Below are 72,089 nucleotides of genomic sequence, written 5' to 3'. Positions count from 1 at the left end.
GAATAATTGTGTTTGAGATAGGAAGAAAAGGCCAGGCCCCTCTGAAACCATAATTTTGAGCTAAGTCTTCGAGCCCCAACACTGTTTCACTTGGTAGGCACACTTAGTCAGTTACATTCTATTTCATATTTCTGGCTTGTCTGTAAGTAGTTTAGTAACAGACCATGTGGTAAAAATATAGATTCTATCTGGGTCAGGCAGCTCAAGCTCTGACAAGGCTGAAGGTTAATCTATGCTCAAGTGATGGGGAGTGACTTTGTGGCTTTCCTACCATATCTCATCAAATCTAAGACGCGTCAGGGACTCATATCAATTTAGCCTTTTCTCACAAAGACCTGGAATTTAAATGTATGGCATTGATTTTTGAGGTAATAAAATATACAAAATAATTTATCTGTGGAGCCAGCAAGGTGATTTTCTCATCATGCTATCAGAGTACCATAAAACATATTTTTCCTATTAAATTTGCCTTGTGCATTTGTTAGAATGAATTCTACATTTTAACATCTCTAAAAATGGGATGTGCTTTACAATGAGTGGTCTCTAAGACTCAATGGAAATATAGGTGGTGTGGCCACATCAGTATATACTAGATGAATATCAGTCCTGCCAGTGGCTATAACCAGGGCAGAAGTTTGTAGTGTATGATTAAGAGTGAAAATTCTAGAGCCAGACCACCAAGGTTTGAATCCTGATTCTGCCACTTATTAGCTGTGTGACCTGGGGCAAGGTATTTAACCTCCCTGTGTGTGTCAAGTTCTTCATCTTTACAATGGGGCTAACAATGTTGCCCTCATAAAGGTGCGAGAGGACTGAACTAGTTAATATAAGTAAAGCACTTAGCACAGTGCCCATACATAGTAAATGCCCAATGAATGTCAGCCTTTGCCTTTTTAATAAGCACAAGTAGACTCACTACTTTAATAACACCCTGATTTTAATATGGTAGAAGGACATCTGAATTCATAAACCACCTATTACCCCTCCTAGTAAGTCAAATTACTACATCCTCACCCGTTACCTTGAATCATTTATAGAATTGTCCTTATTTTGCAAATTAGAAAATCGGAGTAAAAGACCTGCTTATATTAAGATAACAGAATTGTAACTAAAACCCAGGTTTTCTTATTGCCATTACAGTGAACTTCCTATCTAGACCATACCTAACTACTACCGCCAATATATTTCTTATCTTTTAACCCCTTCATCTTCTTCTAACCCACCCTTTCACCATCTAACATCATTTAAACCATGGTCACTTTAGTCTCCAAAATGGGCAGTGCTGGTGGGAAGGCAGAAGTCCTTAATATCAATGTAAGATATTCATCAGATATCCACCAAAAATATATTTTTTAATGAAAGAAACAGAAAATCACCATTAGAGTATCATAATAATAATTGCTTCAAGCAAGATCCCTTGGTGGGTGCTAAAATTACTGGTTGAAAGGTTAAGCTGAAAACAGAATATATGCATATTGTTTCTGTTAGAAAACCTGAGCCAGCTGGATTCTTCCTTTATGCCATGCTGGCATAGAAGAAAAGGCAGTGCTTCTTTGTTTCAATAAGAACATTTCCCCAGCCGCCCCCATCTCCAAGTTATCTGCCTTCTATGATTCAGGTGGAAAAAGCTGATAAGATAAAGTTGGCAATTATTTGATTACTTCCTTTGAAATGTCTACCAGTAACAAGATTGATCAACACTCTTATTATGCAAATGTTTCTTATCTATTGCCAACTTTCAGATGACCAGACACTGGAGACAGTTACCAGTATCATAGAAGATATAGACCCTTGTTGCCTCAAAGACAACAATGTAATGATTCACACCAGAAACAAATACACAAGGAAAATTAAACAAGAAAAAAAACTATGTTTTATAGTACCCTGGTAACAAGATGAGGAAATCCCCTTACTGGTCCCACAGATAAAACTTAATTTATTTTAAATATTTTGTCACCTCAAAATCAATGCCATACATTTAATTTTCAGACATTTGTGGGAAGAGACTCAATACATGTTCCCACAGATCCCATAGTTCACCATTACCCACTGCAGAATGTTCTCAGGAAGAACTCTAACACTCACAGGTGTTATGTGGGTATGGGCTCCTAAAATAAGTGTCAGAGAAGGGAAAGAGCTGGGAAGGAGCTCTGAACTTGTGAAGAAAATGAAAATATTCTATTCACGCAGCTCTACATGACAATCTGATCTTGGACAAGTTCCTTAACCTTGCTAAGTCAGTTTTCCTCATGTGTATAAAATTAAGGCTAGATTAAATAACCCTTAGGACTGTCTAGCTCTACCCACTTGAATTAGAGATATAATTATTTGGGGAAATAACACTGCTGGATTCCCAACACTCCCATTGTTTTCAAGATCTCATTGACATAATAATTCAAGATATTCAACATTCCAGCTTTTGTTTGTTTGTTCCCCAATATAAGTGCTTCATATGTAATTTTTAGTGCCAATCCAACAGCATTTTAGAACAGAAGGCTATTGAGTGGTGATATGAACAACAAAATCAGCTGAGTCCAACTCCAGAAAACTTCTGTTACAGCTCATGTGCATTCATTCAACAAATATTGACTGTAATGGTTTATATCAGTGATATATCTGTTTAGAAGGGCATAGTTAACTTCTCCAAGAAGCAGACAACAGATAAATCACGAGAGATAACAATGATCTTAAGTTAGTTAAGTATGAGCAACACTCTATTGCTCCAAAGCAAAAGAAACATAGAAACATTATACCTAGTGACTAATAACAATAGTAATAATGTAATAGTTAACATTTATCGAGGCTTCCTTTATGATCTATTTTACTGTCCCATTAAATGCTCATGACAATCCTCTGATGTAGGTACTATCACTAGCCCCACTTTGCAAATGAGAAAGGCAAAGTGTAGAGAAGTTAACTAAACCAGGGTCATATAGCTAGCATGTGGTAGAGCCTCGAACACAGACAGGTCTGACTCCAGAGTCCCCACTTAGCCGTTGGAAACAAACAAAGAAACACCCAACATTTCTTGTCACACACAACCTTTGTTTTCTGAAATATATGTAACTATGAAGATATCTTGGTCAGCACTTAAGGATGAAAAGATACAATGTAACAGAGGCTGTCAACTTCTTTTTGTCTCCAGACACTGACACTTGCAACACGTTATACCTCATCACAACCCAGTGATGGAGTTGAGGAAGAAATACAACCCAGCTAATCCTGATATACCCACCTTGAGAATTCCACAGTATACATACACATATCTTTATTCATAAGCAACACTACATATGGCTCCACTCAAATCTTGCTTGTGGCTCCAAAAGATTTTTAAATAAAATGTATATTCAAAGATTTTTGCCACATTTCTCTCATGCAAGACTCGTGTTAAAAAAATTTCATCACATACTTCAATAGCAGCTTATAATAAAGAAAACTGAATTAATAAAAAAATTTTAAATGATATATGTTTATAAATTACAGATATATTATTTCTATATAGATACTGCAGTAAACTAGGGAAGAGAACAATGAGTAAGATGGGTAATCCAGGGAAAGCAGATACTGAAACCAAATCAGGAAGGACTGAGACATAGTCACATATAACTGGAAGGAAGAAGGTTCAACAATTAATCAAGCTAGCAAAAGAAGTATAACAGGGCTTCCCTGGTGGCGCAATGGTTAAGAATCCGCCTGCCAATGCAGGGGACATGGGTTCGAGCCCTGGTCCAGGAAGATCCCACATGCCACGGAGCAACTAAGCCCGTGTGCCACAATTGCTGAGCCTGCGCTCCAGAGCCCGCAAGCCACAACTCCTGAAGCCTGGGCACCTAGAGCCCGTGCTCTGCAACAAGAGAAGCCACCGCAATGAGAAACCCACACACTGCAACAAAGAGTAGCCCCTGCTTGCCGCATCTAGAGAAAGCCCATGTGCAGCAACGAAGACCCAACGCAGTCAAAAATAATTAATTAATTAATTTTAAAAAATAAAAATAAAAAATAAAATACATTAATCACCTCCAATTGAAGACAAGGCAAAAGCCCTTCAATTGTACAATTAAATAGATTTTTAAATTGGAAATCTTTGTACTTGCATGGAAGTCCAAAAAATGCTGCTGAAACTTGTGTAGCTTTAAAATCAGTCTACTGCAAATTTGTGGAGGAGTAGAGATCTTGCTTCTTGTTTTAACACTTGAAAGCATGACAAGTGTTTGACACTACTTAAGATTCAAGCAACATTAGTTGCCATCAAAACGACTTTATCACATATAAAATTTGCATATAGTTGATGTTTTGCCTTGCAACTTTAGGTTGAATTCATTAAGAAATTTATCTGCCTCAAAAGCTAATTTCCAATGCCATTCAGTGTTCCATAATAGAGGAACACTTTTTCTTCTCATTAACAAAAATTTCAATTTTGGCCCTAAGATTTTAAAAAATCACAATAAAATTTTACCACTGCTGAGTCATCAAACTGATGTGTGGTAGGGCAAGAGAGAAGATTCAGCTTCTATTTCTGATAAAAATTCACAGAATTGATAAAGGTTAAGTCCACAAGAGCAAATGAAGCTCACTATTGACACTACTGGCTCAGTAACACAGGGTAGACTCAAATATTTTCTGCAAAGCACCTGCTAATGAATAATACCACAAATAAGCTATAAACATCTTACATTTTCATAAGATTTGTAAATTTGTACAACTAAGCTTTTTTCTCTGCTTCACACATTTTTATCACTGTAAGTTGTAATACATCTTAGTAGATTCCACTTCATGTTTACTGATTAATTTTTCTCAAATTCTTTGAGCTATTCCCTTTTTTTAGTTGTAACATGCAGACTATTCATATAGGGTAATTCTTTTGTCAATTCAAACTCAGCTTTGACCTCTGGAATAAAAAAACAACTTAGTAGTATCGGTAACACCTTTTGGACTCAAGAGCCAAGAAAAACCAAAGAAATCATTTGCCCTGATTTTTAACTATTAATGTTGCTCCCAATATCATCAACTCTTTGGTCAATCATTCTCCCCAAGAGGTTAATAGTCTTAAACAAGTTTATTTTCTCTGGACACATTCCTTCAGTTGTTGCAATTAAGCAGAATTTAATAAACTCACTATCAGTAAACAGTTTTCCTTGTTTGGCTAAGCCATTCTAAACTTACCGTGACTCTCATTTTCATTTTTTAGATTTTTGAAGAAATTCTGCTGTTATGATTTAAAAAAATTTTTTTCCTGATTGGCTTTTCTCCAAGTTGGAAATATTGTGATGAGTGCTTGGTCTAGTAATGTCGATAGAGATTGTATTCTTTATGTGTCATAAAACATTCATCTTTTAAATTTTCTTCAACCATTTAAAAACATAAAAAACATTCTTAGCTTATGGACTGTACAGAAAACCAGTGGCAGGCTAAATTCCAACTATGAGCCATAGTTTGCCCATCCCTGCTCTAGAACACAGATGTAATTTCTTCCCACTCTCAGATTCAGAACCTAGGATTATCTAGAAAGGTGTGTGATAAGAATCAGTTAGTCATCAGGCTTCCCTGGTGGCTCAGTGGTTAAGAATCCGCCTGCCATTTGAGCCCTGGTCCGGGAAGATCCCAAATGCCGCGGAGCAACTAAACCCGTGCGCCACAACTACTGAGCCTGAGCTCTAGAGCCCACGTGCCACAACTACTAAAGCCGCGTGCCTAGAGCCTGTGCTCCGCAACAAGAGAAGCCACTGCAATGAGAAGCCCCGCACCGCAACGAAGAGTAGCCCCCGCTCACCTCAACTACAGAAAGCCCGCGTGCAGCAACGAAGACGCAAAGCAGCCAAAAATAAATAAATAAATAAATAAATAAAAAAGAATCCGCCTGCCAATGCAGGGGACATGGGTTTGAGCCCTTGTCCAGGAAGATCCCATATGCCGTGGAGCAATGAAGCCCATGCTCCACAACCACTGAGCCTGCGCTCTAGAGCTTGCGAGCCACAACAACTGAGCCCGTGCACCACAACTACTGAAGCCCACGTGCCTAGAGCCTGTGCTCCGCAACAAGAGAAGCCACTGCAATGAGAAGCCCACACACCGCAACAAAGAATAGCCCCCTCTCGCTGCAACTAGAGAAAGCCCACATACAGCAACGAAGACCCAACGCAGTCAAAAATAAATAAAAATTTTTTTAACTTATATAAAAAAAGAATCAGTTAATCATCATTTATTAGCTTCTCTTCCGGGTAGGGTGGATCCTACTTTATTAAAAGGATGACTACTTCTACTAGACTGTTTATAAACTAGTTCCTGTACAACCAATGGTTGCTCACTTTTTTTTTTAACATCTTTATTGAAGTATAATTGCTTTACATTGTTATGTTAGTTTCTGCTGTATAACAAAGTGAATCAGCTATATGTATACTTATATCCCCATATCCCCTCCCTCTTGCATCTCCCCCCCACCCTCCCTATCCCACCCCTCTGGTGGTCACAAAGCACCTAGCTGATCTCCCTGAGCTATGCAGCTGCTTCCCACTAGCTATCTATTTTACATTTGGTAGTGTATATATGTCAATGCCACCCTCTCACTTCGTCCTAGCTTACCCTTCCCCCTCCCCGTGTCCTCAAGTCCATTCTCTATGTCTGCGTCTTTATTCCTGTCCTGACCTGGTTGCTCACTTTTAAAGTCAGTAGTGAAATTAGTCATCTCTAATTTCACCCCTTATCACAACTCTGCCAACATTAAAAGCATTCCTACCTTGCCCTCTTTTTATTCGAGGTCAGAATATGTGGTTCTTTTCTTTTTTTAATTTTATTTATTTATTTATTTATTTTTGGCTGCGTTGGGTCTTCGTTGCTGCATGCAGGCTTTCTCTAGTTGCGGCGAGAGGGGGCTATTCTTTGTTGCAGTGCACGGGTTTCTCATTGCAGTGGCTTCTCTTGTTGCGGAGCACGGGCTCTAGGGGCACGGGCTTCAGTAGTTGTGGCGCACGGGCTCAGTAGTTGTGGCTTGCGGGCTCTAGAGCACAGGCTCAGTAGTTGTGGCGCACGGGCTTCGTTGCTCCGCGGCATGCGGGATCTTCCCAGACAAGGGCTCAAACCTGTGTCCCCTGCATTGGCAGGCGGATTCTTAACCACTGCGCCACCAGAAAAGCCCAGAATATGTGGTTCTTGGACAAGGTACTGTTCAAAGTACTGAACCAAAGCCCTCATTTGTGTCATTCTTGCCAAGTGAGGCCTTCCAACAGCCAGAAAGGCCCCTGCTACACAGGTAATGCTAAGAGTTTGGACTTTTCCACTTGAACCTGAGACTATGGGGTCATAGAGAATGCTATAAAAACTCCATGCTATAAAATCTAGACATTTCTAGATCCTAGAACTGGGATACAGAGACACCAGCTCCTAGCTTTACAATTCAGAACTCTACAAAGATGACTCAGAGGGGAGTCCCCCTTCTATCCCTACCAGACAATAGAGAATGCCTAGCCTCCCAGTCATCCTGGCAGATCCTCCCCTCTACTCCTCAGCCCCCACCTCTATACCTCACTCATCCTTTCACATTTGGGGGCTCCTCTTTGTGACCATGGCTAAGTAGAGACCTGACATGGAAACTGAGCCCCTCAAATTTCACATTCTACTGTATACAGAAAACAAGTCACATGCAAACCAGGATACGGATGTTATAACATCTCCTGTAAAGTTACTTTGTAGGCATGGTCACCAGCTAGGAATCTGAAACTTCTACTAATCCATGAAAAAACTAACCGAAGCAGGGTCTGTTAGTTCAATACAGTGATGCTATCAAAGTTCGTGTTTCACCTCGTTGTCCCTTTCTGTTTTTACTCGTTCCCCACCTCACACCTTCTCTTTTCTCCAACTTGAAGTGAGAGTGTTGGGGAGGCTATGGCCACTGGCTTAGTCTACCAGCTAAACTTGCTTTAATCATATGTACGGTGAAGAGGTCTAAAGGGTAAGTAACAAGTGTGCTTCCCTTGAACCTCCACTCCCAACTCATGATGTCAAGCCTATACCTTGCTGAAGACCCAAAGCGAAATATTCTTTCAAGGGCCACCACTTTACAATGGCAAAAGCATGTGCCTAGGCTCAAACACCCTTCCATTATGTGAGTGTGGGGACGGTAACTAGAAGAGACGGAGCGCAAAGGACATCAGTGGTCTAACAGGAACCCTGGGCTGAAGCATCCTGAAGAGGAAGAAGAGAATTGGGATCCTAATCATAATGCTTACAGTCTAAAGAATGTATCTGGTCTACAGAATGGAGAGAGATGTTTCTTTCTCCTCAAAATAGTTATACCTTGGTGTGGGAAGGGAGAGGGAGATAAGAGCATTTCTTAACATATTCCAGCACAGTTTTCAAGAGTTGTAACTGGTGAATGAATGCCAGGGGCTGAGCGCAAAGCCAGATAAATGGGTAGCAGGCCAATCACACAATTTATCTTGTTGCTGCCAAAATAGTGCCCTCTAGCGGGAAAAATTTTAAACAGTCCTTACTAACACTGACCAGCATCTATTTCTACAAAATATCCACACACAGGCAGCTAAATGGCAACAATTATAACTAGCTGAAACTCTGAAAACAAGTACTGACATAATTGCATTTATCAATAACAGCTAACACTGGGCACTTTCTATGGTGAGGCACTGTGCTAAGCAAACACTTTACAGGCATTATCTCACTTAATCCTTACAAGTGTGTGAGGCAGCCCAATCGGCTCTGGTTTATAAAGTGAATCTTACAGCTGTAACTTGCCCAAGGCACCCCAACTAACAAGGGGGGAAAATCTGACACTTAAATTTTAAACCCTTGTACGAAATCTGACTCAGAAAAAAACGAAGAATGAGAACTACAGCAGAAAGTTGGGAAACGTTTGCAAAACTTTGTTCATTTTTAATAGAATATTGATTCTGCTTTAACTGGGAATAATAAGTAAATCTCTTTCTGAACAAAATTTTTCATATTTCCCCCAGGTCCAAAAAAATAATAATAAAAATGAAGACCGAAATGATTTGAGGTCCTTCCAGGGCTCCTGTCATCAGGGCTTCTGAATCCCACTCCAAGAGACTTCTTTGTGCTTGTTTCTGTTGTCTTCTTATACTCAAGTCCAAAGGCCAACATAAATCATTCAGTAAATCAAATAACATCTAGTACTGCAAACTAAGACAAATAAGTAGCTGTCTAAATATTATTATAAAAAAAATAAAACCTATATTCTAGGGACTTATTTTACAATATCATAGGAACCTCAGTAAAACTGTATTTCTGAACAAAAACTAAATAAGGCCTACTTTCTAGCTTTATTTCCTGAAGAAATTACTAACGTAATGCATTTATGTCACAGTATCAGGCTTTAAAGACTAACTACTGGAAAGAAGGAAAATAGTATTTGGGAAGAAGTTCAAGTTGACTGCGGCCACAAATCAATGGAGGGACTAACGGCAACAGTAGCAAAGATTAACATTCACTTGAAGCTGCAGCAAAACCACTGGTCCCATTCCTTCCGCCTACAGAATAAAATCCAAAATTCTTGGGGGCCATCTCAGCATGGCCCCTCAAACCACTTTCTCAGCCTCATTCATTCAGAGAAGAACTATTTATGTAGCACTTTTAATTACCCCTAGGCACTATTCTAGTTGTTGAGGGGTAAACAGTGAATAATGCAAAGCTCCTGCCCTCAACATTCAGTGAAGAAAAATAAGGTAGGAGGTAAAGGGGAAAAGCAGACCAGCATGGGGCCTGGGCAGGGAGGGGTCAGGGTAGGCCTGTCTGGTAAAGTGGCATTTGAGCAGACACCTGAAGTGAGGGAGGGAATCATGGGGTGTTTGTGCAAAGTCTGACCAGATGGGAGGAAACACTGCAAAGGCCTGGAGGCAGAGGCATGTTTGTAGTTACCTGATAACAGCAAGACCAACGTGGCTGAATCAGAGAGCAAATGGGGTGACAGGAAAGGTCTCCGCCTTGCAGGGGTGAAGGGAGAGGTGTTGGCACACCTTATTGGGCTTTCTAGGCTAGGGTAGGAACTTCACAATTACTGAGATGGGAAGCCACTGGAAAGTTTGAAGAGGTACAACATCATCAGACACGTTTCTCAAGGATAATTCTTGCTACAATGTACAGAGTAGAATGGGGAACCACAAGGGTAAATTCAGCCTTCTGTCTTATTCCTAGCGCCTCCCCCCACCTAGGTGTATTACCATTATTAGCAGCTAGTGTTTACTGAAATCACATGTGTGAGGCATTACCATTTAATTCTTGAAACAAAACTGCCAAGTACCTACTACAAATGGAAGGGAAAATTTAAATAAAGCCTCAGGCAAGATCAAGGAGCTTGTTTACAACAAAGAGCTAATAAATGGTGGAATCATAAAACAAATCTGCCCGATGTTAAAGCACTGGTTTCTTCCACTACAACACACAACATACCCTTCCAAGTCAGTAATTTTGTATCAGACCTTTTTAATGACTCAAGTCTTTGAACGTCTTACTCTCTGCCTAGAGCAAACACCCTTTCATCCAATTTCTTTGACAGCAAATTTGTTCATTTTGGAGATCAGCTCAAGCATTCCCTCCTGAGGGAACTCATTCCTGATTCTTCCAGCCATTTAGCTGCTCCATCGCCTGTGCCTTAATAGCAGTTGCTCCATCTTCGTTTCTCTGAAACAATACTTACCTGGGGTAGTGTAACTGTATCCATTTATGTATTTCCATCGAGTTCCTCAAGATAGCCATACTTTGTCATCATCTCTCCCACCCTTACACTCCTCTCTCCTCCTTCCACCACCACGCAGAGCAAAATAAATGAATGCTGAATGGAATAATAAATTATCAAAGAACAATATGTAGATCCTTTATGCGTCTACTCTATGCATCTTGGACATCTGATGCCACATTTCTTAAAAAATGAAAACAACTCACCAAAAATAAGAGAGATAAATATGAGGTGATGAATGTATTAACAAGATGGAGGAATCTTCTCACAATGTGTGTATATCAAATCATCATGACATACACTTTAAATATCCTACAATTTTGTCATTTATACCTCAACAAAGCTGGAAAAAAATTAGCTATGGGTGGCAGTAAGAAAAAATACAGGGCTTCCCTGGTGGTGCAGTGGCTGAGAATCTGCCTGCCAATGCAGGGGACACGGGTTTGAGCCCTGGTCTGGGAAGATCCCACATGCCGCGGAGCAACTAGGCCCGTGAGCCACAATTACTGAGCCTGCGTGTCTGGAGCCTGTGCTCCGCAACAAGAGAGGCCGCGATAATGAGAGGCCCGCGCATCGCGATGAAGAGTGGCCCCCACTTGCCGCAACTAGAGAAAGCCCTTGCACAGAAACGAAGACCCAACAGAGCCATAAATAAATAAATAAATAAATAAATAAAAGATGTTTAAAAAAAGAAAAAATACAGTGGATGGATGTTAACTAGACTTATATACAAATATCAAATATCGAATCATTATGTTGTACACCTGAAACTAATACATGCCAATCATGTATCACTACGAAAAATAAAGTGCATACTCTAGAGTTTTGCTGTTAAGTAGGGCTCTAGATCATTTGTACAATATAGACATTTAAACAACACAGGGAAAGCTAGACAGCACTCAAAAAAAGGTGAGACAATAATGAACATAAAACTTTGTCCAAAAAAATAATTTAGAAACTAGAAACAGCCTGAAAGATGGAAGTAGCATTATTTTTGTTGGTTTCAATATTAGGAAGACCAAACTGTGCATGTGCGATTGTCTTGAAAGGCAAAATTAAGAGTAATATGTGGAAGACACAGAAAAAATCATGGCTTAATTGAAGCAATATACTACAAAACAAAGCATTCCAATTGCAGGAAACGCTCAAAAACACTCAAAAGTTACGTGGCACCTTGATGAAAAACAATTGAAGGAATGCAATCTACTCCTCTGATATTCTGATCTTCATTCATATAATTCCAGAATACTTATAATAGTCCCAGATTTCTAGTTCAGATCCGTTTCCTTTTACAAAATTATCAGATTCATTAGATTTTGAAAATACTGGCCCAAGGTTTCTTACTGGGCCTGTTTTCCAAATGACCTGACATTTTTGCTATTTTACCTTTATTCCAGGTTCTTGGTTTGGACAGGCTACATAGTATATTGCAAAACAGGGAGGTCAGAGTTGGACAGGTGAAGCATTTTTTAAATTTCCCTTATGATGTTTTCTCCCACCAAAACCCTTCTAGAACCTGACGAGTTTCCATGCCAGTCATCAATTTATAGTCTCTCAGCTCCAAATTCACCCTGACGGGGCTCACCTGCTGCTTTCTGGCAGCTCCACCATCAGTAAACAAGGTGGGTATAAAGACACCAGGTAGTTCTCTGCCCCAGTCACAGTCCCAGAATGTATGGCTCTCCTTGGCGACCTCACAGACCTGGCCCAGGCTGGTGATCACCTTCCTTCAACTTTCCCAATACAAACCTCTTACGCTCCAAGTGTCCAGCCAGCACTGTCCAGCACGCAGAAAGAATCCTCACTCCCTCTCCAGGCCCACACCCAGACACCACCTGCAGCTTCCCTGAACCTTGGAGAATGGCTTCCTGCTTGCCTAGTAACTGAAAACCGACTCTGGTCTGGGCAAACCAGTAAACTGTGCCATCAAGTGGACTGCAGGTACCCCTTCAACAAGCTCTGAACCCAAATCTTAGCTCCTTCTTAGAAGGTTGTCCTTCCTTGAGTACTCTCCCTTATCTCTGGGGTACCATATAGACCTCTCTTGTATCTTATCTCTTTTGTCACAATTTAAAACTTTTTTTCCCCCTGTGGAACCCGGGAGAGAGGGAGGCAGCCATGTCCAGGGAAACACCACTTCTTCAGCTGCTGCAAATGCTGAACTCCCGGGAGTCTGACCAGTTTAAAACTTTTTTTCATATTCAGCTTCTCTTGTTTACAATCACTGTGTGGTTTCTGTTTCTAGATTGGACCCAGACTGATAGTTTCCCATCAAGCCAGGCTCAAAGAAGCAACACAATGAAAACCAGCCACTGAAAGTTTCCCTAGACTTAGTCCTAGATCTGTAAAATAGCTCATGTACCTGATGAAATGCAGAATATATAAAAACTCAAAAATCTTAAAGTTCTGAGGGCTCAAGAGGTTAGAAAGCTTATAGCCAAGTCATCCAAAATACAAAAATGTTAATCTTATTTGATAAACTGCAATATCAAAAAAGAAATCTCTTCCATAATAGGTTTAATTTACCTCATTTTAAAAAGGATTTGCAGGACATCACATAAATAAAAGACGTGGTTTCTCCTATCTTGAGCTTACAACCTTATATAGGAAATCAGGCTTAGAATTATCAATTAACACTTTAAATTTACATGTTTCTGGTTATACATCATTATGTAAGAGACAATATCAAGGAGACAAAACAAAATCAATCATCTAATATTTTTTGAGACATTTTCTCCCCTAGGGATACAAATTTGCTACAAGAGGAATATCAAAAACATAAACAAGAAATATAACAGCTAAATGAGCAATGGGGAAGGAAAATGGAGAGCCAACCTACCCGAGTTTGGAAGGTGAGAATGTTTGGAAAAGTAAGTATAAACTCTGTCAGAGCTTTAAAGAAATGGCAGAGTAAGCTTTAAATAACCAGAATGAAAGAAAACTGAGTATCTCAAGTATGGGAAATAATATGCATAAAGGTGAGAATATACATAGAAAGTCTGGGAGAATCTGAGTAAAGCAATTTAGCTGCAGCAAACTTGCTGAAATAAATCAGTAAGATTACATTGGTGGTGTGTACAACAGTATCTTGTAAACACTAGTCAGGATGTCTTTGGATGTATGAACTGAAAATGAGGGGAAGAATGGTTAAGGGTTAAATAAATATTAGGAGGCAAATGGACTAGTCTCGGTTAATGTAACGAAGTTGCTACATTGTAAAAAAAAGTTGTTACGCAGACATGTCTGGTCTACTGTAAGGACAATGTAGAATAAACTGGGAGGGTAAAAAACTAATTTTTTTTGTTCAAAAAAGGAAAATGATCTTAGCCACAGATGAATTTTGTTCCCTTTCATGCTACTTGCCTATTGTCAAGTTTACTTCTTGAGAGCACTTCTAACAGAGGTTTTGAGACACAGTGAAAGGTGGGACAGGAAAAAAGGAAACAAATTCAGTTATGAGTGATTCCACATATTCAAAACATAGGGGGAAAAAAAGAAATCTTGTCATGATTTATCTTCAGGCAACATTTTGGTATAACTGCATATGATTTAACAAGACATTATCCCAAACATTAAATACAAAATAATAACCCCCAAAATCCACATTTATAAATTTCAACAAGAAATAACATAACCAGAGAGACATATAACCCAAGCAAACCCAAGAAGACAGAGTTCCTCAGTTTGGTCAGAAATCTCTATGAAGCTGAAATGAATTGTCCCAGAAAAAACTGAGAGTTCTTACTGATAATAAAGAAAATACAGTTGAGTTTCAAGTCTTCACATATGCATCACACTTTTATCCCTTGATCTCAAATAATTTTTGGAATTAGGTTAAATTTTTTCATGCTCAATTAAAGATCTGAAATGTCTTATTAAAATTTTATCACTTTTTCTATTTAATATTTTTCAATATACCTAAAAGAGAGAAAAAGGTTGATAAAACTTTATATTCACAATTCTATTTTTAAAATCTAATTGTTCTCATCTGCTTTAAATTCCCAACTCAGCAGTCTCCATACGGTTGTCTCCTTTTTTTCCTCTGGAAATCTCAAAATAAAAAATACTGAAATATTTAACAATTAACTAAATCAATTCCTTAAAGAATTTATTGAACATTTATCATTTACATTTTTTTCTTGTTTGAATCTCCTATATATTTTTTTGAAAGGTTAGAATTAATCATTTAGATAAAGTTCTCTTTTTTGCTAAAAAACTTAAACTTCCATATTTAATACAAAAGGGTAAGTATAATCAAGTTTCTTAAAATACTAGTTATAACAAAATTTTAGAACAGGCTTATCTTATTTAGTACTGGATATATGTTCTTGCAAATGGGAGCACTAACCAAATCAGTGCTACTCAGAGTCAACACAGCATAATAATCCCTTTGGAGATGCTTTCTAGGTATACTAAACATATTACATCTGATCAACATATAATATGTAATTATCTGATATCTTTGTCTGCTCTGCCTTTAGAAGTCGTTGAATACTGGATTTCGCTGGAACATGCTCCGCTCAGATCTATGTTCATCCACTTAAAATCTATCTGCACTTTTAACGGCCAACCACATTTCAATCATAAAAGTAATGTCTTGTTTGATTGTATGCAAACTATCTGCTGTGAAGCAGAAGACCATAATCAGAAATAGAATGTCTGTGGCAAAAACACCTCCACAGAGTAAACAAAACAAACTTATTAGCAAGTGACTCTCAAACTGGGCAAAAAGAATAGTACAGTGACTGACGCACTAGGCAAGGAAAAAAAGACAGGATTGACTCCACAGTTTTTGGCATGTAAGTTCTATAACAAAGGTCTTAGATAGTGCTTTAAATTGGGGGGAAAAATTCTTTGACCCAATGTACTTAGAAATTCCTATTTGACAGTGAAGCTACTTATTAGCAAAAACGCTCCAATTTGGGTAGTGTTAATTTGTACTATTTGTATACATACCTATTCTCTAATTTCATCAGGCTTTTTTAATATGCTTTGCCATGTCTTATGAATTATTTCTTCATTTTGTTGGTAAAGATGCTTCCTGCTTATTAGACGCTCACTTGGTAGAAGTTGCAAAATTATAGAGCAGTCCTAGCTAGTGACAAACCCTAAAGAAAGTTTGCTTTAAAGAAAGTTCAGCACTTACAAAATAGCTTTAAAATAGTTACTTTCTGATTTTCCATATTCACTTAAGTTTAGTTATCAAATTTCATAAAGCAACTGGCCACTGATATAGTTTTTACTAGTTTGAGCTAACCTCAAAACTTAAATCTGGGAAATAATATCAAAATATTAAAATCTCAAATATCCCCCCCCCAAAATATTTTATAAACTGTCAAGTACTGTCAAAATTATCTTACATAGAATCAAAGCATTCATTAAATGAGGTTTTCCTGGAATTCACAATATAAAACATCCTTTTAGCACTGCATCAATTAATGTTATTTACAAATATAACATATTCTTAAATGTTTGCTTTATGAAACTTGAAAGTAACATACTTCCATATGGATAAGATACACCATAACAATTTTGACATTCCTCAAGCTCCTTAAGTGGATGCTAACTTTATAAAAGAGTCTATTTAAGAGATTTTGGATAGAAACCAGGAAAAGCTTCTTAATGATCCAGAATCAGATGATAAAATGATGAGGATGCTGAAGAAGGTTAAGTCCATGTAAGCTTCAAGAATGGAAATCATCCATCTTCGAATATTAGACATCTGACAGCCTGAAGACCAAAGTCAGACTAGGACATATGGTGTGGGTCCTTCTAGTTCACCTCCTGGTAGTTTGGCACAAAATGAGGATAGGCCACAAAAATCTATGGACATTTTCAAGTCTGGTTTTTAAAAAATATATAATACTTGAACCAATCACAGAATAATATATGGCTTCTAATTACTTTGTCAGTTTAAGCAATAGGAAAAAAAATACATTTTTGTTCTGTGGTGACTATTTATTGGTTAGACTTTTATTTTCCTCTTCACATTTTCGGTGACTGTTTCCCACTGGAATCATCAACCAGGTCTCTCAGGCGAGATAAATGGTGCAAAGCCCTTCATTAAAAAGTATAAAACACGTTATAAACCAATATTAAGGAGTGAATAGGTAATGCAAAAAGAAATGGTGACTACATTGTTTCTTAACTTCAAAATTAGTATGAGAGATAAGTTTATGGAATAGTTTTAGTATCAAAACTGAAAATTTTTCGTTACAAAACCTTGCAATCTGAATAACTGAGGGTTAAAATAATTCATCTAAAATTCTATAAACACTTACTTTAAAAAATTATATGTTTGACATTTAAGGGTTTTTTTTTTGAAAGTGTGCCAAGTAGCCTAATAAGAAACAATAATAGGTATCATTTAGTGTCACACTTAAAGCATCTTTTTCAAGTACTTTGCAGAATGAAATGATACCTTCTGATATACTGTGTATAACATTTAAGAAATAAAGGACATAATTCATTTTTAACATGTACATTCAAGGCAGCTAAATTGAAATAGCACTAAAGAATCAGTTACAATTGAGGAAAACTCATTTTTATTGAGCATGGGGGAAAACAAATGACAATTACATTGAATAATGTAGTATTATACCAACAACCTGGTTTTTCTCAATCAGCCCTCAGACAAACCAAGAAGATAGGAGCCCTTAAGTTTCCAGTCTTCTTCTAAAAGTATTCTTCCAGCTTTCCCTCTCCCTTACCCTTCAGATCCTTGAGGATCACTCAGAAAATATCAGTTAATCAACCATATTTCAGATCTCTGATAAATAAGAGACCAAGAAAAACAGAAATAATATACCAGTAATCTCTAAGGTGAGAAATTAGTGAGAAGTTACTGAAAGGTGGTGACTACAACACCTTATTCTACAGTCTCCAACACAGGTTCAACTGATGTATATTAAATAAAATACATCTTCCACTTTACCAAGGATAAGGAGATGGAGGAAATTAGTAGTGTTAATTACTGCATTACGTCTATTTCCCTGTACTCTATTTCTTAGACACTTTTACTCAAATGTATTAAGAATCTGAATTCTGCCATCCTTTTGGCAGCTTCTGTTAATTTTTGAGATTGTCATCTTCATTAACTAAATGACAATAACTCACCCAGAGTTACTAAGCAATCAGAGGTAAAATTAGACTTTATTATTTCTACATCCTATAGTAATATCTCTCTACTTAAAGAATTATTTTCTTCCTACAGACATATTTATGAGGAAGAAGATAATCTGTAAATATACTTGGGGCTTATCTTCCTTTTCCTTTTCAGGCTGTGATTCAAGAGAAAGAAGATGACAAGTGGCTAGAATCTGATGTTATTGTTTACAAATCGGAGGGTCAACAGATCCTTTAGATTTAGAGGGTCTATGAAATTGGATGGGGAAAAAAATCATCTTTATTTTCACTAAATGCTATCTCTAAATTAGCATTTCCTTCCATTATGAATGTAAGCAACAGCCAAAATCTGTGACCTCATATGCCATAGAAATCAGAGGTATTTTCATATCACATTATAGTCATTGCAAGTATGTTTTATACTCATCAGTACTTCAAAATTACAATAGTTATATAATAGTTACAAAATTACAACAGTTATTAAACCCACTGCTAAAACATACGTCCTCTAAGTCTTTCTGTCTACAGTCCAAAAGTTCATATGACATAACTGGCCAACTATTAGAAAACTTTAGGTCTAGTTGTTCATCCACCAAATAGTGAAGTCTCACTGGTAACCCAGACATCAATGCCTTCCAATATTCCCTTTAATTGTTTGCTGATCAATATGTGAAAGGTAAGTAAAAGAGCACACCATGGTTTAATGCTTTTATTCAAGTTATGCAAAAGGCCTTCACACTAATACATGTTTTTACAAAATGAATTTTAACTTACCTGTATTTTAAATGTATTCTTATTTTAAATGCAATAAAGAGAAGCATATATTACTAATTAGAAATGTATTTTAATATTTTCATAGTTAATTCACTATAACTGGTTTCCTTTCTAATCCCATGTAGTATATTTTATGGTTTTAAAGCACAATGTCAGGTAGAAAGGGGAGTGGGTAATAATGGGAAGGAATAAAAAAGCTAAGTAGAAGTGTGAAATCTTCAGTCTCCCTACCTCAGCTACGCAATCAGTTGGCAGTTCCTTTCATCTAACCTCTATCTCCCGTTTTGAGAATAAAGCGATCTGTTTAGAGAAGAGTCTATCAAAAGTGATTGGTATTTCAAAGTTAAGTGTAGGGAGAAGGGAAGGATAAAATTGTAGAAGGAAATTATTCTTGATTTTCTTCTCTCAAAAAGTGAAAAAGCAGGCTAATGGGGAAAACATCAACCTAAGGGTTGTATTACAACATTGAATAGTCATTCACCTTAAAAACTGAAATTAAAAAACTCATTTCTTATTGTGACAATGTATCTATTGATGATCATTCAAGTAAATACTAATCAACCCACAGAAACTCAGTAACACTGATTATGTGATGGCAATTTAGCTATAATTTACTCATTGACATCTTACATTTGTTTTTCTACTAGTACTACTATACTGGTGTTCTCTTAAATACTATGTTTACTGGCCTATATTCAGCCTAGTATCCAGCAAGAACTGAATGAAAGGCTTTTCAGAACAAACTGCCTACTATTTCCTAGATCTAAGTAAAGTATGAGTGCATTAGAATAAAGAAAAATATTTGCTTTAGGGTCAAGTTTTCCAAGTCTGAGAGCTAATTCTGTCTATCCCTAGTATAGAATGAAGACCAGAAAATTGAGCAAGAAAAGACATCTGAGAAATGAGACAATTTTCCAGCTATCATTAAGTTTGGTTTTCACAGCATGGCCTTTAGTATTGAGAATTACAAAATCTTACACATTCATATCCAAATTACATGTAAAACAACACATTCTGAAGCCAAAATTTTTTGGATGACTGATGATTCTGCAATCGTCTACTACTGCTCACCTTTATAGTATGCGAGCAATATACAATTGCTCATTTTTTATGACCAGCCTAAGCTTACATGACATAATAGAAGATTCTAGAAAAGGCCCTTGCTCAAAAACTACAATTTTTTCACTGCTTAAAGATAATAATTTTAATATGTAAATGCATAAGACAAAGCTAAGTGTTATAGGGATACAAAACAATTACAACTTTGATTCCTACTAAAAGCAAAATCCCTCTGGGAAAAATAACATTTTAAGCTGCTACCAATCATTTTATACTTCAGATCCAATGAATCTTTCTCAGCTATTTCTAATGAGAGAACATAAGAAAACTGAGTTTCCAAGGGAATAAAAAGAACCCACACTAAGATCCTGGAGTTTCCTAAGGCTAATGAAAGATATTTTAAAACCAGTCAGCAACCCAAAAGCAGTTATTTGAGGAATGGGGAGAAACATAATAAGAAAGCACCCAAGGTACAATCCGTAACTTCTGAAAAAGTTGGGTCTATTTATTTTAAAATATGAAAAGACCATAAATCTAAACAAAACATTTTACAGTCTAGAAAGAGGAATTCTGAGACTGAATTAATTTTAAATTATCCTTAAAACAGTCAATCTAAAGACTGAAAATAATGGGGAAAAATGTACTAACATGCTTTTGTAAGTCTAAACTTACTTCCTAACAGTACAAATGCCTTACTGATAATACTTTTGAAATGTAAAGTAAAAGCCAAATTAAGATTGCTTCAGCTACTCCAACAGAATCAAAAGCTAAAAGCCATCTAAGAAAACATGAATCTCACTCTCTAAAAATGGCATTCTACATGTAGCAAGACTACTGATTGCCTACGCTAGAAAGAAGTTACTACTATCAAAAAAAATTACAGAAAATGGTAAAAGCACCTATAATCAGTATCAATTTTTGTGGTTATTTAATTACTTATGGCTCAGGGCTCATTTTCACCGAGAAAAACATCTTCCAGGGTATGAACTTTAACTCGGAAAACACATTTAAGTCTATGACACAAGTTCAGTATCAAAGCTTGAGGTCATCTACTTTGAATTTTAAAGCAGAACGAGATCTTTATCCTAGATAATCAACTGAGGCACTGCACCTAGTCTAAAAGAATAATGCACCACTATCACTAATGAGAGGAGTGTTAGGAACACAGGCTATAGAATCAGGCAGTCTGGTATGAATCCCAGTGCTGTTTTACTAGCTATGTAACCTTGGGCAAGTTACTTTATTACTTGATTTTTATTACTTGATCTGTATTATGAAGATAATAATAGTACTTAACCTCATAGGGTTGTGAAGATCACATGAATTACATACAAAAGCACTTAGAACATTGATACTTGGTAAATGTTCAATAAATGTTAGTTATTAGTATCATTATTCACTGAATCCTACTAAATATGAAACACTATATCCAAGACTATGTCAAGCTACAAAGAAAGAGGCATTATTTCTACCCAGAATACTATAAGTAGAGGGGGAAAAAAAATCACACATATATACATGTTTTTTTAAGTATGAAAACAGAAATGATACATATATATCATGACAATTAGAGTCATAAGTTTACATGTCTAGTGTTTCACTTTTCCACCGCTTCCTTAGGTAAGAGAATCCTAAGCAAATTCTGAAAGGACAAAAGGTAGACCGTATTTGTTTAGCCCCACTTACAGTCAAGCAAAATGGTGTTTGTTACAAAGTGAAAAATCTTAAACTCAGTATTCCATGTTTTTAGGGCACTTCATATTCACACAATCAAATCCATAAAATAAATACCCGTCTCTTCTACCAATATCATGACTATAGGAAATTCTTCCCAACTTTTTAAGATATGTAACTAAGAAAATAAGTAGATTAACACCTTAGGGCATTTAGACCTATCTTTATATCCAGGACACTATATCCACTTAAATTTCTGTGGTGATATGTCAAATAATGATATACTTACTTATGATTATTTATCTCTTCTAGAGGGAATAAATGACAACACATTTCACATACAAGTTGTTCTTCCAGAATATCCACACCAATACGATCTCAAATTGTTGGTATTACTCAGAAATGAAAAGAGAATTTCTCTAGGCCATTCACATCTATTATACTTTAAGTGCTACAGTTATCTCATTAGGTCCTAAGAACATTTTAAATAGAAAATAGCACAAGTTTAAGAGAAAATCTCAGGATTAAACAATATGCTCCGAGAATCTTAAATATACCTAGCACACCTCCTCTTCCAGCTACTTTAATTCCATCCTGTAACCTTCTGATTTCAATCAGAGATGTTTGTATCCATAACATACTCAGAAATTAACAGAGAACACTTACTTTTGAAGTGACCTATTAATAGGAGCCATACTTTCCTTCAACTGTAATTTCGAGAAATCATCTTCTGAAACCTATTATTAAAAACACCAAATATAATAAAACAGTGAAAATATTATATAATTATAAACTTAAATGCTATTTAATATGTGTGATTAATAAGAACATTAAAAATACTGTCTGCATTCCCAAGGAAATAATTCTAAGCAAATAATTTTCAGTAAAGTATTAAATATATATACATACATTTTTATTTTTTATTTTATTTTTATTTTTTTATAACTATATTTTTCTTCCCTCTCTTTGTTTGCCAAGTGCTATTTAATTCTATTTATTTATTTTTATTTATGGTTGTGTTGGGTCTTCGTTTCTGTGCGAGGGCTTTCTCTAGTTGCGGCAAGTGGGGACCACTCTTCATCGCGGTGCGTGGGCCTCTCACTATCACGGCCTCTCGTTGCGGAGCCCAGGCTCCAGACACGCAGGCTCAGTAATTGTGGCTCACGGGCCCAGTTGCTCCGCGGCATGTGGAATCTTCCCAGACCAGGGCTCGAACCCGTGTCCCCTGCATTGGCAGGCAGATTCTCAACCACTGTGCCACCAGGGAAGCCCTATATATACTTTTTTATTCTAAAAATACTACAACTTTTTCATCTTGCAACTGTCCTAAAGTATGCTTCTAAATGTTTGTTCATTAAATATCAAATCTTGGCTTGAAATTATGACTTTACTGAACAAGGCTTTATCTCAAGAATGTTTAAAAGGGGAAGGAAAAGAAGGATGGATTGCACTGTATGTTAGTGTTATGATCATTAGAATGTAAAGAGAAAAATTAAGAAATACAACTTAAGTGAGTAGCATGTGATAGTTCCTAAAATCTAGTCCACTCACTTGTAATGAAAACTGAATTTTGTAAAGCTCTACTGAATAACAAAATAAACAATATCAATTAAAATGTATTAAGTATTTTCCAGGTATTAAGTTTTTACCAGGTGCCAAGCACTATAATAAGTACTTTCTATAGTTTGTTTCAATTTGTCTTCTCAACAATCTCATTTTACAGAAGAGGAAACTGAAATTAAGGAGGTTAAGTGATCTGTACAAATACTGCACTTGCTAGTAAGTGGCAGAATTAGAATTCACAATCAGGCTTGGGAGAACATAAGCTAGGTTTGTAAACACTATACTACTGTGAGGAAAATTCGACCCCTATGAAATATCAGCCCAAAGCAGAAACAGATTTCCAAATTCCTAGGAAATACACAAAAACACACTACTTTAAAATAAAACTTTACATAACCGTATTAAGAGTCAATAAACACATGGTAACAAAATTAAACTTCAGATGACAAAGGTTATGGGGAGAAGTCTAATGTTGAAAGGTTCCCTAGGCCACCTCAAATATAAACACAAGAAGTTGGACTAGACAGAATAATTTTGTAGGGCATTAAAAAACAACTCTTACAATCCTTTCATCTACAGTTTTAATAACATCGTATCTAAATACGATGTTGTATTTATAACCATAAACTTAATAGAACAATCCATTCAGGGGTACACAACTGCAAAAATCTTACAGTGTTAAATTTGAGTAAGTTACTTTCTAAAAAAAAGAATAACAACAGTACAACTCTACGACATGTGTTATATACCATGCTTATTAACATAAAATTAGAGGTCAAGCTAAGAAAGATCTAGGAGGAAATCTTACCCTTCACAGATCTCAATTCACTTTCATAGATTTCAATTCATAAATTAAGTTTGTGCTTACTTGTTTAATTTCGCCTTTTGGCTCTGTGGTTTTATTCTGATTAAAACTTTCTTGCACTGCTTGAAGATTAAATAACATTTGTTTCAGGGCTTCAACAGGACCATGATGTTTCCCTCCAGAAAGGGTACAGCTCTAAAAGTTAAAACAGATGAATGATGAACCATCCAAATTCAGAAGGGGAAAAGTTATATTTTGTATTATTTCCCCACAATATAAAATTAATGCAAAATCCAAACAATACACGTCAATAAAGTGTTCCAACAAATCAAAGCTGTAACTCATAAGCCTCCCCTTACCCAGTCACTTAAAGACAATCATTATTAACAGCTTGGCATATCCTTCCCAGTCCTTGTTCTTTTAAAATGAATGGTACATGTTTACATTTGCAATGCATTCACTTAGTACATTTAAAATTATAGATTTTTAGAACTGAAAGGTTCTCAGAGAGCAGGTAAGTCAATATGCTCTTTTCAAGTGTGTATATGATGCTGGTTATCAGCTGAACAAGGACTAGAATTTCAAATATCATATTCTCTGCACACTTCCAAATACGTTTTCACACAGGGAATGCTGGTTTTTCACCTCTTTAAGGACCACACATTCCTTGCTACCTTAAAAACACTCACACCTCGATTACCACTGATCTTATCTGCATCCAAAGAAGGCAACAGCACTTAGCCACATAAGGTGGTCAGTTAAGAGAACCTGTACAGGATATTTTTAAACTTCTTTTTAAAAGTCTTACCTTTATTTTTACATCTTTCAAATGAGTTGCTGTGTCCTGATAATCATCCACAAAGTGGAAAATAGGCCTCTTAAGATGTCTATGATTTAAAATATTTCAACATAGACAGTATAACATATATACGAAGTTAAGCATAGTGGCCAAAAATATTTTAAAGGCACTCTCCACAGTTATATGAACAGGGTATAAGAAACAAGGTGTGGGAACGTAATAAAATGGTGCAGCTCCTGTGGAAAACAGTATGGTAATTCCTCAAAAAACTAAATATAGACTTACCACAATGATCCTGCAACTCCCCGAGTATATACCCAAAAGAAGTGAAAGCAGAGATTCAAGCAGATATTTGTACACCTATGTTCATAGCAGCATTATTCACAACAGTCAAAAGGTGGAAGCAACCTAAGTGTCCATCAACAGATAAATGGATAAACAAAACATGATACATACACACAATGGTGTATTATTCAATCTAAGAAAGGAAGGAAATTCTGACAGATGATACAACATGGATGAACCTTGAAGACATTATGCTAAGTGAAATAAGCCAGTAACAAAAGGAACGCTATAGTATGAGTCTTCTTATACGATGCTATGGATTGAATTGTGTCCCCCCCCAGAATTCATGGTGAAGCCCTAACCTGGAATGTGGCTGTATTTAGAGATAAGGTTATAAGGAGGTTATCAAGGTTAAGTGAGGTCATAAGGGTGGGACCCTGAAACCATAGGATTAGCATCCTCATAAAGAGACACTTAAGAGCTCAAGGAAAGGCCATGTTAGGACAAAGTGGGAAGGTGGCTTATATGCAAGCCAGGGAGAGAGCCTTCACCAGTAACAGAATCAGTCAGCACCTTGATCTTAGATTCCCCCACCTCCAAAACTGTGAGAACCAAATATCTGTTGTTTAAGCCACCCAGTCTATGGTATTTTGTTATGGCAGCCTCAGCAGACTAAAAGATATATGATTCCTAGAATAATCAAATTCATAGAGACAGAAAGTAGAATGGTGCGAGCAGAGGCTGGGGGTAAAGGAGGATGGCGAGTTAGTGTTTAGTGGGTACAAAGTTTCAGTTGGTAAAGCTGAAAAAGTTCTAGAGATAGATAGTGGTGATGGTTGCACAACAATGTGAAGGTACTTATTGCACAGAACTACATACTTAAAAATGGTCAAAATAGTAAATATTTTATATATTTTACCAAAATTTAAAAAGAAAGAAAAAGAAACAGGGCATAAGGATCCAGTTCCGCTTATACTCCTACAACCTTGGAGACAGCACCTGAGGCATTATCTCTAAATGATCTGCATCCAGCCACTGGTTTAGAAGAAATTCAGGTTGCTTAATGCCAACCATAAAAGTTACAAAAGCTTGCCTCTGCAATTTGCTATGTCTGCCTTGAGTGAACTTTTCAGGCAAAATTTGGGTCAGAATACCAAAAAAGAAAACTACAAAACAGATTATATGAACTGTTCTGTGCCATTCACGAATGAATGTTTAATAAACGTTGGTATGTTTGATAGAATTTGTTCTGAGACTCCTCATTAAATCCTTATAGTGAATGTCTCTGAGTACGTCTTTTTGTATAGTATAGCTCTGACTCTCAGAACTATAGTAATGTTTCACGTATTCAAAAAACAATTATTGGGCCTTCCCTGGTGGCGCAGTGGTTGAGAATCTGCCTGCCAATGCAGGGCACACGGGTTCGAGCCCTGGTCTGGGAAGATCCCACATGCCGCGGAGCAACTAGGCCCGTGAGCCACAATTTACTGAGCCTGCGCGTCTGGAGCCTGTGCTCCACAACAAGAGAGGCCACGACAGTGAGAGGCCCACACACCGCGATGAAGAGTGGCCCCCACTTGCCGCAACTAGAGAAAGCCCTTGCACAGAAACGAAGACCCAACACAGCCATAAATAAATAAATAAATAAACCCAAAAAAAGTTTAAAAAAAAAATGTTTTACTTTAAAAAAAAAAAATTATTTAAACCACATAAAATGTGGGAATAACCCAATTTACACAATAAAAAAATGAGCCACCTAACAGCATTACAAATGAACAACATGACCACACTGAAAGGAGTTGGGCAGAAAATAATTAACCACGGTAACTTTGGAAAAGAATATTTTGACTAGATATTGTAAGGCAAAAGACAAAAAGAACCATATACAAATAATATAATCTAATTAGTAAATGTGTTTCTTACAGCAGTATGGGTTAGCAATTCTGAAACTATGCATACGCTAAGATTGAAAAAATAAGTAAACCTATTATAGATAATAAGAGTAAAGATTCTCACCAGATGAGAAAGAAGTTACAAATAAGGAACAGAGGGGCTAAAACAAACCCTGTGGTATTGGACTAGAATCAGTAGTATCAGTACGAACTCATGATTTTATACCTACATATAAAATATACATATGGAAATAGATATACAAATATGTATGTGTGCATGCGTGGCTTAGTAAACTTATGTTTCCTAAGTCTGCCTGCTGAGAAAGTCTAGAATAAATAAAAACCCAGCAGCAATAAGCACACCTAGTGCCTAGATCTTAGTTTCTAAACACCATTTTCCAATAAAAAGAACCATGGCTCCTCAGAGAAGTGCTCAAAAAAGCACAGGGATGTGTCAAAAGGACACAGGAGCAACTCTTTATGGCCTAAACTAAAACAATTTAAGCAACAAAATAAGTAATAATATTGTATTCTATTAAACCTAGAATAAAATAAATATCTATGAGTCCTAATATAAATAGTTTAATAAATAAATGGGGGAGAAGGAATAGCTCTTCATTATACAAGAATTTCAATTAATAATGCAGACAAAAAGTCAATATCCACCAATGGATACTAAATTAGTAGATGAAAGTTTGAGACTACTTGCATAGTCTCACAGTATCTCCCCTACGATATTTATTAATTACCAGGGAAACCATGATTTTACTAAAGAGAAAACCAGTAGGCACCACGTGTTCAAGACTAACATCACAAGTATTAATATATTATAATTTTATATATTACATATTATTGTATTAATATATTGCTCTAGACTGAATGTTTGTGTCCCCTTACAATTCAAATGTTGAAGCCTAATCTCAATGTGACAGTATTTGGAGGAGAGGCTTCTGTGAGGTAACTAGGTCATGAAGGTGGAACTCTCACGAGTGGGATTAGTGCCCTTATAAGAAGAGAAACAGAGAGCTTTCTCCCTCTCTGCTCTCTGCCGTGTGAAAATACAAGGAGAAGATGACCATCTGCAAACTAGGAAGCAGGATCTCACCAGACACCTTCATCTGGACTTCTCAGCCTCCAGAACTGTGAAAAATAAATGTTTGCTATTTAAGCCACCTGGTCTATGGCATATTTACTACAGCAGCCTGAACTAAAGAACATATCAATATTACCAATGATATCAATATATCATGAACCCTCTGATATGATGCACTGAGAAGGGCACAGCATGATTTCTGTTGCATTCTTGCCAAAAATTCATAACCTCATTCTAATCATGAGAAAACTTCAGATAAACCCAACTGAGGAACTATCTACAAAAAAACCAGCTGACCAGTAACTCTTCAAAAGTGTCAAGGTCATGACAGACAAGGAAGGACTGAGGAACTGCCAGACTGAAGTAAACTAAGAAGACATGACAACTAAATGCAATGCTGTATCCTGCAACAAGACATTGGTAGAAAAACTGGTGAAATCAGAATAAGGTCTGTAGTTCAGGTAACAGTACTGGGCCTATGTGATCATTATGATATGAGATGTTAACATTAGGGAAGCTGGGAGAAGGGTGACAGGAACGACCTGTATTATTTTGGCAACTTTCTGTACATCTAAAATTATTTAAAAATAAAAAAACACCGTGGTAGTGAGGTTGTGTGTGTAAAGGCATAAGAAAAGGGATTAGTTGGTTAGTATTTAACAGTCATCCATCACAAACTTTGAAAAACTTACGCAAATTTGTGCCTCTACCAGCGGTCCTTACCCAAGTAAATTGCACCACCCAATCCTTTAGTTGCTTGGCTCAAACATCTTGGACTCATCCTTTGAATCCTCTCTATCTCCATCCTACAAGGTCACCTTCAAAATAATTTCAAAATATTTCTGACCACCTCCAATGTACCCACCTAACCCAAGCCTTTACAATCCCTATCCTGGAAGACTGCAAAAGCCTCCTAACTGGGTTCCCTGTCCTCCTCTAGCTCCTTTCAAGGTCTATGTTCCATACAGCTGCCTGTTTATATTTTAGAATGTAGATCTGATAATTTCATTCCTCCAAAGTACTCCAGTGACTTCTCATCTAGCTGAAATAAAACGTAAAATCTTCATTCCATTGCTTACATAGCTACATGATCTGACTCCTGGTTACCTCTCCATCTTACCTCTTAACCATTCTTCCTTGTTCATTCTGATTGAGCTACACTGACTGGACTCTGATATTCCTTGAACATGCCAAACACTTTTCTGCCTTGGGGTGTCTGCACTTACTATTCACTCTACATGTAAAGTTACTTCCCTATGGGTACATACATGGCTTATTCACCCATTTTAGGTTTTGGCGCAAATATCACCTCTCTAGAGAGGCCATTCCTACCTACTCCAGTTAAAATTTCTCTATCCCAAGTAATTTTTCTTCACAACATTTGTAGTACTCCCTTATATATTACATTTTGATATAGCTTATCTCTCCAACTTGGAATAAAAAATCCAAGATGCAAGGATTCTTCTCTCTTATTTACTATCAGGAATACAGTTCCTAGAAAAGTGCTTGGTATCTAAATATTTGGCAAATAAATATTTGATGATTAAGCTTCACTTAATCAGCATCTGCTATAGTATCTTATACAGAGCTCTAAGGTCAGGGACTTCCCCGGTGGTCCAGTGGGTAAGACTCTGCACTCCCAACGCAGGGGGCCCGGGTTCAATCCCTGGTTGGGAAACCAGATCCCACATGCATGCCACAACTAAGGAGTCTGCAACCCTGCATCCCACAACTAAGACCCAGTACAGACAAAATAAATATTAAAAAAAAAAAAAAAAAAAAAAAAAGAGCTCTAAGGTCAGACATATTCTGACAGCCTCTATTTTCTCTAGTAAATTTCACTGAAGGAAAAGATATATATTGTATTAAAATTTTTAGCTAATTTTTGTTTTGAGTGTTCAATCTCTCAAATCTTCCAGATGTTAAAATATCAAAAGTGTATTTCAATATTTAACAGCCATGGCTTATATTTCTAAATCATATTATATATCATTCCTTATGTGTATATATACACATTTACACTTCATTTTAGTGTTACTTGCAAGATACACATATGCTGATTTTATAAAACTGGATAATAAATTTCCCATTTTAAATCATAGGGATGTATAATTGTATCTTAGAAACATAACTCTCAATAAGAAACTGCCCTATGGGAAAATATAATTTACTCTATAAGGGTCTGTTTTATATGTTTTCCAGAAAAAAAAAAAAAAAAAACCATTGTAATGACAATTTAGGCTCCCTGTAGAGTTCAATCCCAGGTCACTCTACTTTAGAATACTAAAATAAAATCATCAATAATTCTAGGAGTGATGGTTTTATGGATGTGTGTTGGAGAAGAAGGGATTTGAGTCATTTTTTGTTTTATACTATCTAAATAACTTAGAAATTAATATCTATATATATTAGTCATAAATATTCTTTTAATAAGTTAAAAAGATTTAACATCACCCACCTGATTATCATTATTTAAAAAGTCTTCAAGGAACCCGTCAGCATACTTTGCCCTTGAAGTTTGTTGAAGACTATCATCAGAGTTAACCGGAACAGGAGATTTGCTAGGATTTAAGGATACGAGACAGCAAATAAGTTCCCAATTTACAAAAATTAGACAGTATATAACTGATGGTTATCATTTAAATTAAAGTGGTCACCACTAAATAACCATTAGGATTCATATTGATGCTGCTTGGTGATTCCTTCATCTTCTCCCTAAACTTCTTCCTTCATCCCTCCCTATCTCCTTGCTTCTCCTTTAAAGCTTTAAGGAAAAACTATAAAGAAACTGAAGACATTAGTCTTCAACTAAACAAATAAGCCTTCAAATATAAGTATCCTCCAAAAGCTCGTTTGAAATAAGCAGTGCATTTTTCCAATTAAACATTGTTAGTCAATATTAATACACAAAACTCCCAGAAATTTATTAACAGTTTCTACTGGGATGGCAGTTACATGTTCTTCTACGTCAAAGCAATAGGACAGACTTCTCCCCCAGAACTGGCACATATTAATATAGAGGACAGATTAAAGTGGGAGAAGGATCAATTCTGAAATTAAAATTCCTGAGTTCAAATACCAGTCCCACTCACTTATATGACTTCACAAAACTTTTAACTTCAGTTTCTACATTTGTAGTCCCACTTATGTCACAGAAGTATTGCATAAATTAACCCTATATACCTGGTACATTGAATAGAGCTCAATAAATAATAGTTTCTATCTTGATGTTCAAGCAGAAGGAAAGGGCATCCCCAGCAAAAGTAAAAATTTTCCCCAAACCAAATTCTATTAGTTACAGAGAATAAAGAAACTCATTTTATCTTTTTCATTTATATACCAATATAAGATGTGTCTCTAACTCAAGTACTCAGATATCTAAGAATCTTCTTATAACATTTAAATGTCACAATGCTAATTTTTTCTCAATAATTGGCAGCACTTCATTACTGACTCATTGATTTGTAATTTACTAGGAACTTTTTCTCGCTTCCAAGTAGTCTTTTCTCCCATTCTTTACCAAAGAGTTTGTACATCCACTATCAACAAAAAAGCATTTACCTGATTATAGAAGATGGGTGCTGGATACATGGGGAATCATTATACTATTCTTATACTTTTGTATTTCTTTGAAATTTTCCATTATAACAAGTTAAACCAAAAAAAAAAAATTGTCTGGTTGTAGTTATTCTATCTCTCAGTACACTACTTTGAGTATTTCCCAGTCAATTTTGTTTCTGATGACAGATTAATAATTTGTCATTATCACACTGAAGTCAGGTCTATTCCTTCTTCTCACACCATCATTAATTTAATGTAAAACATAACCATCATAATATGAATTTAAACTTCCAAAAATCAACTACTGTACCATAAGGTACTAGGGCAAACCATTAATAATAATTATACAAGTCAGAAGTCATAGTATCTAATTACAAAATACATTTGATGCATTCAAAAATTTTACTCTTAATTTAAGCATCTCTGATATGATCTGCACACCCATTTTGGTTCCATTTGAAAGCAAAGTATTGCAGCTATAGGATTTTACAAATACAGGTACAAATACAAATACAACCAACTGATAAGAAAATAAGAAATTAGTAAACATGAAAGATAAGTTTAAGAATTAAGTGAGCTAATTATTAACCCAAGTTTTTTTTTTTAAAAGATATTAATGAACCAACAAGTGTGAAATGAAGCTAAACAAACAAAAAATATTCTGGATGATCATCGCCACTATTACAATTTATAAGAGAGCATCATAAATCAGAAACTGTCCTGAGTACCTTATATTTACTTATTTTTTTAACATCTTTATTGGAGTATAATTGCTTTACAATGGTGTGTTAGTTTCTGCTGTATAACAAAGTGAGTCACCTATATGTATACATATACCCCCACATCCCCTCCCTCTTGTGTCTCCCTCCCACCCTCCCTATCCCACCCCTCTAGGTGGTCACAAAGCACCGAGCTGATCTCCCGGTGCGATGCAGCTGCTTCCCACTAATTTTACATTTGGTAGTGTATATATGTCAATACTACTGTCTCACTTCGTCCCACCTTACCCTTCCTCCTCCCCATGTCCTCAAGTCCATTCTCTACATCTTTATTCCTGTCCTGCCCCTCGGTTCATCAGAACCATATATATTTTTTTAGATTCCATATATATGCGCTAGCATACGGTATTTGTTTTTCTCTTTCTGACTTACTTCACTCTGTATGACAGATTCTAGGTCCATCCACCTCACTACAAATAACTCAATTTTACTTCTTATTATGGCTGAGTAATATTCCATTGTACATATGTGCCACATCTTCTTTATCCATTCATCTGTCGATGGACACTTAGGTTGCTTCCCTGTCCTGGCTATTGTACATAGTGCTATATATTTATTTTCTAATCAACTGAATCCTCACAACCCCAAAGCAGAAGTAATTTGTACAGAGTCTCAGCAAGGAAGTGACAGAGCCAAGATTCCAAACTAGAATTAGTCAGTGTCCACTTACAAAGAAATAAGATGCTCAACTGAGAAGTAATCAAAAAAAGGATTCAGGAATTAACAGACTCTGTCTATAACAGAATGAAGGCTTAGAAAACTGAAGATAATAAATTATCAGAGCCTAAGGCAGGATACAGGATTACCAAGAATGCATTTCTTATGAATATACATGTAATAATATCACTAAAAGAAACTTTCCTACCTAAGCTCTTGATTCTTCCTCTATACTCACGTTCACAGGTATCTAGGTAAACACTTTTTAAATTATTCTGAGAAACTATGGCATAGAAAGGTTAAGTACACAAATGAAAACAATCTTAGAAACTTCAAACATTTACCATACAAGAAAATGTACCATTATTTACAGAAAATAATGACTAAGAAAATAAACTGTAAATGAAATGAATAACCCTAACACATGGAGAGAATATAGAGGAAGAAAAAACTTAAAATAAAAAAAGTAACAAGAATTTCATAGCCTTCTCCATTTGCAAAATAGCTGCTTTTGGTTCTAATTCCTCATATTTAATATATATCAATATTTTACAGTGCAACAAAAGGACCATGTAAGAAAGACAAAAATTATATAATGTACTTAAAGTTATGAAATATTATGCCATCTTGTGGTAACAAATGAAAAATGCAATTTAAAGCAAGCAACACTGAAAGCTATGCTCTACAGAATTACCATGTTATTACCACTGTTAATTATCATTGCTACTTAAAAGATAAATCAGATGTTCACATGACATTCTTCATTTGGAAAACTGAATAGTTTTTCTATTGTAACTTACTTACAAAGTAACAGGAATATTTTCCCATGATCTTTCTGCTTCAAGTTTATCTAATGAACAAGGACTGTCATCCTTTTTCATAGACTTTGGTAATTCTTCAGTACAATGCTCTAGATTTCTCTTGGCCTTCAGGATAAGCAATTCAATTCTGTCACCTAATTTAAAAGATCACATTAATTCTTTAAGAAAAGAAATAAATGCAAAAAACAGCAAAACCTCACAAAGGCAACAAGACTTCAGATAATTTGGAATATACACATATCTGTAATAGCAAGCTATGTTAAAATGTGACATTTGTTGTGACACAAAGAAAAAAAGAAAAGACATTTTCCAGTCACAAAATGCTACATAAATGAAGACCATAAGAGTTCAAAACAGATATATCACTTGATGGTTACATCAAGAATATGACATAAAAACTCCTAGATGTGAGGTCAAATTTACAGCACTTTCTTTGGTTCCTAAAAACAACAAAACAAAACAATTACCACTGAATGGCTTTTCGGATCCTGGGAGAAGTGGATTGTCACACTGCCATTGGCTATGTTCAGAATCACATTTATATTCATTAACTAATCCTTTATCATCACTCAAGGAATGTGAATTGTTTGAAGATTCAGAAGAATATTCAAAACAATCTAATTCATTCATTCGCCGAGAAGTTCTTTGTGCCTGGTAACTATGCCTAGGGGAACAGTGATCTTCTTTAAATATTTGATAAATCCTTTGACTATTTGTATCGGGCAGCAAGTCTTGATTGTAGAGCCAGACTGGGTATTTGAAATCCGGTATACTCGTTATCCCTGAAACGTTAAGGTCAGACTTCTGGCTAGTGAGCCATCTTGGGTAATTCTTTTCAAGATTGTGTTCTGAACTGTCCCTAAAAGATGATTTCTTGTTAAAAGATAAAGATGGTACAGAAACACATTTATTAGCCTTTTTCACAAGTTTTGGGTTTTTCAGCCTACCACATTGCTTTCCTTTTACATTTGTGTATACAACTGGGGTAACTAAGTTATCCTTGCCCAGGAGAGAGGCTGGTTCTTGAATATTTTGATTCTTTTCCCTGTTGGATGAACTCAGTCTTCCAGTACGTTTCTTGCTTTTCTTGCTAATTCCGTGACCTGCTCCAACATAAGTGAAAGAAAATGATCCATCTGCTGGAAGTTTTAATAGATCATCAGTTGTTAGGCTAACAGAGTCCATGTCATTAATAGTCTGTCCTCTACAGGATAAGGACAAATCTTTTTTGTCATCAAGATTTTCAAAAGCTGAAAAACAAAGCATAGTTCTGTTTATCTTCCTGTATCACATATAAAAATACTTCATAATATTCAACAGTAAATGAAAATTAAGAATTAAGAATCATGTTTGCCATTTTCCCTTCTGGAATATATTACCCACTTCTAAGAGTAGAATGTAAACTTTTTCCACACTAGGGGCCATTCTGTAAGTGCTCAGTAAAGTGTTAACTGGATTATCAACAGATGCATTTTCCAAACTTGTATTCACGGAAACCTTACCAAGGAAAAACCCTTAACATCTTGTGAATATTACTGTCCCACAGAATACAGATCAGGAAGACTAATATAGCCCTATCCCATCAACTGGAATTGATCAAGTATAAATTCTGAAAGGCTGAGATTTGTTTAAAGTCATTAAGCTAGTTAACGAAAGCTAGAACCACCAAGTCAATGCTCTTTCCACTATGCTACAATAGAATGGCCTAAGGGTTTAGGATCAGCCAGCTACTATTATTAGTTACATTTCATGATCTTCGCCTCCAAGGTCAAAAGGGGATCTTACCTGAAAACTCCTGAGAACCAGAAAGTTACAGAATCATTTAAGAAATACATCCAGATCTCAATATTACAAGTCATTTTTACCCCAAAAGAACCAAAAAAAGCATTTAGTTTTCCAAGGCTACAATACATCTCTCAAAATGCTTTAAATCGGTAGGCAAAAAGAAAACAAAGAATAAAGCATACCATTGTTTGGTTTATAAACATAGTTGGAGAATTCTGGCACATTAGCAGAATATTTATCGATGTTAATCTTTCCAGTGCTTGCACCAAGATACATTTGGCTTAGATCAAAATCATCAATATAGGCCTGTAGAGCCTGAGATGCAGAACTGTACAGTCTATCCTTATACTGAAAAAAGCCATCAGAGTTAGAGGAATTACTACCACTCAGGTTGCAGCTTGCTAACAGAGAAGATACTGAAGATTCCCGAGAACAAACTCTGCGCTTTGTATTTAATTTTGCCATGGCTTCCTCAAAATGGGTTATTTCTACCCATTTCTCTTAGAAACAACTGTAATACAAAAACAAGAGGTTAAAGTTCCAATTAAAAGGAATAATAGCTATACACAGAGAAATTACTAAATCTGTAAACGTTTTATAACTTTCTTTAAAAAATAAAATCCATTATCTATAAATTATTTTTAGGTAATGCACATTATAGATTATCTGTTTTAATTATTGTGAATTCCTTCATCATCAATTTAGAAAACATTTATTGATCACCTACTATGTGCCTGGAATTATGTACACAAAAATCATCTACGACTATGTATAGAAAGTACCAAGGGAAGAATACGCACTTTTTTTTTTAAAGTCCTAAAAACTACTGATGTACAGTCTTTTCTTATGCTGATATAGTCTATGACATCACAATACCTAACATTCCCCTATACAAAATATTTTTCAATTCTTAAGCCTACCACCATTTGCTGCACATAGTAGGTGCCTGATAAATTTTTAAAAGGCATCAAATGACGTAGCTGAAACAAGAAGGAACAATGGAGAATACCCACCTTCAACATTTTAAATGCCAATATGTAACTTTAGCCAACCCCTTCCCCCAAGACTTGAGAAAACAAAATAATTTACAATATTCATCTATAAAGAAATAAACTGCAAGTCTTACCATATAATGAGCTAGCAAAATGCTCTTTTCCTAAAATAAACTGTTAATAATCGTTTTCTGACATTCATTTTTGATACTATCCTCACTATTTTCAATTCTTATGTAAAATGGATTCAGCCCACCTCTCTTTCAGAGGAGACTTAATAGTTTGGAAATTGCCTTAATGTATTCATCTGTTTTTCCATTATTAAAATTGAGAGAATTCCAGCCTACCTTAATATAGCAACAATAGGATCTATATTTGAAAACCTAAGAAATAACAGAATGAACAGGCACTACTTCAGTAAATAATATGACATTCTTTTAGAATTAAATCAATGGATTTTCTGAAGTAAAAATGAAAGCTTAATGTCTAGGACTTAACACATGCTATGATGTTATAAAATTAATACGTTTAATTGTTGGCTATAATTTTTGGCATGTTTAAGTTTTAACAACTTTTAATGTAATCTTAATAACTGTCAAATTTGACTTTAAAATATTGAGAAAGTTTTCCGTTTAAGAAGAAAAGAGTAAAGGTCAGAGCTGACACTAGTCAGCGCAAGCAGCAGCAGAACATAAGATAATGGTTATTTAGCCTCTGATTTCCCTGAATGCTGTGATACTATTGGTATACCTCTAAAGAATGGTTAGGCCAAGTCAGCTCTGCCCTTTCTTCACCCCTCTCACTAATGATTTTAACTTTTCTCAAGTAAATATTGCTTGGATAACAAACCTGACCAAACGTTTCCTCCCTTATTCCAACACAGGACAGGTTACCGATTTTATCATTTATTTTACAAAACCTTGAAAACGAAAACAAAACCCTAAAAGGGAAAGCTGTTGGATTATAGTTCTCAGTAAGAGGGAAATAGGATTATAGTTCTCAGTAAGTGGGTAATAATATTTATCTTAATTCACAGGAGGCAAAAAGAAAATCCACAACCGAATTTTTATTGTGCAAAGTTTCCAAAAGTACACCAAAGAAGAAAGAAAAGTTGAATCAACTCCTATGCACCCATCATCCTGCTTCAACTACCAACACAACGAAACTCTATCCACCCACTTCTCCTCACTTCCGCCACAGAATTATTTGGAAGCAAATTCCCTGCATCTTACCATTTCTTCCGTTAACACTTCCGGGTGTATCTCCAAAAGGAAATCCATCATTCCGACGAATAGAACGTTAGCACGAGTTGCCAGAGATTTCTACTACCTTTCATTCAAAAACAGAACGTAGAGCGTTAAATTGCCAATGAGAATAGCTCACAGGAAACGAAGAGCAACTCTTAGAAATAACAGCTCTGTGATTTACGTTATGAAAATGAACATGTGTTTGTTCTGCAGCAAAAAGACAAGAATTAATGACCCTGGAAAGAGAAGATCGCTGGCGCCCCCGCAGCGGAGCATCTTCGGCTTCAAAGCTTCCGCCCTTAACTAGGAAACACCTCCCTGGGGGATTCCAGCACCCACCCACCCCACCAGCGCAGTCCCAGACACAGGCTTCTCACAAACCATTCATCAGACAACAAGAGCGAGCGGACAGTTTTGCCAAGGTGACGGCCCCTAAAGCCCAAGACCCTGCCTCCCCGCCCGCTTCTATCGCCGACAGCGCCTCGAGGTCCAGGTCAGGTCCTCTCCGTCCAGTTCCGCGACCCTCCCCCCTAAAGTTGCCCGCTTTCCACCGGGACTCTCATCCCGCCCCCTCCCTCGGGAGACAGCCCTCCCCTCCCCTCGGGCTGTCAAAGTATGGGACGCCTTTCAAAAATACACGCCCTTTTCCGGCCGAACTCACCGACAAAGGCCCGAAAAGAGAGAAAAGTGCACACGTCCTCAACTCTCCACCCAAAGCCCTGGCCTGCCACCCGACGAGAGACGCGACAAAGCACCCCGACCCGGACGCCGCCCAGCCTCAGGCTCCGCTAGCTCGCACGTTCCTCCGCCCTCACAGCCGAGCGCGGCGCCCGCGCTCCCTTTCAAACTGACCCAACATGGCGCTGGCTTGCGGTGCGCATGCGTGGCGCTCGGGCGCTGGGGCTAGCAGGGCGAGGGGCAGGGGGCGGGGCGGGGCGTTAGGTCGCTCTCCCTGCTGGGAAGTGTAGTTTCTCCCTCCTGGTCTTTCTTGGGCGGGGAGGTTCTCGACTACCTCCGCGTCGCTACCCCGCGTGCCCTCCCCACCTCGGTCACGGCTCTGCGCGGCCGGTCTGCGCATATGCCAGGTTGAGCTTCCTTCGGCCAGTTTCCTGGGGCTTCGAGATGGGACGGGGTGGGGATGGGGACCTGGGGCCCTGGCGGCTGCCGTTTCGGTCGCTGAGAGCCAGCCCTGCGGCCACAGTCCTTCCAACACGCTCGGCCTCCCCGCTTTCAGAGCACCCCCCTCCCCGGATAAGACACCGACTCCGCCGGGGGGGCAGATCCCCCGACCACTTTTTTCCCTCCTCTTCAGCGCCTTCCCCTTCCCATCCCTGAGCCCGGCCTTCCTGGGTTTCCAGCCGGCCCCTCACCCTCAAAGCAGACGCGGGATTGGAGGAGGGAGTTTGGCCAGGGATGGGACTTAACAAACTCCTTGGGGACCTTGATTCCCAGGGAAGAATGGCAGTGACCCAGCACGGATTGGGGACCCAGTCAGGCAGCCCAGAAAGAGGGAGATTATGCAAACAGATGTAAAGACCCACTTAACAACATGTGTGAACCTGTCTACAAGGCTGGGACGGGATATGAGGTGCGAAGAATCCAGTTTCAACCGAGTGGTGTATCAGAAAAAGATGCCATCTCAGTGTTGGTTTGTGTTTATTTTCCGCTGACCCTATGGGTGAAGATATCCTTGACCATTACTGCATCTGAATATGTTCCAGCTCATCCGATGTTACATCACCAGGTAATACAACTGTAGTCTTGCTGTTTGCTCTTTTCTTCTCTTCACCCTCTCTAGCCCACTAAGCTTAACCTTCCCTTTTTTTCTTAGCAAATGAAAAAGTCCAGAAGCTACAAAATTTAGTTGAGTGGTTCAATTAAACACATGCTTATTGTGGCAGTAAGTAGTGCTAGTGATTTGAAAATGAGTAAGACAAAGTCCCTGCAGGAAGTTTACATGCTAGTGGTATGTTCCAAAAACCTGCAATTTCTTCATCCTTCAGTATCAAGTATGTTGCTGGTAGGAAATAACCGTGTTATATATGCTGGGACAAGCCCAGGTCAGGGACCAGCCAGGGATTGTTAATGGCGTGACCTTAAAAACTTAGACATTTTTATCCACATTCCACCTAAGTATCTTTTTAACCTATTCTTTTTAAAGATAATTTCTTAAAGGTTCTTTTTCATAAACATTATCTTTAATGTTTCCCTTACTACCTTTTTCTTTCATCGAGGAAACATATATCAAATGTTTCCAAATGAGTATATAAAGTATAAATAAAGGACACTGAGAAAATATTAAGGAAATTATCAAACATATTTACCTAATTCATGGATCAAAATAATTCTACTTCCACTTCATACCTTCACAGGTTGAAAGCTATGGAGATCTCCACAAGGATTTGGAGAAGAGTCCTAATAGTTATTAAAATTCTGGACTAGATCTACTAGGAAAGGTAAAGTAACCATGGGTCTACTAGGAAGGAGGAATTATAATGGTTTACTAATGCTTTTCAAATATACATGTCAACTACGTGCTGTGCCTTGCCAGAGAACTAAACACGAGGAAATAGATTTATGATCCCACCTAAAGGCCTTTAGGTGAGAGCTAAGGAAGACATGTGCTGATAATTAAACTTTAAGAAGGTTTATTCAGGCAGCTCTTAGGAGAGTTGTTTTTTTTTTTTTTAATAAATTTATTTATTTATTTTTGGCTGTGTTGGGTCTTCGTTTCCGTGCGAGGGCTTTCTCCAGTTGCGGCAAGCGGGGGCCACTCTTCATCGCGGTGCGCGGGCTTCTCACTGTCACGGCCTCTCTTGTTGCGGAGCACAGGCTCCAGATGCGCAGGCTCAGTAGTTGTGGCGCACAGGCTTAGTTGCTCTGCGGCATGTGGGATCTTCCCAGACCAGGGCTCGAACCCGTGTCCCCTGCATTGGCAGGCAGATTCTGAACCAATGCGCCACCAGGGAAGCCCAGGAGAGTTTTTTTTAAGGTAGATTTAAATGTGTCCATTTTAAGAAAAAAAAAAAAACTAACTTTTTGATCACCAAGAAGGGACCCGACACTGTTTCAATCACTTCTACGTATATTAACTCACTTAACCCTTACAATGACCCCATGAGATAGGTATTACTATCCCCAATCTAAGAAGTGAAAATTGAAGTTCAAAGTTTAAGCAGTTTACTCAAAATGATAAAGCTCGTGGTGAGTGGCAAAACCAAGATTTGAATCCAGTGCTGTGTTGTAGTATTCTTTCCACCACACCAGCCAGCTTCCCTTATTTGAAAACTGGGTGATGGGCCAAAGGACCAATGAGACTCCACCTTCCTGAGCTCATTCAAAGCAGAAACAGCATCTTACTCAACCTTTTTTTGCCACATCTGCCACAACGTCTAACCCTTAGCGAGGATTCAGTAAATGTGTTTGAATTGAATTGATGTGAATTTGATCCTCTCTGAAGAGGTAACATTTAAGCAAAGACACCAATGAAGAGGAGTCAGTCCTGTGAACATATTGGGGAAGAACATTACAAACAGAGGGAACAGCAAGTACAAAGACCCTGAGGTAGGAAGTTGCTTGGTTGTATTTGAGGAACAGCCAGGAGGTCAGTATGAGTGGAGCTAAGTGGGAGAGAAGGAGACAGGTGGGGATTGTCTTTGGAGAGGAAGGCAGGGGTCAGATCATTTAGTGCCACAGCCACTCACTTTAAAAAGATGAATTCCCAGTAACACGTGATCAACAGACTATGCTGCTTTACAAGAGAAAGGAAGCATGATTTAGCTGTTAGAAATAACAGTTTATTGAACAACTATTATGTGCCAGGCAAAGGGGTAAGACATTGAAGTGCATTATTTCATTTAATCCTCATATCAGTTCTATGAGGTTAGGTATTGTCCCAGCTTTACAACTTGAGAAAATGAGGAAAGAGAACTGTGAAATAACATGGTTCACAATTAGTCTGTGGCAGAGGCAGGATTTGACCCAGGTCTCTTTGACTCCAAAGCCAAAGCCTGCTCTTTTTACTATATCACATTTTCTCACTTGAAAGACTATGAATAAAAAGGAAGAGATTCATGCATGCCTTGCAAAAGTAGTTATTGTTCATTGCTATGTGACAGACAGAGAAATAGTACTAAAATGTAATACAGCATTTTAAAAAATTTTTGTACGATTACATTCTCACCAGTCATTTGTTTTTAAAACTTTGCAGGTAGGTGGACTATAAGGCACTTGCCCAACAAACTGCTCAAGAAATTTTAGGTTACGATCAAGATACATCAGGCTGGAAGGTGGTTAAGGCTTCAGTAAGAAAGCAAGTTAAATATGTTTCAAGAGTTTGTTTTTTAATGAGAAACAATTCATTGCAAAGACATTTTAAAAAATATTTTTTTTTACAAGCCAAAAAAAAGTTTTTACTTTTGCTTTATTTTTTGTTTTTCATTTTTTCTGTATCTGACAGCTAATTTATTTGTGGATTTTTATTTCCCTTTGAGAAAAAGATAACTGTTTACAGCAAGGCTTCTAAGAAATTCCATGGAAATCTGTAAGTACAATCTCCTATTTACAATCATTGTTTTGAATTCAATGACATTGATGTATCTAGAATTCAATGCTACTTCATTAGCTATAAAACGTTATTTGATAGTGAACAGGAAGTAGAAATTAATTATAAACTCACTTGGTTGAAATGTAAAATTAATAAAATGAGCAATATGTACCTCCTAATTTTCAAATCGGAAGACAATCAGAAAAGAAAATCACTTCTAGTGAATAATTCACTAAGATAGGAAATTTCCACTTCAAGAAATAATTACTATAAAAATAGATTGATATTTTCTTTCTAACAGTATTTCGTGGTCTTTTAAACACTTCACCTTTCCATTAAATTAATCACTTAAAGATAAAGTTTATTTCCCCAATATATTCCTCTTGCTAACATATATAATTTATTCTGTAAGCTGCTTTTAAGGATTTATTTTTTATTTTTTATATTTTAGCTCCTGAATTATTTATTTATTTATTTTATTTTTTTGGCTGTGTTGGGTCTTCGTTTCTGTGCGAGGGCTTTCTGTAGTTGTGGCAAGCGGGGGCCACTCTTCATCGCGGTGCGCGGACCTCTCACTGTCATGGCCTCTCTCGTTGCGGAGCACAGGCTCCAGACACGCAGGCTCAGCAATTGTGGCTCACGGGCCTAGTCGCTCCGCGGCATGTGGGATCTTCCCAGACCAGTGCTCGAACCCGTGTGCCCTGCATTGGCAGGCAGATTCTCAACCACTGCGCCACCAGGGAAGCCCCTTAAGGATATTTTTGAGGATCGTGTTATTTCAGATACAAGTGCTCTAAGGGAAATTGTGCTGACATTTTTAACCTTCTTTTTAAGAGTTGTTCATTTGTTGCTTGTGATATCACATTAATGCCATCAGATCATCATATGTTATGGAGAAAACCAAATATTATTTAGTTTATTTTTGAGGGGTAGGGGTCCACTCCTTCTTTTCACCACTCTGTTTTGTGCTTATTGCTCTTTTTTTCATCTGACTATAATTATCTATCTTGTGTTTCATTTCAATTTTTTTACTGTAGGGTAAAGCTGGTATACTTTCTCCTATTCATTTTAATAATTATCAGGAAGGTAATCCCTACCTTTGTTATCTAAATAATTAATGATTCTAATAGTGGCACTTTCAAAAATAGCTTGAGCAGGGAGTGGGTAAGGTCAAGCCCAGGCGCACTATGGGAATAAACTTTTGGTTGTTGTAGTTTTTTGGTGCCTTCCAGGTCAGGCCAGTGTGGACAGCAAGCTATGCATCAAAGAAACCTTGGAAGGTATTTATTCTACAGATACTTGCTGGGTACTTTTATACAAGGTGCTCTACACAATGCCTAGAGCCATTCAAAAAATAGCCTCAATAAGGCTGTTTTAAAGCTTTATTGAAATTTTTCATCAACGATATTGTACTTTTACATGCTATACTACACAGACCAAAAACATTGAAACTTTTTGCACTCACTTTAAGAGAAATGTATATGCACTGCGTACTAGTTTATTTATCAATACACAGTAATATCTTATCCCAGATCTTAGTGATTTAACAGACACTGTCTCATGGTTTATGTCATCAGGAATCCAGGTGTAGCTTAGCTTGGTGCCTGTGCCTCAAGGATTCTCACAAGGCTGCAGTCACGGTGTGGTCTGGGGCTTAGGTCGCATCTGAAGGCAGCTCTGCTTCCAAGCTCACTTACACAGTCACTGGCAGTCAGTTCTTCGTGGGCTTGTTAGACTGGGGCCCTCAGCTACTTGCCAGCTCTAGGCTGGAAGCCTTCCTCAGTTCTTGACATATGGGCCTCTCCATAGGGCTATTCACAACATGCCAGTTTGCCTCCCTCAGTGGGAGGGATTTAAGAGAGAGCAAAAGAAAGAGCAAACAAGAGAGAAGCCAGAGTCTTTCTGTAACCTAATCTTGGAAGTGACCCCCTCCCCCCATCATTTTGGCAATATTCAGTTTATTAGAAGTGAATCACTAGATCCAACCCTGACTCAGGGGAAGGGGACTACATAAGTGTGTCAATACCAGGAAGTGGAGATCACTGGGGGCCATTTTAGAGGCTGCCTATCACACATTGATTTTGGCAAACTCTCTTTTAATTCTTTTTTACAGTTGAACTATCATCCAATAAATATCAAGCACAGCTTCAAAATTAAGACTGCTAGAAGATACACAAATCTCAATTTTGCATGCTTGTTTTGTCAAGCACGGCCCACTGATTCTTCTAAATTTAGCATGTTTATGTACAGAAGGAGATTGTGACTGGAGCAGTTAATACTTTTCAAAATATCTATATTATTCTAAATCAGCTGGGGCAGATATTTAGGTTCTTCCAAAGGAAATCAATCTGAACATGTTGATCAGGTTGGTCTGCCTCAGTCGAAACGTTTACCTCCCTCAGCTTGGAATGAGAAGAAGGTGAGATTACCATCAAATAAATCAAGGGAAAAAGCTAGGGAAGCTTAAAATTTTCCAGTACTTCAAGCTTCACAGTTTTATTTATAGGGTTATAAATAATCAAAGCAAGAAACATATGCATGTTAATTTAGACTGGATGACCAAGTGTAAACATTGCACACTTTGGGGATATATAGCATGGTCTAATATGGTTTGCCAAACTAGTGTCTGGGAGAAATTATCCTTCAAAATGCCCTGTGGGGGAACATGGGTTGCATTGTCAAGTTTTTCAAAACGCTCTAGACTATTTTCTCTTCTCTAAGGTTCAGAGAAGTCCTAAAGCAAAGACATCTGTCAAACTGTAATTCAGACTCTTCCAAATGTTTTCAACAAAGAACATACTTGCAAAACATTGACCTAGATAGATAATGGGTCACTCATCTCAGATTTGGATTCTAATAGAAGCTCTAATTGACTAGGTATGTACAGAGAGAAGTGATTTATTTTTCATTATCTCCCTACTATCATTCTCTCGCATCTCATGGATTATTTCAGTAACTTCCTAGTGGATTCCTCATATATACCTTTACTCAACTACACCCCATTCTTCACACAATGGTTAAAGTAGATTTTTGAAATATAGTTCAGTGTTGCTCCCCTGCCTAAAATCTTCTACAGGCTTTATTATGCTCTGCAAGGCACTATCTGGCCCTCACCTACCTCTCTGACCTCTCCTACCACTGCATCCTTGCTCTCCTTATGCTACAGCCACGTAAGACTACTGTTTGCACGAATGCACTGAACTTAAAGCCATCTCAGAGCCTTCATAGTTGCTCTTTTCTTGCCTAGCGTGCTCTTCACCCGAATCTTTCTAAGGCTGATGTCATTTTTGTTTTCAAGATCTCAGCTTCATTGCTTCTCTTCAGAGTGACCTTCCTGGCCAACTGGTCAAAGTTCTCAAATACACCAAGCCACTGTTTACTACCCTATTCTGCTGTTACCTTCATCATAGCATCTATCACTAGATGAAATTTATCTTCTTCATTTGTTGTCTTATTTATTATGTCTCTTATTAGAATATAAACTTGAGAATAGGAACTTGAACTGGAACCAGACTAGAAATAAACTCTTGTTTATCGTAGTATCCCTAACACCAGAACAGTGTCTGTCACATAAACACTTAATAAATATTTCCTGAATGAATTTATGGACTTTAGTTATGTTATGTTGGCTGCCAAATAGAAAGCATTTAAACATATTTGTTTCCCTTATAACTACAGAACAACAACAACAAAACCTGAAGATATTTTCTCAGCACTTTCACCTTTTCTTATTAATTTCCCACCCAAAAAGCTCCTTTTGTGGTTAGCTTTGAGCACTTGCCTATATGCATGAGAAGGGGGCCAGTTCTTTGGTTGGAATTTTTTTCCTTTCTACCCTCAAGAGATGAAATACAGACCTACCAGCACACAATTCAGCTGACACATTCCCCTATGTTCCCTATTAATTCCCCTATTAATCTACTGTATGTCACACACTAAGCTAAATAATTTCATTTTTAAATTTACTCATATATCCCACAAATAGTTTCTATTGCCTGTTGTTTTTCCTGTGTATAGATCACACTTTCCATGTTTCTCTGCATGCATGCCTCACAGTTTTCTTGAAAACTGGACATTTTAGGGAATTCCCTGGCGGTCCAGTGGTTAGGACTCTGCACTTGCACAGCCGAGGGCGCAGGTTCGATCCCTGGTTGGGGAACTGAGATCCTGCATGCCGCGTGGCTCGGCCAAAATCAATCAATCAATTTTTTTTTTTAATCCTTAAAAAAAAAAAGAAAACGGAACATTTTAGGTAATATAGCAATTCTGGATACAGATTCCACCCACTCTCCCAGGGCTTCTTATTGCTTGGGCGTTTATTTGTTTAGTGATTTGTCTGGACTAATTCCGTGAAGTCTGTTCCCTCCCAGTCTGCAGCCTCAGATATACCTGCTCTGATTTTTGTCCTTGTTTTTATCTTTCAGCCTGGCATCCTATAGGTCATCCCTAGGTTAACGTAAGCCATTATTGGTCACAAGTTGTGCTTAGCACCCAAAGCCAGTAAGATTTTTACCCTTTACTGTCAATTCTGTGTGTGGCTTGGGAACTGTTTTCACAGTTCAGGGAGTTTTATGATTTTGCCCTGCATGTACCCAGGGGTCCAGTAGCTTGGAATTTGTGCCACCAGTCATTCCTCAGAGGACATAGCCTTGGGGTACACACATTCTTCCAGACCACCAGCGAGTGTGATTTTATTTTAAAGTGGTCGGAATAGCTTATTGCTCAGCCAGTGATGACTCAGAGATTATGCTTCAGTCTCTTGAGCCAGTAAGACTTCAGCCCTTCGCTACTTAATCTGTGTGTGGCTTGGGGAATGCTTGCAAGTCGGTCAAGCCACATATTGGACTGATTGCTCCTAAGTATGGGCAGCCTAGCATATCCAGCGTGATTTGTCTGAGTAAGGGCAGCCTAGTACAAAGCTCCCATTGCTTCTCGGTTAGGGACAGCCTGCTACTTCACTCTGAATGTTCCTTAGCGGCAGCCTAGTACACCCACTCTGATTTCTCCTGAGTGTGGCAACCTCGTAGATCTACTCTCATTACTCTGATTAAGGGCAGCCTAACATTCACTCTGATTGCTCTGAGTAGGGACCTGTGCACTAATACACTGAAGCCAAGTAACACTTCTACTCCGTGAGCAAGTGGGTAACATAGGGGAAGGATGGTACCATGACCTTCTCAGTTTGCTCCTGTTATTCTAGGGGTGAGGGGCAATTTAGGCCCCAGGACTCACAGCGTACTGTGCCTTGGGCAAAGCCCTCACCCTACCAGTGAGATCAGGGTGTCGGGAAACCCTAGTCTTCTGAGCAGTGCATGCGGGGAAAGCTTCTACAACATGAGCTGAGAGTTTCGGTGATGAGAGATGTCAGTGTCCTGCTGATCCCAGGATGAAACCATAGCCCTAGCCTGGATCTGGTGGGGAGAGAGAGCCCCTGTCTTCTAGTCTGCACCCAGCTGGAGCAGAGCTACCGTAGAGTGAGGGGGGGTGGCTGGAAGAAGGTCGTGGCTCAAATGCTACAGACTCTGACTTTTCCTACCTAGATTTAGTAGATTTTCTTGAATAAATGTTTCTTCATTTCCTGTGTGCTGTTAGGTCAATTTCTAGGGAATTTAAGTAGTTTTTGAAAGTAATGTTCACCAGTTCAGTGACTGTAGAAGAGGGTTTCCTTAGCTCCTCACATAGCCACTCTGGAAGTCCCACTCCCAACTCTAACTATCACATAGGAAATGCCAAAAATAAGATCACTAAAAAGCCTATCATCTTACAGGTGCTTCCCCAGGTTTATAATTTCTAGTATGCAAAAACAGGCACTTTCCACTGTTTTTCTCTTCCCTTATCCTCCTAGTTTACTGTTCAGCAGTACTCATTCACAGAAGCCATAAAAGGCTATAAAATGATTTAGAGACGCATGTTCAAATTAGCATGTTGAAACAAATGCACATTTACTAAAAGGTGTTCATTGCTTCATGAAATGATGATCTGTAAGAAACATAATTTCATGTATCAATTATCCCACATACCAGCTAAAGCTTGCTTGTCAGAAACTGTGAGAGACAAGAGAATAATTAAAATATTTTTAATTTGACTTGGTCACTTTATTCATAATGAGCATGAAGCTTTATTATAGATCTTAGTAAAATATCCAAAGAACCATTCATTTTAATGATCAATAGATATAAAAATATAGTTCTTAGATTCAAATATGACAAAATTGATATCTCTGGAGAGTCTTGAACACAGTAGATACTGAATTGCTCATTGAGTGATAGATTCAAGTATTCAAGACATAGAGATGTTTTATGTTTTCAAAGAGGCATGATATTTACATATTTTTTAAAAGCCAGTAACTCCAGTACACCTCTAACTAGTGAATTAAGATAAGGTACTTTTTTTTTTTAAAAGATAGATTTTATTCATTTTTTAAAATTTGGTTCGTTTATTTTTGGCTGCACTGGGTCTTTGTTGCTGCACGCGGGCTTTCTCTAGTTGCGGCGAGCGGGGGCTACTCTTTGTTGAGGCGCGCGGGCTTCTCATTTTGGTGGCTTCTCTTGTTGCAGAGCACGGGCTCTAGGCGCACGGGCTTCAGTAGTTGTGGCAGGCAGGCTCAGTAGTTGTGGCTCACGGGCTCTAGAGCACAGGCTCAGAAGTTGTGGCGCACGGACTTAGTTGCTCCACGGCATGTGGGATCTTCCCGGACCAGGGCTCGAACCCGTGTCCCCTGCACTGGCAGGCAGATTCTTAACCACTGCGCCACCAGGGAAGGCCAAGGTAAGGTACTTTTTAACTAGTAACCTACCCTCTACCCAAGACACAACTTTAATTATATTTCATAATCTTATAGGAAGCAGAATAAATAATTTCTGCCTTGCAGTCATTTAATACCAATAACAAACTTTTCTCACCTTTACAAATGACTGGAAAATGAACAATTAGCCATTGAGTAGACAGTCTAAACCAGGAGTTGGCAAACTTTTTCAGTGGAGAAGCAGAGAGTAAATATTTTAGGCTTTGCAGCTCCTGTGGTCTCTGTTCTAACTACTTAGCTCTGCCATGATAGCACAAGAGCACAATACATAAGTAGACATAGACAATACATGAATGAATAAGCATGGCTGTGTCTCAGTAAAACTATTTACAAAAGCAGGAAGTAGGCTAGATTTGTCCTATGGGATGTAGTTTGCCAACCCCTATCCTAAACAGAAGATATCAAAAATCACAAATCCTCAAATGCTGATAAACTTATATGTATATTAGGGACTCTTCTTTCCTCCCATAACAATTTTCATATCCAAGTCATAGAAACACATATGTAAACTACCCCCCAATGTATTAGTATAATATAGTGAAAAGAGTATGGGATTGAGAAGCAGTCAGAGTTTCAATCATGCATTATTATGAACTCAAACACATGTTTTTTCTCTTCCATTATAGTTTATTAAACAATATTAAATATAGTTCCCTGTGCTATAAACCTTTTTGTTTGTCTATTTTATATATAGTAGTTTATATCTGCTAATCCCAAACTCCTAATTTATCCCTACCACCCCCCCCCCCTTTCCCCTTTGGTAACCATAAGTTTGTTTTCTATGTCTGTGAGTCTGTTTCTGTTTTGTAAATAAGTTCATTTGTATTATTTTTTAGATTCCACATATAAGTGATGTCATATCATATTTGTCTTTCTCTGTCTGACTTACTTCACTTAGTATGAAAGTCTCTAGGTCCATCCATGTTGCTGCAAATGGCATTAGTTCATTCTTTTTTATGGCCAAGTAATATTCCATTGTATATATATATATATATATATATATATATATATATATATATATATATATATATATATATATATACCACATCTTCTTTATCCATTCATCTGTTGATGGACACTTAGGTTGCTTCCATGTCTTGGCTATTGTAAATAGTGCTGCTGTGAACATTGGGGTGCATGTATCTTTTCGAACTATGGTTTTCTCCAGATATATGCCCAGGAGTGGGATTGCTGGATCATATGGTAACTCTATTTTTTAGTTTTTCAAGGAACGTTCATGCTGTTTTCCATAGTGGCTGCATCAATTTACATTCTCACCAACAGTGTAGGAGGGTCGAACACATTTCTTAATGTCTCCAAGTCTCTGTATTCTCATCTGTAAAATGAGAATAATAATTATATAGATAAGGGTTGTGAGGTTTAGGTAAAATACTTTACACAAAGCTCTTAGCACAGTGTCTGGCACATATTAGGTGTTTAGTAAATGGAAGCTCTAATTATTATTATCACAAAGCAGCTTGAGGGTAAGAAACATTTTGTCTTGCAGCACCCCTGTAGCCTCAATACCTGGCACATAGTAAGTGCTCAATTAAATATTTATCTAATGAATGATAAACAGAAAGATGTAAACATTTGAAATTAGATCTCTACCTCATAGCTATACCAATCTAAATTCCAGTTGACTTACAGGCTTAAATGTGAATACAATATTTAATAATTAGACAATCTTAAAAGAAAGTCACAGTATTTTAAGACTTTTCCCTACAATAAATGAATGAATGAATGAATGGAGTGAGGAAGACTATGAGGTCAAAACAGGACGTTCCCCAAGACACTTAATTTATAAAGGCATGATTTCCAGCTATGACTTTTCAGCAGGGTATCTAGACTTATTTAAAATGATGTTGTTCATTATATTCAGTTATTCATTAATTACTTTCTAGGTGCTGGTAGTATAGTGGTGATCAAAACAAAATGCATATACTTGTAAAGCTTATAATCTTGACATCTCAAGAAAAAAACCTCTTAAAGTTAATTTTTCATTATTTTATCCAGCAAATTTGCTCCTCAAGGAGTTTTTAGTCTTTGTAAGAGAGAAAAGTACATAAATACCTATAATACAAGGCAGAGTGGGATGACTATCATAAAAGAATCAATATATGTGAAATAATAATGGCTAACATGTATTGAACAGTTAATACATGCCATGTACTATCCTGTAAATATATTAATTTATTCAGTCCTCATGACAGCCCTATGAGGTAAATATTACTATCTCTACATATGAGAAACCCAAGACTTCGAATAAGTAACCTGCCTAAGGTCAGATAACTGGTAAGAGCTAGAGCTAGAATTTGAAAACAGGTGGGCTGACTCTATATGCTACTCTCCTAACATTTTAATTTTATTGCCTGTGTGTACTAGCAACTGTGAAACATCAGCAAAATCAAATATTAAGTATCTCAGCGTAAAGAACTATGCAGATACAGGTGTAAAGTATTATTAGAATTATTACAAGCCAACTTCAATCAAGAGAGTTTTTAATAAGTTCCTGTCTTTTCTAGGGAGCTTCTTTCAAATGTCAGGGAGGCTCTGCAATAATATATGGGTATGCTCAGGCCCTACACATGTGTGGAAACTTGATATGTAACAGATAAGGCATTACAAAAAAATGGAAAAGGATGAACTATTTATAATCAATTGTGCTAACATAAGTGATTATTTATATGTAAAAAGTAAAATTAGATGCTGACCTCACACTATCCACCATCCATATACACAAATATCCATTCCAGGTAGATTAAAGTCCTAAATGTGAATACAAACTATAAAATTTTAGAATAAAATGTATGAAAGTAGCTTAATGATCTTGAAATAGGGAAGGATATCTCGTAGAAGACATAAAAAAGCACAAACCACAATGGAAAATATTGGTCAATTTGACTATGGTAAAGTGAAACACTTCTGTACCAAAAGAAATAAGTGAAAAGGTAGGCTGTAGCCAGAGATATAATATTTGCAATATACATAATTAATAAAGGATTTTAATTAAAAATATAGAGAACTTCTATATTAAGCATTTAAAATATTATACAAGAAGTATAGCTATCCATATGCATAAAATTTTAAAACAAAGTTTTGAATGAAAAAAGCAAAATGCTTTTGTAAATTATATGTAATGTATGTACTGTTACTTAAAGTTAAAAATCAAAACTTCCTCTCCAAAATAGAAGAAACAAAGCAGCTGATGCCTAAATGTCCTCCATTTCAATATTCTCCATCCCTAATTTTATAATGAATAACTATAAAAGGGTTTGGGCAAACCTTCCAAAAAAGAGCTTCAGCACATTATTCCGCTTCTTACCTTGATTTTTTTTTTTTTGCTTTCTATCTCTTCAACACTTATCAAACCATCTAATAATTGTTTGATTATATGTCTGACTCTCTGCTAGGCTGAAGTATATATATAGTTAACCCTTAAACAACACGGGTTTTAACTTCGTGGATTTTTTCTTGATAAATACATATTACAGTACCGCAGGGTCTGCAGTTGATCGCATCTTTGGATGTGGAACTGTGGATATGGAGGAACCACAGATACATAGATCCGACTCCAAAGTTATACACGGATTTTTGACTGCATGAGGCTCAGTACCGCTACCTTTCACGTTGTTCAAGGGTCAACATAATAAATAGTAAATGTCTGATCACTCAGTCAATAAAAGAGTGCTATTAAAAGATTAAGGGTAGTCATTATCAGTAAATATATAGTAAGTGCTTAATAAAAGACACCTAATTCGATGTTAGTTAGAAATACAAAAAGGTTAAAAATTCTTTATCCTCAAAATTTACAATATAATTAGAGAGAGAGAGAACAGATTAATAAAAAAAAGCAATCTAGGGAGGTATATACAAACCCCTTAACAATAGTTTTGTGCTTAAATTTTAACTGTTTTATATCTGCCTTCTTTTTCAAAGGACCTGATAATTATTCAGGTTGTTTTGTCACTGTCTTCTATAGAGCTTAATAATAAGCTCTTAAAAACTTTGTAGATCTGAAGGAAGGAAACCTTACATACTAAGAAAATTTTAGGATATCTCACAGAGAAAACTAGGGACCAGCTGAGCTTTTAAAGAGAGACTAACATACAAAAAAATAGTCTAATGACTTACTTGTTTACCAAATCATAAAAACAAGGTTCAGAGGAAGAACTCTTCATAAATATAACAACTATTTTCTGTAATAATAGCATTTAGTTTTTACCTCACTTCCTCCAAAAATTTTAACTTTTTAGAGGTTTAAAATTTTGATTTTACTTAAACCTATCTCCTTAGTTTAGAAAGTATGATTAACAAAGAGAGAAAGTATGGCCAATATTATTCAGATTTCATTTTCATTTAACAACCTACTGCTAAATAGTGGGTTTTAATCCAGTTTTCTCACATTGTCCTAACTTCATTGATTGTGATAGCCCAACCCAATTCTATTGATGGATTAACATAAAGGTTAGTTACTTCTCCAAATCTTGACATGTGAAAAATAAATGAAATTCAGAAGTCAGTGTCTATAAATGGAGTTTAATTGTAACACAAGCATGCCCATTATATATTGTCTATGGCCGCTTCACTGATACACTAGCAAAGTTGAATAGCTGCAACATAGAACATGAAGCTTGCAAAGCCTAAATTATTTACCATCTGGCCCTTTACTGAAAAGTTTGCTGACCTCTGCTTTAGACCACATTACATCCTTCAGTTAAGAATTAAGGCCACAAGATATTGCACAACCACACAAACTTCTCATCAGTTACAGTGGGCTTATGATAAATACAGTAGGTAAATGTTTATGAGAAAGAGTTTAGAAAAATTCTAAATGAAAGTAGCCCCTTTAAAAAGACAGCTATAGGGCTTCCCTGGTGGCGCAGTGGTTGAGAATCTGCCTGCTAAGGCAGGGGACACGGGTTTGAGCCCTGGTCTGGGAAGATCCCACATGCCGCGGAGCAACTAGGCCCATGAGCCACAACTCCTGAGCCTGCGCGTCTGGAGCCTGTGCTCCGCAACAAGAGAGGCCGCGATAGTGAGAGGCCCGCGCACCGCGATGAGGAGTGGCCCCCGCTTGCCGCAACTAGAGAAAGCCCTCACACAGAAACGAAGACCCAACACAGCCAAAAATAAATAAATAAATAAATAAATAAATTTTTAAAAAGACAACTATAGAAACATTATAAACAAAATTTGTAGAAAAATGAATTTTTAAATAATTTATATTAATTATTACAATGCATATTTATATAAACCTGGCTACTTCCAATTGAATATTAGTATTTTAAATTGCTGATATTACCTTCAAGTTTTCTTTACATTATTTGCTAAATCAGTGTACTTTATACTGTGATAGCATTATATTTTCAACTTAGACCAAACTTATTAAATTTTGAATTTTCTTTATTTCGTTAACTATAGATATCGTGTTGAAGGAATAATTCCAGAATCAACATCTAAACTATCTGATTTCCTCCAGAAACCTGAAAACAGAGTCACATGGGACAAATCATTTAAAGTGTACAACATGGTACAAAAAATTGATTCAGTAATTTACTGTTTACTATTGGACTTTCACTGTATGAATACACTTTTAGTTTTCTATGTTAGTGATTTGAGTTTATTAAATCTGTATTATGTGGACACTTTGTATTTTATAGATTCAAATCAAGTTGAAATTTTTATAAAAAGCTTAAAACTTCCTTCTTTATTAGTCAAGAGTTCAATTCCAGTTACCTTTATTCTGTTTTAAATGAATACCACATTCTGAACTTGGTCAGCTCTCCTGCAGATGTGTGCCTTCGGTTATTGAGGGGACTGAACTCATGGATTCACTTCCTTCATTAGGTGGAATAAAAAGATTAAGCATGCCTTGTTGACGGGAAGTCAGTAGATTTATCTTAGTCATAATACACTAGATAACAGGAACATTGTAGACACTATAAGGACTTAAGAACAAACAGCATGTGACTTTTTTAAAGAGTAAGTGTGAAATAACATTATATTGTGGTTTTAGAAACACTTTCAAATACATTATCTCAGAAATGAAGAGGGAGAATAAAAACAGAAAAGAAAAATATAGGTAATGGAATAGAAATTTAAAATCATAGAGGTGAGAGAAAGAAAGACAGAATGCAAGAGGCAAATAGGGCTTAAAAGGGGAGAGAAGATCAGGGTGAGATGAGGGTAGAGTGAAAGCTCAGGAGGAGAAAAAAATGAATGAAATGAGAAAGACTGTTAGCTGGTAGAAAGATGGAGAAACAGGAAGAAGACAGGAGTGGGGTGAGCGATTCTGAACTCTGGTACAGCAAAGTATAGGTCTGACACTTATTAAGACTGCTAGACTTCACGGTATGTAAATTATACCTCATAAGCGGCTTTTAAAAATTGAGTCCTACTGTTTGGCTAATAATAACTTTATTAGAAGGAGCTGGTAAATGTGAATGTTGGAGTAATGCAAACTTAACCTGTTGCATTTGTAAAATTCCACATCACTGAGTCTTTGGTTCTTAGAGTCTCCAAGCTGCATTTCACTCATCAAAACAAATGGCCCACATATCTGCCATCACCTTATCATTTATTTAGAACTCTGTAGGTTAACTTTACCTCCTTTTATTAAACTGATTTTGAAATCTGGGATGGGGGTGAGATTGTAGAAAAGCCCAGAAAGGTAAAGCAGTTTCATCTTGTAGAGAGGCCTTGAAGTTCTTATCCACAAAGAACACCTGTCCATGACCTTCTTGGGATTTGAACATGGCCCATCACAAATGAAAATCTGAACATTGGACTGTTTCATTCATGATTGTATGATACTAATTATACAGTTTCATTAGCATTTCAGATATTTCTGCTGTTGCTGCAAGTCAGCTGTAATAATAGAAAATATACTAGATTTGGCATCAAAAAACTTGAAAACAGATTCAGAGGAATTTTGTGATTTGCCCAAGGTCACCACAGCCAATGTATGGTATAACCAGGACTTATACCTGATCTCCTGATTCCAAATTTGATGCCTTTTCCAATATACCACAGTAACTCTGAATCACATGATACTGTGAGAAGAATTAGTCTGCCTTCCAGTGAATGTTTGTAGCATTCACTTCCAGGGGTGAATTTTAATTGACTCATTCACCCCATTGGTGAGGAAGGGATTCCTACTCTAGGGTTATGGTGGTGGTCAAACACATGACACCAGCACTAGACAAATGAGGTCAACAGCACTTTGTTAATCCTTAATCACAGCCCAGGAAGGACTGTTAAGACTTTGTTAAATTAACATTTGTTAGTGGAGCACAGGGTGCCAATAGTGAGCCAGGTTCAACAAATGACCATAAGAGAAATTGAAATAGAGAAGTTTATTACTCACAGGTCCTGGAAGAAGTGTACAGCATACCTCAAGGGCCCCACGTGGCGAGGTCAAGGCAGGTTGCAGACAGAGAGAGGCAGGACCTGAGGCACATGCCTTTGTTAGTGTCTGTGGGTGGAGTGCTTTGGGGTTCCTGGGCTAAGGCCAGATTGATCAATTGGAACCAAGAAGAGCAGGGTTTTGGTAAGCTCCACAGGGGGCATCTTACCTAAGGGGCTCACAAGGGGAAGGCCCTGGGAAGTGGGAGAGACAGTTGATCAGAAGCGCTGTTGGGGAAGTCATATCAGGAACTTACGTTTGCTTGTGACTCTGAGGGCTGTTATCTGGGGGTGTCACATCAAATATTTTATTTTAAAAATTTATAAACCAAAACGTCTATAAACCCACTATCCTAATAGAATAGTCTCTTTCTTTGTGATTTCTGCTTCAAATCTCAGACAGTAATTGAACAATACTTTTAACAGTTTTTCCTGTATGTGAAAGATAACAGCGTCTTTCAAAGTACTACATGAAAAAGTTTGAGAGGACAGTAGTGATCATACTGATATTTTTTCATTTTTGGCCTGTGTATACATTCAAATGTGCAAACATACATACATATGTATAAAACTAATGTCACTGCTGATAATAACTAAGTTAAATCAAGTGCTATGTCATACATTTTTTAAAATATGCTACTGGAAACAGAATTTTTCATCTTTGTGGAATAAGTTTCATTTTAATTTTTTTTTAATCACTTAGCTACTAGTGGATTTTCCAGCATATCCTTCATCTTCAAATTATATCCGTGGTTGTAACCATGCTTGTGGCTATATATGTTCACCTCTGCAAGAGTAAGTGTTATTGCCATATATTTATTTTTTAACAGTTTTTTAGTTCAATTTGTAATTTGTTAACTAACTCACCAGAAATATGTTCTGGTATATTCTCTTGGGAAAAAAATTGCCCCTAAATACAATTTTGAAAATAATTTTTTAAGTATTTTTGTCTTAAGCATAATCAGAATGGATAATTCCCTATAAAGTATGATTTGAGGTTTCTGGCACTAGTCACATATATACAGACATCCTCACCCCCTCCTACTAACCTTAACCTGATGTTTTATGTTTCTCCATTAGAGTCACTTCTGTGAATTATTAAGGAATTTTTGCAAATTAAAAATAAATTCTCTAGAATCATAATGCAGTTACGTTTATCAGCAATGAATGCTTTACCTTGAATAAATTCTTTCCAATGGACTACCTACTGAGAACAGATACCTGCAGAATGAGCCATCCAATAGGTAAATTCAGAAAGGGAGAAATTAGAGATGAGTCACTGCCCACAGGTGGCCAGCCTAGGGATAAGATGGTAACATCCAATACACATAGGCTTTAAATGCATATATATTCATTCAATGTATATCATTCTACAAATTCGTTACGTTTTAATTTTTGTTAAATGATTTTATATTAAATAAAAGATATTGACACATAAAACCAGGTGTAAAACTTTAAAGTGGTCAGATATAAACCACTCAATATGAGAAAAATATTTATGTGAAGGAAGTCAAAATAAAATTATATTTAGCCCCGTACTCCTTAATATTTTCTCTACTGAATTAGAGAACTAAAAGATATTCACAAATATTTACATTAATGGACAGGATCATTGATGCAGATGATGATGTTGATGACGATATGGCCTTTCTGCCCATCCATCAGTTTTGTATCCATGGCCAGGACTTTATTCTCCACAGCAAGAAAGAACAAAACAGGGAAGGATTATTACTCCAGATCAGCTAGGTACATCAGCTGCTGGTGGGGACTCTGGTTGGGAAGCTACACAACCTAAAGTGTGCTTCACAGGCAAAGTCCCCTTCTTGCTCCTTGTCACCATTCCCTTTCCACCGCAAAAAGCATAGGACAGAAGCTCTGATTTAGATATCCCACCTAGGGTGGAAACTCTGCCTAGCATCCTGCTGGAGAAGGGTACTGACAAAAAAGTAATTTTGTACCTTCTCTTTCCATGCAGCCCAAGTCCTGTAGTAAACTTATAAAACATATTATCTGTAGTAAAGGTACTCTACAGTAAATGTTGGAAAGGCTTTGTTAAGTGTGTAAAGCCCTAGTAAACTCAAATAGAGATTTAAGACCATACAAACTGCTAGTGAGTCCAGCCATTTGAGACAATGTAAAAATAGTCTAAACTCTGCATAGAGAGGGTGTAAGAATATAGACACTCACGGTTTGTTGGAGCAGAGGTCTTCAAACCCCCCAAGAGAATTTTGTAAAACTGTATACTGCCTTGCACATTTTTAAGTTGATATTAAAATCTTTCATAGCATTATGTTAAGAGGGTGCAATTTCCAGCATACTCTAAATCCTGACATTTAAAAAAAATGGTTATATCACCCTTCTAAGTGCATCCAATGGAATCTAAATACCATAACAACTTGAAACCCACCATTAGATTATCAATTTCAAAATACATATAACCTTTAACAGTCAGAAAGTTTATGTCATTTCTTTTCTCCTTGATCCCATATTTTTACTCTTTTTCCCTTGCATAATTTTATCCTAATAGAATACATCTTATGCTTTGGGTTCTTTTATTAATCACTATCTATCTATTTTCTATCATACCTCAGCAAAAATAAGTACCTAATTTTTAAAATTTGTTTTATTTTCTATGACCCCAAGTATCTAAATGTTAAAAAATATATATGTGTACTGGTTTAAATTGTTATTGTTACACATTGATAAAAATAAAAATATATTACGTAATTGTTCAATATAAAAGCAAATTGTTATTGGAAACACATATTATTAGCAAAACTTAGCACTTACTATGTGCCAGACACTGTTACAAACAATTTACATATACCAAATAAGTCAATCATTTGAGCCTCACAATTACCTCACGAAGTCGGTTGTATTACTGTCCCCATTTTGCAGAAAAGAAAATGGAAGCCCAGAGAGATTAACTAACTTTCTCAAGGTTACACATAGGTAATAGCAAAGCTCAGCTTCAAACTATGCAGACTGGCTTCAGAGTCCAGAGTCCATGCTTCTATCAGTTACACTCATTTAACTGTAAAAAACATGGGACAAAAGCGCTGATCTAGATATCCCATCTAATAGAATGAGACAACATTTAATATCAAGTCTACTTCTACTTTGCATTTTTATAAAATAAGCATAAGAAACTTTGTTCACATAAATGAGTGAGTTAAAATGGAGAGAGTGTAACCCTAGCACTGTCATTCAATCCCTTGAAATTCTTCTGAGTTATGTACTGTGAATTACATAGTGACCTATAATCAAAAATTGTTTTTAACGACCTATCAGGTGACAACTCAATTAGATCCTTACATTTTATTGAAAGCAAAGAATTGACATGACTTGGTAAGGTTTTATTACCCAGTCATCTGTCATTCACTTTCTCAACTCACTTCCAATAGATTGAATTTTCCCTTTAGCATCTCAAAGATTTTTATATGCCAGAGTAAAGCACCTTGGTACCATTCAGTATTATTCAGGGGGGAATGACAGGCATCCCTTGGTTCTGTAAAGCAATAGAAGGGTGGTGTGAACAGGCTGGTGGCAAGAGAAAAGCCAACATCTCCATCAGAAACGTATTCTCAGATCAGTTTAAGGAAAAGTTACATGGAAGTTAGAGATTTGAAAATTTATTCCCTTAAATGTTATTCAGTCTCTCATACCCCTTGGCAAGTCTTCATATACTCTAGTTTGAAGATCACTGGGTTAGAGTGTAAAATACTACAGTCTTCTTGGAAGGCAATTTGGAGATAACATTTCAAAATGTTAAATGCACAAAAACTTTGACCTAGAAACTCAATGTAAGTATTTATAGAAGTGCAAATGGATACATTACAAGATGCTTTATTGCAGCTTTATTTACAGTGGCAAAAAGTGAGAAACAACCCCATGACGGTCAATAGAGGACTGGTTAATAGACTATGAAATACCATGTGCAGTCATGAAAAACAATTAAGCTGATCTGTATAGACTGACACAGAAAGAGGTGCATGATATCATACTAAGAGGAAAATGAAACTAGTTCCAGAAAAATAAATATGTCTCATTTTTGTAAAAACAAGAATGTACATGTGCGTATATGTGGGGTATATATACATATATGTACATACATGCTATCTTTGTATATCCATAGACAATAACCTGAAAAGGTACAGTCAAAGTTATAAATAGTGATTATCTCTGGTGAACAGAGTGAGGGGGAATTGTGAAAATATAAGCATATATTACTTTTATAATTTTAAAAAGTCAATAAAATGACAAAAAGGAAATGATAACTAAAACTGAAGACTTTAAGATATAGTCTGACTACTTAATATTTTTATGTAAAATAGTTATTTATGAGTGTGCAAATCACTCTACATTTTTTTTCCTTCCTTCCTTCAGTAACTGTTTACGCTGTCATAAGCACTATATGGGCAGTCATTGGTGAATAAGATGAGAATCCTGCTCCTTATAAACTTGTAAACTCAATAGATAAACTTAAAAATTCTTTATATTTTTTAACTCTTCCTTTGTTTACAGGAACCCAGCATATTCCAAACTAGTGATGTTTGTCCAGACAGAAATGAGAGGAAAATTGGCCCCATCGATAATTGAAGCAACAATGCCTTCCAATTTAATAAGCTTCCTCCTCAATGTAAAAGATGGAGTAAAAACACACAAAATTCCATCAGGACGTGGATGTCATGATCATAATGGGCATTCGTCATTCCTAAAGAAGAAATGAGGCCATTTAAAATCATGTGTGGCAGTTAACTGCCTTTTACTTCTAAGTCAATATGCATAAATACTGTTACACTATTCTCAACTGTATTCTTGAACAAACTACTGAAGGTACTTTGTGAAAATAAGAGCTCATAGTTGCACAAGAGAAGCATTAAATATAGTTTTTAATCTCATATAAGAATAATGTTAAACAACAAGTGTTCTTAATGCACTTTTATCTTTTGCTTTTTTTCCCTGGAAAATGCTCTGCAAGAAAACATCAATAAGAACGCATATACAGTCAGAGGTCAGCATTAATTAAAGATTAAAATATATTTTAAATTGTTTTCCTTTCACTTACTGCTTAAATTGATAACTGTAGGAAACATGAACATAAAAATTGAAAAGAATTCCACTAAAATGTTTGACAACTGCTATCTGGAATCTGCAGCTGAATCATGAATCAATTTTTGGTTTGGCCAGAATGTAGTAGCCCATTCCCCCCAAGTCCTTCCTCATAAAACTAGAAGACCTGCACTTACCACAACAGACAAGCGTAGGAAGACTCCAGCATAGGTGGCAAGAAGAAGGCAAACTGGCCAAGGACCTGGGGACTTGAGGAATGTCTTAGCAGTGAGTTCTCTGGGTTTCCTTATCGCCATCCGTATATGCCAGACGGGGCGCTGCAGAAGCCTCCAACTTGGGACTGCGGACAGGAAAGAGGAAAAAAGAGAGAGGGGGGAGGCTTTAGGAAAAAGCCTGCTTCTCTGCTCCTCCTCGCCATAAGACTGCTCACAAACCAAAGGGGGGCCCAGCAGAACACCAGCCAAACACCAACCTAAAAACTGCGCCTACCCCGCCGTGTGGGCAAAGCAGAGCGAATCTGCCACCCCACCTCATCTCTGCGCCGCAGAAGCAGGCGGTGGTGCTTGGACACCCCCAGCCTGCGGTGTCGGCAAGGTTGAGCAGGGAGCTCATATTCCACCTTCCGTCCGGCAGAGGCAGGTGTGGTGCTTTGATATCCCTGCTGGGGTGGTGGTAGTGGGATTCAGTGGCAAAGTGAGCTTCCACCCGCACCTGGCAGCAGCAAGATTTAACCAGCTAGGTCAGGGAAGAGCTAGTCACCAGTCAGCTTCCCTGATCCTTGGTGTCACCAAGGCCCAGCACGATGTGAGCCTCCATCCCCACCCAGCACCAATGTTTTCCCCTCTATAGTGTGTTGAATGGTGACCCCCAAAAGGTACATCCTTGTCAAATCCCTGGAACCTTGAATGTGACCTTATTTGGAAAAAGGATCTTGGCAGATGTAATAGTTAAGGACCTCAGATGAGATCATCCTGGATTATCAGGCTCTAAGTCCAGTGACAAGTGTCCTCATAAGAGATGCACAAAGGAGAGACATGTGGAGAAGAGGAGGCCATGTGAAGACAGAGGCAGAGATTGGGGTTGTGCAGCCCTAAGCCAAGCAACACCTAGAGCTGCCAGAAGCTGAAAGAGGCAAAGAAAGATTCTCCCCTAGAGCCTTCCGAGGAAGTGTGGCCCTGCCGACACTTTAATTTCAGACTTCTGGCCTCCAGAACTGTGAGAATAAATTTCTGTTCCTTTAAGCCACCAAATTTGTGATAATTTGTTAGGATAGCTATAGGAAACTAATATACCCTCACTGGTGTCATCAGGGCTCAGTGGGAATCTGGGCCTCTGCTCCTAGCTTGCATCAACAAGGTGAAACAAGGTGTGGGGCATGGGGTCAGTCAGCACTCCACTTCCCCTTCCCCTCCCTCGTGTCATCGGGGCTCAGTGGGGAGCTGAGCTTATATTTGTGCTTGGAGGCAACAAATCTATGCAAATCAGTGCCCATTTTTGCCAGGAAGGGGAGCTGAGCTGCCCCCTCACATCTGCAATGAGGGTGGGTCAGTGCTCTACTTTCACCAGGGTGGTGAGAGCAGGGCCTAGTGGGGAGCCGAATGTACATACCCACCAGTCCTCGCATTACACCTCAACTCGGAGACTGCCTGCTGAGATGGAAGGTTCAATAGGATCCAGAGTCCTTTGGAAAGGAAAGAAGAACATCAGAATGGGTAAAAAGAGGTGAAAATGTCAAATGTCATATACTATTCTCAGGAGTATATTAAATCACATTTGATGGTTGACAACGGTACAAAAGCAATTCAGTGGAGGAAGGACAGCCTTTCAGCAAATGGTGTTGGAGTAACTGACATCCAAAGGCCTAATCCTGCACTTTGTACAAAAATTAACTCAACATGGAACATGGGCTTAAATGTAAAACATTAAACTACAAAACTTCTAGGAGGAAAATCTTCAGAACCTACAGCTAGGCAGAATTCTTACACTGGATACCAAAAGTATCCATATAAGGAAAAATAGCAAATTAATCTTTATCAAAATTAAAAATGTATGCTGTAGGAAAGACCCTATGAAGAAGTATTATGGAAGGTGTCATCTGTAATAACGAAAATCCCATATAATGCAAAAGTTTGAAGGTAATACTGTCATCCAAATAATATGAAAAATAAAAATAATTTAATTCTAAACTTAGATTTGTCTTTAAATATTTTAAATAATCTTTCTAATCATGCAACTCTCCTAATAATTTCAGATATTCAGACATTACTGGAATTACCAAAACAAAATGTTTATATTTAATCAAATGAAATGCTTATTCCCTATGCACCTTCAAATCTTGGATCTTATCTAACTGTGATGTTGGACATATAACATTAAAGAAACAGAACCGTGCAACATGATTATATCAGTTAAGAAAATATTTGGCTGCAAAAAAAGAGGACTTTCAGAGAACATAAATGTTGAGAGGTTTATTGCTCTCACACAGGAAGTCTGGGAGTGTGCAGTACAGAGCTAATAATAATTGGGACCGGGGAGGCTCTTTACATCACTCAATTCTGCTTCGATTGTAGCTTCCGTCTTTCTGTCCCAGTGGCACTGTCCCAGGGTTCCAAGCAGGACAAAGAAGGGTAAAAGCTAAAAGACATTTTAGCTGATTTCATCCTGGTACGTAGCCTTTTTGGAAACCTCCACATTCAATCCAAGATGTTCACATCTCATTAGCCAAGAGTGGAACACACGGCCAGGCCTGGCATCTGAAGGTATTCTAGCATCTGTAGTAGAAAAAGCAAAAAGGAAGTTCTACTGGGGTGCAGAAATAAAATATTACAACTTCTACTTATGTTCATTTTTTTCAAAAAATCGATTACTAATATATGCTGTGTACCTTGCCTCCAGTGTCACACCTCACCAGTTATGAAAGGGTCTTGAGACATATTATAAAAGACATTCTGAGGAGTAAGAATAAGTTCCACAATGTGGAAGTTTTGAAAGTGATTGTTGGCTTTCAGTATATTTTGACAAATTGGGTTTTCTAGGGTTACAGTTAAATTGATATAGTTTTAATGAAAAAAAAATCCTTGGAAAATGGAGAAGTGAATTTAAAAGATTTCTATAAAGAAACTAAGGATTGAAAATGCAAATAATGGAAGCAAAAATGAGAATATAGCAGAGCTGACATTTCATTAACGTGAGATCTTCGCAACGTTACAAAGTAAACAACAATAACAATATATGTAGTTAAATCTCATAAGAAGTTAGAAAAATTATCAAGACTATTTGAAATATAAAATTGCATCCACTGTCAATGAAAATGAGCTTCATCCTAAATGTCTTTCATGTCTTAAGATATCTAACAACAATAGAATATAATTTTAAACTATGTAAAAATAGAAGTACATTGAATTAAATATATATTTTGGTCAAATAGTAGGTGAGTATTAAAATCAGTATTTGTCCAAATCAAGGCCAGCTCCTATTATCACCATCATAGAATGAACTGGGACATAAGGATAAATCTGAAGTTTTATCAAAAGATATGTAATATAATTTTGTTTAAAATTTTTAGAAGTCTACATTTTCAAGTTTGACATTAGTGTGCAGGGAAAAATAATTTCTCAGTATTGTCAGCTTCTAGACTATACCTACAGTCACTACATTGTACCCCTTCAGTACACAGGTGCAAGTGGCACACATAATGATATTACTAACTACTTTGGACATAAAATCTGGGAAAAGTTTCTTCAGTTCTATGAGTTTCAAAATGAACTTCGATTTAGGATTCATAGCTTTGGCAAACCTTAAAATTCCTTTAGCAAAATGGCAGTCTACAATAATCATTTTAATAAGTTGCTTTAAATTTTATCCTCCAGTTGAAGGTTGTTTTGGGATTTAATCGGTTGAACAAAATAAGTTGTTTTTCACTACCACTTTTTTTCACTAACACTTTCCTCACATTATCTTTTTCATAAATTAAGATGACTTATGTATACTACTGTAAATTATTGTATAACTATCAGTTGCCACAGTAATGATGTTTAATAGACAACCATAAAACCTCAGAGGCATACAATTAACTTTATTTATCCTACGTCTGGCAAACGGCTGTGGGTCATCCGAGAAAGGATGGTCTGGGCTGGAACAACTGGAGTGACTTAGCTCTGCTTCGTGAGTCTCCATCCTCCAGCAGCCTCGCCTGGAGGTGGAAAAACTCTAAGTGCTTTTTCAAGTCTAACATCCCATTGGCAAAGCAAGTCACTCCGCCAAACTTGTAATCCTATATAAGCAAAGAAATAGAATCTGCCTTTTTAGTGAAACTGTAAAGTCCCATGGTAAAGGAGTATGAATACAACAGGTGAAGAAGTGAGACCATTAATGCAGCTGATCTATGACAGTTCACCCTCTGGTCATAATCACATTCCTTCCACATGCATGATACACTCACTCATTCCCAAGACCCCCAGAGGTCTCATACAATCACAGTATCAGACTTCAAGTCTAGAACTTTGTGATATATATCAGGTCCAGATGCAGCTTCTCTTGGTCCAAAGACCTATGAAATAAAAAGACAAGTTTCCTAGCCCTCTGCCTCAACACACACGCAGCCAATATACAATAATAAAAAAGGAACAGGATAATCACAGTGAATAGTCCCATTGGAAAGGAGGAAGAATGGGAAGCATAGAGTCACTGGTTCATAACAATTCTGATATCCCACTAGGCCTGCCATTCTGACGACAGGGAAATGCTCCCTGATTAGACCCAACCCTGCTCTCTGGGAGCTGCTCCCTGACTCATTGTTCTCCAGCTTTTTGTCCCACTATCTGAGATGCCCTCCTTTTCCCATCACCCTCCTTTATTCTTTGTGAAGAAATGATCCTTGTTAGCAGCTGAATAACTTTCTCAGGATGCTTCCTACCCAGAAAGTCAAGAGCCCAGAGGCCTTTGTATAGCTTGACCCCTCTTTTAGTCCAGGCAGTTGGTGTTTTCGCTAGTAGTACTCTCTTGAAAACGTCTGAGCTTTCTGTAATTGTCTGGTTATGGTCCATTACATATTCAAAAGCCACACCCCTGTAACTGGTATCAGCATATATTTCTCTAGATTTTCCTATTGCTAATTTTGGATCTGACTTCTGTGCAACCACACCCTTAGGCTTTTGTCCACTTCAGAAGATCTCAGCACCACCTTAACTCTCTCAGAAGTCTTATCAAAATATCTGATAGTCACAATCTTGATTTGATGTTTGACACATGCTCACATCTCACTTCGAGACTTTGCTAACTGGGATGGCTGGAGATAAGATGACAGGTTTTCCAATTTAGTAGTTCTGGCTCTCTATGTTACCTTTAACTTCTGCTTGCAACCTAACCATCTTTTTTTTTTTTTTTAATGTTCAACCCTTTCTTGTACGTAGTATACTCCATGTAGCTAAAAGCCACCAGGTGGCGGTTTCTACATTTTGCCTGGAGATAACCTTGCCCAAACCCAAAAGTTAATTAGGTGTATTTTCTGTTTTCCAAGGTACCATAGGCAGCTGTTTTATCAAATGTTTCATAAAAGCTGTTCAATAAAGCAGTTTCCTCATCATTATTTCAGCCTCTGCTAACAGTTTTCTCAACTCCCTACTGAAGCCAATACCATATTTTCAGGGTTTTGTTGAACAGCTCCCCACTTCTATGTATTAACTTTTGCAGTAGTTATCTAGTAACGAAATAATGCCACAAAACAACCACAGATTTTTTGTTGACTCAAAAAGGATATGTGTTCACCATAAAGTTATCAAGTATTTTGTACTCTCTCAACATTCATATTAACTGTCAATCTCTTTCCCTACTCAATAACTGAAAATTGTTCATTGTTTTCAATATAAAATTAATAGCTTTCATAATTATTGGTTACTGCAACATTTTACTTTGCAATAATAATTACAAATGTATACTTTGACTAATGGAACTTGGTTACATCTAGAAAGCTTACCTATATTTGAAAGTGAATACTCAGATGCTCATAATAAATATAAGTGTGATAACAAATGACCAGTGGATTAACACTGATTAGATATGATGGTAGCCTACATAATCACATGATAATTTCACGCACAATTTCGGTGATGCCACAAATGATGCTGAAGTACTTGATTATTCAGCCACCCAAAAGCCAAATAACTCAATTTGGCTGAACACTATACCAAGGCTAGAGCTGAATTCTGGTGAATCCCTAGTCAAATATCCAGATATTGGGAATATGTGCCTCCACATTCTTTTCACTGCTATGACATTACATCAAAAAATTTGATGACTCTGAACTAGAATAAGTCCAAGTCTAAAGATGAAATATTTTATCAACATCTCAAATTTTTCTCTCTCAATATATGTCCATCCACATGTTTGGTTTAGATAAATCACATACACACATATATTTGACAGATTCTGTGCATTGGCTTACCTCCATTCTACCTTGCTTCTAGTTGGAGAGGTTGGGAAACAAAACAAAAAACAAAACAAGACAAAAAACACACATCCTAGGGGTTGCTTGTATTTAGTCTTCTGGCTGAAAATTACGCTACACTCATTGTATGAAGTCTTGTGAGAGCTGTGAGTGAGGCAGAGGTCAGTTTTCCTATTTTGTTGTTGTTTCTGCTGGCCAGCAAGAACAAGGAATGGTGAGAATTTTCTTCTGTGTTCCGATGTCCACAATTCAATAATTTATTTACAAGTGACAAAACAAATGTGGTAAATAAGAAAACAAATAATTAAATCTAAGTTTGCAGACAGAAGACAAAACCTTGGGCCATACAAGGCAGGTAATGGGATGAGACCGCTCAGGAACCTCACAGGACTATCTTCTCAGTAAAACGGTGAACTAATAAAAATAATCCAACCACAAAATAAATGATGAATGGAGAAGGGGGGAGGGGGGAGGAGTATCCCCTGAGAATCCATGCCTACAGTGAGCCCAGCTCTAGGGTTTAATTTTCAAGATGAGAAATTAAAATGATCCAAACTTGTGATTGCCCAAAGTGCTGGCAGAAGCAAGTGCAATTATCTTCTGGAGGGACACATCCATATCCAAACCTTACAGGAGTCCCATAGATAAAGCCCAGCAAACGTGAGCCCATACTCCAAAATCACAGAATACATGAGAGAAAAGGCCAGCATGAGTAAAATTGTCAGTAGAAATAATAAGACAAAGAATTAAAGTCTTCCACCAAAGAATTCAAACATTTGTATTGCCTAATACAGAATAAAAATGACTGTTTAAAATAAATAAAATAAAGACAAGACTAATAAACTGGGTTTAATACAGACTATAAGAAAAAGTTCAAGATGATTTTTAAGAAAAGGAAATAGAACTTCATACCATTCTAGGAACAGTACAGAACAGAAACAATCTAGGTATTTTAAGCAGAAAGGGATGGATTTAATACAGCTAATTAGGCACCTAGAACATTGTTGGAAGAGTGGGAAGGGCAGGTTCTAGGCCCTGAGGAATGTCTCCCAGAATACTATGGAGGCAACCTGCCAGGAGAGCAACTACCTCTAAGTCTATGTTAGAACCTTTAAATGCAAGAACATATATTACAGCTGTAATTCAAATGGCAGAAATCATTACTTATACTTCCACAAATAGGTCTTGACATCCATGATCTGGTGACCAGGCACTGGAACAAGGAGTCTAGTCACCATCCCCATAACAATTCTATCTCCAGAAAACGGGAGAATAGACTAAGGAATGTTATTGCAAAGATGACTCATGCCTGCACAACCTCGACAGCAGAAAATAGCCAAAAGGGGCAGGAAGATAGATTCCATTTCACCTTCACCATGTAACTTTCATTGCACTTTCACCTTTCAAAAACTGTGGGAGTGTATCTAACTGGTAAAACTTAATTTTCCCCACAGGACTCATGCTACATTAGTGAGGTGATGCTAACATGACTTGCTAAAGATGAGTGGGTAAAAACTAATTGAGAATTATATCCCCAGATTCTCTCAACTCCAACAGAAGACTGGAGGTTTACTCTGCAGAGAAGAGCAAAACAGATGGACTCTGAATGGGACAATGCCAGGTACATTGGTTGACAGCCTAGCAAGTGCACTAAAAACAGAATTAAATGACTTTATGTACATCGAATGCTGAAACTTCTAGTCCCCTTCCCCCAGTTTGTTCCTATAACACAGGTAGCCAGATAATCATAATCCAAGCAGGATAATTTAAGCATCATATTTGAGAAACATAACCAGCCTCAAAGGAAAGACCTAAAGATGCTGATATCAGGAGTGCTCCACAAAATGGCCCAGACAGATCATCCTTCATGGAATTTAAAGTTGACAAGTGCTACCAAGCTACCAGAGCTTCCAGATTTTTAGTCCCACACTCTTAAACAAATAAAAGCAATTTCAAGAGAAATTATGCAGTAGGGGAAATCTTTGGAAGTTCTATCAGTAACATCTTTGAAGAGATAAGAACATAATGTATCCAAGAAACAAGAACATGAATAGAAAAGAACATTTAGAGAACTAGAAATTACTCTTAAAAAATAAAATAGCAGAAATGAAAACTCTGCAAATGAGGCCCAACAATTGCCCTAGATTACTTCTGTGAAGTGAGTTTCCAGGGTGCAGTACTGGATGGGGAAGTGAGAGAATCTAGCAGTCTCTGTGAATTGAGGAGACACAGCTAGGAGTATGAAGACACCAGGATGACTAGAGTTGACAAGGCAAAGTACTGGACAGGAGAGAGCTGCACAGATAACTCTAGAAAATACCTCTCAAGTCTCCAGCTGAATACTGATTAGTACATGCATGTGAAGAAATTATCCAAGGCTTAGGGAAGAACCAGTGAAAGCAGCAGAGGGAGCTATATTCTAAGACCACATAGGACCAGAAATATTTCATGTTATAACCAGCCAGAGTAGAAAACCTCACAAATCACAAGGCATATAATAGAGTCCTCAAAAGGATTTTGCCTCAGTAGTGGGGTAACATTGTCCCTAGATTAAAGGCTGCTCTGGTTGTACCTAATAAAGTAACTAATTAAAGTGGCCAAGAACCGAACTCATAAATATTTATGGAAAAACAGAAACATGTATTACTCAACAAGGCAAAATTCACAATGTCTGCAATACAATTTAAAAAACTGTGAAGCATGCAAAGAGTAGAAAAATATGGCTCATAATAAGGAGAAAAACAAATCAATAGAAATAGATGCAGAAATTACACAGATAACAGAATTAGTAGAAAAAGACCTTAGAACAATTATTAATATTCCATATGTTGAAGAGGGTAGAGGAAAAATTGAGCAATTAATTAGAGATATGGAAGATACAAAAATAACCCAAATCACATATCTAGAGAAATAAAATGTCTGATATAAAAACTACATTGATCAGAAATAAGATTAGATACTATGGAAGAAAAAATTAGTGAACTTGAAGACAGAGCAATAAAAACTATCCAAAAGGAAACACAGAAAAAAAAGACTGAAAAGAAATGAACACAGTATCAGTGAGCTATGGAACAACTTCAAGCAGCCTAACATGTCTTATTCAAGTCCCCAAAGAAGAGAGTAGGGGACATAAAAAATATTTGAAGAAACAATGGTTAAAATTTTTCCAAATTTGATGAAAACTATAAACTAATAGATTCAAAAGCTTGAAAAATCCCAAGCACAACAAACATGAATAAAACAATACTAAGGAATATCCCAAACAAATTTCTTAAAACTAGTAATAAGGAGAAAATCTTAGAGGCAAAGAGACCCCTGCACCCCTCCCCCCCAAAAAACATATTATTTAGAGAAAAAACAAACAAACAAACAAAAAAATCAGTAGACTTCATTTTGGAAACAATGCAAACCAAAGGACCAATATTTTTAAAGAAGAAAAAGAGAGAAAGAAAAAAATGTCTGTCAACTTAGAATTCTATACCCAGTAAAAATATCTTTAAAAAATAAGGGTAGGGCTTCCCTGGTGGCATAGTGGTTAAGAATCCGCCTGCCAAAGCAGGGGACACAGGTTCAAGCCCTAGTCTGGGAAGATCCCACATGCTGCAGAGCAACTAAGCCCATGGGCCACAACTACTAGGCCTGTGCTCTAGAGCCTGCGAGCCACAACTACTGAGCCCGTGCGCCTAGAGCCCATGCTCCACAACAAGAGAAGTCACCGTAATGAGAAGCCCATGCACCGCAACAAAGAGTAGCCCCTGCTCACCTCAACTACAGAAAAGCCCGCATGCAGCAACAAAGACCTAGTGCAGCCAAAAAAAAAATAACAATAGGGTAAAATTAAAAACACAAGAAAGACATAAGCCATGAGAAAGTTGAAAGAATTCATGCCCAGCAGAACTGTACTACAAAGAAAAATGTTAAAGATAATCCAACAGGCAGAAAGAAATGGTAACAGATGGAAATATGGATATACACAAAGAAAGGAGGCATACAAGAAAGTGGCTATGTTTAACAGCTTTTTCCATTATTTTAAAATCTCCTCTTAAAAGTTGATTGTATAAAGCAGAAATAAAAATAAAAAATATATTGTGGGGTTATAAAATACACAGGAGTAAAGTGAATGGTAATAATATCACAAGGCCAGTTGGGGAGAAATGGAAGTATACTGTTGTAAGGCCCTGAAACATGAATTACTAGTTT

At 37.1% G+C, this 72,089-nt stretch overlaps 2 protein-coding genes across 6 annotated transcripts; one reads left to right on the top strand and one right to left on the bottom strand.

Annotated features, from left to right (window-relative positions):
- Positions 1–14,874: 14,874 nt before the first annotated feature.
- C14H18orf54 (chromosome 14 C18orf54 homolog) lies at positions 14,875–38,494 on the bottom strand. Of its 4 annotated transcripts, none has more exons than XM_036823937.1 (9): positions 38,275–38,494; positions 37,599–37,695; positions 35,557–35,885; positions 34,057–34,839; positions 33,573–33,723; positions 30,230–30,332; positions 23,766–23,897; positions 22,001–22,071; positions 14,875–16,760 (listed from the first exon to the last, which is right to left on the bottom strand). In XM_036823937.1, exons 3-9 carry the CDS (start codon positions 35,837–35,839, stop codon positions 16,688–16,690), a joined length of 1,596 nt encoding a protein of 531 aa, XP_036679832.1. In that variant the 5' UTR covers positions 35,840–35,885; positions 37,599–37,695; positions 38,275–38,494; the 3' UTR covers positions 14,875–16,687. The 4 variants fall into 4 exon arrangements, 3 of the variants coding, with proteins under 3 accessions (XP_036679832.1, XP_036679835.1, XP_036679834.1); XR_005016253.1 differs by lacking the exon at positions 14,875–16,760 and adding an exon at positions 24,787–24,796 and having other exon boundaries at positions 38,275–38,475; XM_036823940.1 differs by lacking the exons at positions 14,875–16,760; positions 22,001–22,071; positions 23,766–23,897 and adding an exon at positions 24,538–24,589 and having other exon boundaries at positions 38,275–38,475.
- A 102-nt stretch (positions 38,495–38,596) lies between these two features.
- Positions 38,597–61,622, top strand: STARD6 (StAR related lipid transfer domain containing 6). Of its 2 annotated transcripts, XR_005016271.1 has the most exons (6): positions 38,611–39,357; positions 39,986–40,069; positions 41,824–42,156; positions 54,389–54,497; positions 57,075–57,166; positions 60,896–60,983. XR_005016271.1 is itself a non-coding variant. In XM_036824081.1 (5 exons), exons 2-5 carry the CDS (start codon positions 39,163–39,165, stop codon positions 61,098–61,100), a joined length of 561 nt encoding a protein of 186 aa, XP_036679976.1. In that variant the 5' UTR covers positions 38,597–38,698; positions 39,066–39,162; the 3' UTR covers positions 61,101–61,622. The 2 variants fall into 2 exon arrangements, 1 of the variants encoding a protein (XP_036679976.1); XM_036824081.1 differs by lacking the exons at positions 39,986–40,069; positions 41,824–42,156 and having other exon boundaries at positions 38,597–38,698; positions 39,066–39,357; positions 54,447–54,515; positions 60,896–61,622.
- Positions 61,623–72,089: the final 10,467 nt, after the last annotated feature.

The sequence above is a fragment of the Balaenoptera musculus genome, chromosome 14, assembly GCF_009873245.2.
Source record: "Balaenoptera musculus isolate JJ_BM4_2016_0621 chromosome 14, mBalMus1.pri.v3, whole genome shotgun sequence".
Lineage (NCBI taxonomy): Eukaryota > Metazoa > Chordata > Mammalia > Artiodactyla > Balaenopteridae > Balaenoptera > Balaenoptera musculus.
The sequence above is the reverse complement of the archived record's forward strand: the minus strand, read 5'-3'. Positions and strand labels throughout refer to the sequence as shown.

Bases quoted from the DNA above. Each gene is read 5' to 3' on its own strand.
- C14H18orf54 (XM_036823937.1), bottom strand. From the start codon at position 35,839: ATGGCAAAATTAAATACAAAGCGCAGAGTTTGTTCTCGGGAATCTTCA. The intron at 34,840-35,556 runs GTATGCTTTATT...TTTGTTTTTCAG, and splicing joins TGTTTATAAACCAAACAATG to CTTTTGAAAATCTTGATGAC. The intron at 16,761-22,000 runs GTAAGTGTTCTC...TTTTTAATGAAG, and splicing joins ATTAATAGGTCACTTCAAAA to GGCTTTGCACCATTTATCTC.
- STARD6 (XM_036824081.1), top strand. From the start codon at position 39,163: ATGTGTGAACCTGTCTACAAGGCTGGGACGGGATATGAGGTGCGAAGA. The intron at 54,516-57,074 runs GTAATTTACTGT...TTAATCACTTAG, and splicing joins TGGTACAAAAAATTGATTCA to CTACTAGTGGATTTTCCAGC. The intron at 57,167-60,895 runs GTAAGTGTTATT...CTTTGTTTACAG, and splicing joins ATATGTTCACCTCTGCAAGA to GAACCCAGCATATTCCAAAC.